This window comes from Lagopus muta, chromosome 14 (assembly GCF_023343835.1).
Source record: "Lagopus muta isolate bLagMut1 chromosome 14, bLagMut1 primary, whole genome shotgun sequence".
Taxonomy (NCBI): Eukaryota; Metazoa; Chordata; class Aves; order Galliformes; family Phasianidae; genus Lagopus; species Lagopus muta.
In genome coordinates this window covers 723,988-792,233 of record NC_064446.1, presented here as the reverse complement: position 1 = coordinate 792,233, position 68,246 = coordinate 723,988, and the positions used below count along the sequence as shown (strand labels likewise).

General features: G+C 61.4%; 1 protein-coding gene and 1 long non-coding RNA gene across 5 annotated transcripts; one reads left to right on the top strand and one right to left on the bottom strand.

Annotated features, from left to right (window-relative positions):
- Nucleotides 1–953: 953 nt before the first annotated feature.
- Nucleotides 954–1,322, bottom strand: LOC125700370 (uncharacterized). Of its 2 annotated transcripts, none has more exons than XR_007379886.1 (3): nt 1,249–1,322; nt 1,117–1,212; nt 954–1,044 (listed from the first exon to the last, which is right to left on the bottom strand). It is a non-coding gene; the product is annotated as an uncharacterized LOC125700370 (long non-coding RNA). The 2 variants fall into 2 exon arrangements; XR_007379887.1 differs by having other exon boundaries at nt 990–1,050; nt 1,111–1,212.
- Nucleotides 1,323–9,389: 8,067 nt separating this feature from the next.
- On the top strand, nt 9,390–37,755 carry CXXC5 (CXXC finger protein 5). 3 transcript variants are annotated; one of them, XM_048960700.1, is made up of 3 exons: nt 9,390–9,412; nt 32,174–33,184; nt 36,720–37,755. In XM_048960700.1, exons 2-3 carry the CDS (start codon nt 32,399–32,401, stop codon nt 36,762–36,764), a joined length of 831 nt encoding a protein of 276 aa, XP_048816657.1. In that variant the 5' UTR covers nt 9,390–9,412; nt 32,174–32,398; the 3' UTR covers nt 36,765–37,755. The 3 variants fall into 3 exon arrangements, 2 of the variants coding, with proteins under 2 accessions (XP_048816657.1, XP_048816656.1); XM_048960699.1 differs by lacking the exon at nt 9,390–9,412 and adding an exon at nt 9,651–9,766; XR_007379826.1 differs by lacking the exon at nt 9,390–9,412 and having other exon boundaries at nt 32,174–33,268.
- Nucleotides 37,756–68,246: the final 30,491 nt, after the last annotated feature.

Sequence of the window (68,246 nt, the reverse complement as noted above, 5' to 3'; positions counted from 1 at the left end):
AAAGCACTTTGATTAACTCTCGGGCTTTAAGGACCCGACCGAATTCCAACCCCCGAGGCCCCGGGGCAGCCGGCCCGGCCCGGCCCGGCGCACCGTGCGGAGGGGAGCGCTGGCTGCAGCGGTGCGGGGCGGTGCGGGGCGGTGCGGGCCGTGGGACGCGGAGAGGAGCCGTGCGTGCGGAGCGCCGGGCGCCGTCGGTTGCGGCCCGAACGCCGCAGCCGGGTGCGAAGTAGCCGTGCGGGTGATTGCGGCTCGGCTAACGCAGGAGCTGCCGAACGACGGCCTTCGGCTTTAAAATAAAAGGAGACATCGCTGCCTCCCGCGATGCGGAGTTCCGGGGCGGTGGAGAGCACGGGACGGAGCCGGGCAGCGCTCGCCCTGACGCCGTCGGGCACATTCTGTCGTTCCCTTTCGAGTCTCCGCAGCCGGCGATTCCCAACGATGCCCTCCTTCGGGCCGGCGCCGCTCCGATTCCCCCCGGTAAGAGGATCCCGCGGCGTTACGGCGAAGATCCCCGGCGAACGGAGCGGAACGCGGGGCCGCCTCGGTCCGGCCGCGACCCACCGCCTTCGGGGCGCCGCGGGGATGGGCTCCGCCGTCCCGGAGACCGCGAGGGGCCGCGCCGCAGCCCGCGCCGCGATCGATCCGCATCGACCGTCCCCGCCGCGCTGCTCCACTTTCCAGCCAATGTCAGGCGGCGGCGGCGGCGGCCCGGGGAGCCCCGGCGGTGGCACCGCGCGCCCGGCCTGGCGCACCGCCCGCGCCGCGCTGCCCAGAAGAGCCGGCCTGGAGCGGAGAACGGGGAGCGGGGCCGGGGGAGGGCGGAGGGCGGGCACGGCTCTGCGCGGGGCGTCGCACCGCCCGCGGCACCGCACCGGCACCGTGAGCTGCACCGACAGCCACAGCCGCACCTTACAGGTGTACTTGCACCTATACCTACACCTATACCTGCGCCTATACCTGCATCTATACCTGCTCCTATACCTACACCTATACCTACACCTATACCTGCTCCTATTCCTGCTCCTATACCTGCTCCTATACCTGCTCCTATTCCTGCTCCTATACCTACACCTATACCTGCTCCTATTCCTGCTCCTATACCTACACCTATACCTGCTCCTATACCTGCACCTATACCTGCACCTATTCCTGCTCCTATTCCTGCTCCTATTCCTGCTCCTATACCTGCTCCTATTCCTGCTCCTATACCTACACCTATACCTGCTCCTATTCCTGCTCCTATACCTGCTCCTATACCTGCACCTATACCTGCTCCTATACCTGCTCCTATTCCTGCTCCTATTCCTGCTCCTATACCTGCACCTATACCTGCTCCTATTCCTGCTCCTATTCCTGCTCCTATTCCTGCTCCTATACCTGCACCTGCAGTGCAGCTGCTCCTACAGCTACACCTACACTAACGCCTGCATCTCAACCTGAGCCCATACCTGTACCTTAACCTGCACTGACACGACACTGCAGTGAATCCTGCACCTACACCCCCATCTACCCCAACATTCACACCTACACCCAAACCCACCCCCACATCCCCCCCCCCAGTACAGCTCCTCCTGCTGCCAGGCCCACATCTGTACCCACACACCAAAACTCACACCCACCCCTGCCCCTACACCTGCACATCTGCATGCACACTTGCACCCAATCCAACCCCCTACCTGTATGTACACCCACACCTCCATCTACACGCACTCACACCTACATCCAGACCCACACATATACCCACATCGATTCCCATACCCGTGCCACCCCTCGGCTCGCCGTGCCACAGCCACCCCCCATTGATTCCTTTGGTGTTTGGGGTCGGGGACCGGCTCGGCAGCACGGCCCACGGTCACCCAGCCCCCCCCCAGCTTTGGGTCGCACACAACAGGCTCTGGGGTGGGCAAGGCAGGGAGCCGGCTGGGGGACGCTCCGTGCCTCAGTTTCCCCACGCTGGTGGTGGTGGTGGCCCTGGCTGGCAGCGTGCGGTCGCGGCGCTTCCTGTTTGTGCAGGATCTGCTGGCATTGTGCCGCACAGCGAGGGGGGCAGAGCCTCTTCTTGCACCTGCCCAGAGCATCTGCTAGGGAGAAAATCTCCATGGCAACTCGGCCGGCTCCTCCATCGCCGCTCCGCCGGGGGCCGGGGGCTCTCCCTCTGCGTCCCCTCGGCTGTGGGAGGTGTCCCCGGGGCACTGGGAGCTCAGCGCCAGCAGAGCAGAGGCGGTGCCAACCCGCCGCCATCCCCCCCGATGGGAACCCCGTGTCCCAGCACACGGTGCAGGGAATGGAGAGTGGGGCATCACTGAACATCAGGGGTGCACGTTTGGGTCTGTGGTCCCCATGTGCCCCGGGGGCTGAGGACACAGAGCGGGGTGGGTGGCACAACACTGCTCCTCACGGTCTGCCCGTGCCCCGGGGGCTGCCCCAGGGCTCTCAGTGGGCGGTGGGTGCTGGGGGGGCTGTGGGTCAGTGGGGGACATCGGAGTCGAGATCAGAGACTGATGGAGGGAAGTGGAAGTGGTTCCTGAGGGCTCCAGAAAGCATCATTGGACCACCCAGCTCTGGGGCCCATGGAGGCGTGGGGGAGCACAGCAAACCCCTGCCCTCGGTGGCAGAGGACCCCACATCCTGAAGGTCCCATAACCCCCAGCCCTGGGGCCTGTGCCCCACAGCACGGCCAGGGCCAGGAGTGCAGTGTAGTCCTGTCAACACCCCAGTGCAGGGCTGTGGGGACAGGGATGGGGCTGCTGGGGAGTGTGGGGCTGACCCACAGCACTCCAATGCTTCTGCTCTGGGCAGCCCCTGTCCCCTCCTCTGGGCACCTCTGTGACATCGGGATGCTGGGGACCAGGGCGGGGGATGGACAAAATGTGCTCATGGCCCCGATTTGGGCTGCGAGCTGCTATTTTGGTGGCTGTGACCTAATGCTCCGTAGGTGCCTCTGGAAACATGGCCGGGTTACAGCGGGTGTGGTGCAGAGCTGCCCCACAGCAGTGCTGGCTGCGTGCAGCCCCGTGGCTCCGGGGTGTCAGTGGGGCTGGCGGTGCACGACCTGTGTGTGCAGAGATGGCAGCGCGGGGAGCTGTGCGATGTGCTGTGTGAGCAGCGGCCCCAGGGCTGGCTTTTCCCATGAGGTATTCTGGCCAGAATGAAATCTCTTTTCCCGATACAGTGGCTCCTGCAGAGGTTAAATGCAGCACCGTCTGAGAGCAGTAAAAAGCGTTTCCGAAATGTTTCCGCTGCCCAACGCTGCTGGGGCCAGGAAGGGCAGGAAAGGCCAGGGTGGAGAACGAAGGCCTGGGAACAGGGCTGGGCACTGGGAGGCACCGGAGACCCCCGCATCCCTGCAGCACCGATGTCACCGTGCAGTGATGTCCCCTGGCACGGGAACAGCTTCAAGGATCAGCTCCAGGCTGTGGCTGTCCAGCGGGGCTGTGGCAAGGCTGGAGTGTGGGGTGCCCATGGGCAGCTGTGGGGCTGGGTGGGCACGTCCTGCCAGCATAAGGCTTCTGCTGCCCAGTGCTGGCGGTGAGACCCCAGATCTCACTCCAGAGATCCCCACCACTCCCCACTTCCTGACCCGGGTGCATTGCTCTGCTTGGCACCAGCCCTCCTCCCAGCATCCTCCCAGCCCCTAGAGGTTCCAAGGGCGTTGCACCGTGCTCCGGCGGTGGCACGGAGGCAGCAGCCAAGGCTGAGCTGGGCAGAGAGAGGATTGAATTCCCTGAGTGTGCCTGAAGCGGGAGGCAAAGTGGGACGGCGGCCCAGGAGCGATGCAGAGCAGTGGGGCCAGGCTGTGGCCGTGGGCTGTGGGTGCGTGGGGGCTCTGCACGGGGCCCCCGGTGTGTGCCTCCAGCCAGAACCACATAGGGCTGGGGTTTGGTGGCTGGGCTGGGGGGGCTTTTATGCTCGCTCTGTGCCTTCCCTCGCTCTCAGGAGTAATGAAACGCAGGAGCCAGCGCTAATGCACCATTAAGGCTGCAAATTTCAGCACGCAGCCATCGGGAAACGCAGGCGCTCGGGTCCGCCGCCAGCTCCACCTCTGCTGCGACAGCGGAGGAAGGGGCTGGCGCTGAGCTGACCTTTGGCTCTGCAACCCTGGCTGAGCCCTGGGCTGCCCGTGGGGCTGGGGGTGTCCAGGAGGGGCTGGGGCCGATGGGGGCAGGAAGGAGCCCCCAAGCAGCGCCGTCTGTTCCGCCTCGCGACCATGCTGTGCTTCACTGGCAGGGACTGCTCTCCATAAATTCGGGTGGAAGGGAGAGCTTGGCAGAGCCCCGGGCTGCAGGGGAGGATTTACTGCGGCTCCGCGCTCTGCTTGCACGGCTGCGGCTCCTGCACCAGCACAGGGAGGAGGAGGAGGAGGAAGGAGCCTGTGCTAGCGTCTGAGAGGGGACCTTCCCCCGTTCCTGAGGAGGGTCTGAACTCACTGGGGCCCACGGGGTGCAAGCAGTGGCTGGATCTTAGGGGCACCCCTTGGGAAGCGCTGCCCAGCAGGCGGCTGCCTCCTCACCCTGCATGCCAGGCGGTTCAGGGACGCAGCCTCATGGCCACCTCCCCTCCTCCCTCCCCGCTCTCCCGCTCACTCTCTTTAAGTTGCCAAAGGAGTCCACCGGGGAGGACGCAGAGCACAGTTGTCCATCCTGTGCCTCCTGTGCAAGGCGGGTGTTGGCTGCACCGCCGGGCCTGGGGATGGATGAAGGCTTTTCCAAGGCTTTGGAGCAAGGTGTGGACAGCGCTGAGAATAGCATCTCAAAATCTCAACTGCCAAGCCCTTAGCCTAACCAGAAGGTTATTCTTCTTCCCTTATGCTCATACATATCCATTAGGATGGGACCATATGTGTGAGATGTAGATGAATTTCTTTCCTCTTGACAAGTCCAGTTGGTCGCCTAGGTAAGGAGATGGTGGTCTGTTCCCGTCCAACTCGGCGCTGGCTCCTTGCCGCCATTCCTTGGGTTGGGCCCGTCCTGGAGGAAACGCAGGCACCGCTCCTGACGCCCTCCATCCATCGCAGGCTGCAGGCAGGCAGGGCAGGCTGATGGCACAGCCCCTGCAGCCATGCAGCACGCCTGCCAGCTCCTCGCAGCGGCACCCATCACGCCTTGCTGCTGGTGAGCGGAGCACAGAGGAGCTCCCCGGGGCTGGGTGCTTCAGCCAAGGGCACGCACCGCTCTGGGCCCAGCGCCCGCTGGAGGGGGCAGCGGCCGCAGCACTGCTGGAAAGAGGGGGTGGCTGCAGGGGGATCTCAGTGCACCGAGGACCGCTGTGCTGTTCCTACCAAGGCCTCTGTGGGTGCTCCTCTGGAGCAGCCCCTGGGTCAGTGTCCCCAGGCTGGGGACCACCCTGGTGCATCTCTGTCAGCTGCCTCAGCAGCCCGGCGTCCATCCTGTGCCCGCTGCTCGTGCCAGCTGCTGCCCCATGCACATAGAAGCATCCGGAAGGTCGCTGCTCACCCTGCACGCTCAATCTCCAGGTCAATGCTTCCCCATGGCCTTAGTAAAGCACAAACACTGATCCAAACCCAAAGCCTCCTTCATCACAGGTCCACTGGTGCTGCCCTCTCCCCAGGCAGCGGGGTGGCTGTTCTGTGGGGTGTCCTGGACACCATCCCACAAGGGGCAGGCAGGCACGGCTCCCACAGTCGTTGCCCCACAGCTCCTGACTCAGGCGTGCCCAAATTAGCTCTCGCCATGAGTTACTGCTGATATTTCCCGGGGATATCGTTTCTCTCCTGTGTCTTTCTGTCAAACTGCTGTTGCCCTGAGCTGCTGTGCCTGCGGTGCCCCTCCGCCTGCAGGGCCGGGCAGCAGCCGCACTGCAGGAGCCCCAGGGAGGGCTGCGTCCCAGCAGATGGCTTTTGCGGGGCGCTCCGGATGCTGGAGCGAGGCGGCTATTTTGGACCACGTGGGCGTCTGAATTCCAGGCGAATCCCTGCTCGGAAAAATGCCTGCCAGGGTCCCTGGGGGTGGGAATGCTGCGGTTTGCGCGTCCCCACGGCTCCTCCACGGCCCCACGCACTCCGGCTCTGTACCCGGCAAGCCCCCACCCTCTGCACTTTTCCATCTCCCTCCACGCTGCCGGCTCCATCCACCCTCCTGTGGGCAGACACCGAGCCACCAGCCCGCGCCCCACGCTCCCCATGGCAGCACCGTGCCTCACGCATTGGGGCGCACGCAGCCGCGGGTGGGAGCAGGCAGGACGAGGCGCTTCCTGCCCTTCTCCCGGCCGCCGCCACGCATGTTTGCTTTGAGGCCCGTGTCCTCCTGCCAGGACATTCCGGGCAGCAGGGCTGCAGCTTGCAGGGAGCCGTGGGACGGCCCCGACCGCAGCTGCCCCGCTCCCAGCCCTGTGTGGGGCGGAGCGCCCCCCCCCGCGGCCCCACACATCCCCAGGAGCCAGGGCGACTGCCCGCCACGTGGGAGACAGCTGGGGTTAAAAATTAACGCGGCACTGCCTCAATTAATGCACGGCGTGGCCGGCCCAGGGCTACGTGCCGCAGCAGGAAGGCAGCGCTGGCCGTGGGGCCCTGGCGCCTGGCATCTCCCATCGCGCCATCCTGATGGGCATCGATGGCCGCAGAGCCCGGGCCCCACCTCGGGGACATCGCTGTGGCTGGGCGCTGACCCTCCGTGTGCCTGGCACTCTGTAGCCCAGTGTCCATGCCAGGTCGCCGTGTGGAGGCCTCCAGCTCTGTCACTCACCTGGATTGTGGCAGCCCGGCTCAGGGTTTGCAGTTCGGATTTGTTTTGGAACGTGCTTGCATGCCGGGAACCACTGGGACGCGTGCTGTCACAGCCCCGCATCCCCACGCGCTGCCCGCGTGGCCCTGCATCCCGCTGCCATCCCTACCTGCAGGGCCACCTCCTGCCCCCTGGCGTGCCATCCGCTGCCGCTTCCCCGCCGCTCTGCCAGCGATGCCGCAGCGGCACGGCCCGGCCTCCGCACGGAGCCGAGTGCAGCTCCTGGCTTTGCTCGGCAGCCGGAGAGAGGAGACAGCGCAGGGCCCCGCCGCGGGAGCCACGTGCCCGGGTGGCGGGGTTGGGTTTGGCACCGCTTCTGGCACACGGGGGCTGGAGCAGCACTGCTGCCTGCGCGCCTGCTTTGTGCCCTCGTCCTCCGGCCCTGCCCTCCTCACGCCACATCCCCAACCCCTCACCTTCCTTCCCTGCCCCCTCTGCCTTCTGTCTGTCCCCAACAGCTTCCTGCACTCGAGTGCCCTCCGTCCCCACCCCTATCCCCATTCCCATCCCCTGAGCAAGCGGCTGCTTGTCTCTGTGCCTCAGTTTCCCCTCTCTTTGCTGTGGTCCCTGCAGGCTGCGAGCACTCTCCCTTGGCCCAGCTCACTGAAATGACCTCAGCACTCAGCACGGCTATGTCCCGGCAGATGCTCTTTGCAGCGTGCACAAAGCCCAGATGCAGTGTTGGATGTGGGGGATGTGTGGCCGTGGTGCTGCCTCCCCCTGCCCCACTGCTGTGGGCTTTGATGGCCTTCAGGTTACAGCTCACTGACAGGACCTATCCTGTCCCCCACGCCACCAGTGCCATCACAACCCAGTGTGAGAATTGGTGCACAGGAAGGCCTGGCTGTGGGATTCTGAGTGGGACAGTGCCTAGCGGGACCTACAGCCATGGGGCCAGCCCCACAGCCACACTCACCCCACCGCTGTGCTCATCCATAGCCATGTTCACCCCATGCCCATGCTCACCCCATTACCGTGCTCATAGCACATCCACCCTCACCCCACATCCATACCCTCCCCATGGCCACGCTCACCCCACATCTGCACTCACGCTACAACCACACTCGCCCCATGCTCACCCCATGGCTGTGCTCACCCCTACCCGTGCCCACCCCACAGCTCCCACTCTCCCACTGCGGCACCAAAGGGAGATTTTTGGGGAAGTGCCCATGCGGGGCTCAGGCTGTGCCGGGGAATTGCGAGCATCGTCACAGCAGCAGCAACCGCATTTGAAAACCCCAGTTGCTAAATATGTGAAACTTGCATAATTAACAAGACGTGGATCAAATACAAACAACGCATTCACAGCGCTTCCACGTTCCGGTTCCCACCCCCCGCACCCCCTCGCTGCACCGCTTACATTTTTGTTTCGCCGAAAGGACTCGAGCAGGGTGGGAAGTGATTCTGTATTCCTGTGAAAAAAAAAGCAGATATATAGATATATATATATGAGCGCAACAAACCCGTGTGCTGCTTTTGTCAGGGCGCGCTGCCGGGAGGGCTGGGATGTTGGTGAGGCTGCAGGACGGCGCTGTGCCCCCCGAGCCGCAGTGCTGAGCAGGGCGCTCCGCTGGGGTTTGGCTCTGGAGCTCCATTTCCCACAGCGTGGGGATGAAGGACCCACGGCCCAGCGCTGTGCTCACCCCACACAACTCTGGGAAAGCAGAGTGGGGACAACAAACGCTGCTGGCATCCCCCCCTCCGTGATGGTGTTTGGGGACATCATCCGAGCGCGTGGGCAGTGACTGCCCCATGGGAACTGCCGGCCCCAGTGCCCCCTGTGGGTGACCCGTGTGCCATTGGGGGCTGTCCCTGTCCCACAGGGCACTGCGGTGACATTCGTGTCGCCCACCATCATGCTGGAAATGAGGAAGGGGGGACAGACGCTGCATTGGGCTTAGATGTCATGGGGTGGTCGGGGAGCACCGCGGGGTGACAAGCATGGGACAGATGTTGGTGACACCCGTGGGGACGCAGCAGGCAGAGGGGTGGGCAGAGTGCATGGGGGGGACAGCCCTAGGGAGGGTGGGTGACATGTTACTGGTGTGGGTGGACATGAGGGGCACAATGAGGTGACACCACATGGGGGTGTAGAGGACACTGGGGTGACCTGGGGGGCAGCTGCAACACCGCACAGCTGTGGTGGGATGTGGTGGGACACGGGAGGTGGGGGGGGGGGGGAGGGGGGCGGTGAGGTGACACCACACAGGGGTGGGATGTGGGGGGCACATTATGGGGACAGGTGAGACCAGGGGGCCACATGGTGGTGGTGCCCCATGGGAGCAGACGGGGTAGAGGACACACAGTGCGGTGACACCCGTGGGGGGTGGCACTTAGTGGGGGACAGAGCACAGTTGTACCCCACAGGGGCTGAAAGGACACAGCGGGGTCACGTGGCAGGGACACCCGTGGGGTGGGTGGGACGTGGGGTGGGGGCACAGCGTGGTGACACGCTGCGGGGGGAAGAAGGACACGGGGGGGCACGCGGCAGGAACACCCGCGGGGGTCGGGGGACACAGGGTGACACGAGGAGGTAACAGTGGGGCAGACGGGGCACGTGGAGACACGGAGCGGTGACGCCCCGCGGAGGACGGCGGCACTCGGGGGGGCCACGATATCCTACGGCAGCGGCGAGGACGCGGGGGGACGCGCGGCGGAGTCACTCGTGGGTACGCGGCTCTGCGACACCGTTCGGCCGAAAGGGAGCGGGGCGGTCATGCGGAGGGACCCCCGTGGGGGTCGGGGGGGGCTCACACGGCACGGACATCCACCGGGGCACCCATCGCAGCGGCACCCGCGGGGACGCGGCTCGGTCACACGGCCGGACCCCGAGGCGCCGTGCGGTGCGGGCGGGCGGCGCGCGCGCGGGGCGGCGGGGGGGCGCGCGCGGCTCTCGGCGCGGCGCGGCGCGGGGCGGTCCGGTCCGGTCCGGGTTTTGCCGGCAGCCGCGGGCAGCGGCCGCGGCAGCGCCGTGCAGCGCGTTTCGGGGGCTGTGCACTCCCAGAGCGAGCAGCGATGTGGAGGTGGGTGTGCGGCGGCGGCGAGGCACCGCGCCCGCCTCGGCTCCCCTCTCGGCGGGCCCCCTCCGCGGCGGCGGGCAGGTGCCGAGCCCGGCCCCGTTCCGCCGCCCGCGGTCCCCGGGCGCGCTGCGCGGCGCGGAGAGGCTCCGCTTCCCTCCCCCCCCTCCCCCCGGCCCGGCCCGGCCCGGACCGCCGGTAGGTGCCGGCACCGCGGGGCCGCCCCAGCGGGCGGCGGCGGCGGAGTTCGGGGAAAAGTGTCGGGAAAAAGTTTGGCGGGGGGCGGCGGGCCGGGGGCGGCGCGGCTCTGCTCCGAGCCCCGTTCTCTCCGCGCCGCGTCGCGCTTCGCCCGGCGGTGCCGCTCCGCTCCGATCCGCGGCGAGCAAAGTTTGGCGGCGCGGCCGCGGGATGCGCCGTGCGGTGCGGGGCCGGGAGGGGGGCAGAGCCCGCACCGAGCTCCGCTCCCCGCACCCAGCCCCGCTCCCCGCGGCCGCCGCCGCACCGCCGCCTCTCGGTGCCCGCCGCCGTTTCCCGGGTGACAATGGTGGCGGCCGGGGCGCGGGGGCGGCGGGCAGCGGGGCGCCCGCTAGCGCCGAGCCGGGAGGGGGGGGGGGGGCTGCGCGGCGCCGGGTGGGGGGGGCAGCGCCGCCACCCGCGGGGACCCTTCGCGGGGGCGGGGGGGGGCAGCGCGGCCGGGGGGCGGGGGGAGCTCCGCGCTCGGTGCCGCGGTTCGGCCGGGGGCGGTGCGCGCTTTCCGGCGGCGACAGCTGCGGGGGGGACGTGGGAGCGGCGCGGCGCGGCGGAGCCGTGCGTAACAAGTCCCGAAGTTTGGGGGTTTGTTGTTTCATTGTTTTTTTGGTTTTTGGTTTTTGGTTTTTTTCTTTACCCCTCGCGAAGTAAATTCATTTATTTTATTTTTTTTCTCCCGCTTCTCCGCCGGCCCCGCAGCGGTGCCCTCCGCGCCTGGTGTGACGGGAGGGAGGGAGGGAGCGGAGCGGCGGGGAGGGCAGCGGTCGGCGCCGGGGATGACGGCGGAGATGGGCGCAGGCGGTGCCGCGGGGCGGTGGGTGATGTCTGAGCTCCGCGATCACCGCGCGGAACTCCGCCGATCCGCAGCCGGGCGGCCTCGCCGGGTTTCGTTGTTTTTTTTTTTTCCGCCCCCCTTTCCCCCCCCCTCCCGTTTCTATTTTCTTGCCGCTGTTTTCTCTCGCATCCAGCACCGGCGCTGCGCTCCTTCCCGCGGGGCCTCGCTCGCTGGGGGTCATTCCGCGCGGCGGTGATGGATGGGGACGTGAGGGCAGGGGGCAGCTCCGCGTCCCGCGCACGAACAAAGCTGCGCGCAGCATCGGCCGTGCGGTGCTCGGAGCCGTGCACCCCCCCCCCCCCCAGGCCCCCAACCCCCGGCTCCCACGTGCGTGGCCTCGCGCCCCGGGAGCCGCCCGCCCGGCTGGGAGCCGCGCTGCTGGGGACGCGGCCGTGCCGTGCCCCTCTTACCGGCTTTGTCCGCCGCTGCGACCCCACGGCCCTGGGCGAGCGGCCGCACGCCTCGGCAGCCCAATCCCCGGGGAGAGGCAGAAAGCGCCGAGGGCGACCCAGACCCGGGCAGCCGGGGCCGTCCCACGGCTGCCGTGCGGCACCGCGTCCCAGGGGGATGCGGCAGCGCTGCCGGGGCTCCCGCCGGCCCTCCGCCACCCGATCCCCGCCACCGCCACCGCCGTGCCCTGACCTCGGAGCGGCCGTGGGGGCCGCGCCAGCGGGTGACAACAAAAGCAAAGTAACAAAGGCCCCGCCGCCGCGCGCAGAGCTGCGTCCCGGCCCCCCACGGCGGCAGAGGGGCGGCGGGGCCGTCGTGCAACGGGAGGACGGCGGTACGGCGCTGTGCGTGGGGGGCTCCGCGCCGGGCATCGGGGCGGGCGGGGGGCGTTGTGCCCCACTGCTCGGTGAGGAGCATCGCACCGCCTCCGTGGGAAACATTGGAGGCGTGCTAGGCGCTGAGCCGGGCCGTCCTTGGTTCGTGGCGGGGATGCGGGCAGCGTGGTGCTGCTCGGGGGGGTTCGGAGCCTGCGGAGGGGGTCGGTGGGTGCGGTGCTCCCACGTCCAGTCCCGTGACGGAGGGTGGGGGGCAGAGGAGGTGTGTGAGGCTGCATGGGCTCGGCACCCGTGGGCAGCCCCGGGCTGCAGAGTGCCGCTCGCTGATGTCCCGGCCGTGGGGATGCTGGGTGCCTCCGGCACGGCCCTCTCCCGGGCCGTCTCTTCTCCCCTGCGTGCAGCTCAGCGCTGGGCTCCGTCCCGCACAGCCCCACGTGCTGCTCACATTGCCGTGGCCCTGTCCCTGCCAGCTGCTGTCCCACAGCAGGGCCGGACCGGACGCAGCCCCGTGTCCTGCTGGGAGCTTTGCAGTGGGGCCGTGTGGGGCTGCCCCGGCCCCATCTCCCACCGCCTCTCCTCTGCTGCTCCGGTGGTGCGTTTGTTTTCCCAAACCCCGGGTGTAGGAACAACCTCTTGATTAAGTGTATTAATAGTTAAACTTTCAGCTCATAGCTTAGACTCACCAGACCACGAAAAGCCTCCGTCCTTTACTCATGCTCTGTTGCTCAACTAAAATATTGCACTGAAAAGGTTTGTTTTTTTTTTTTTTCTCTTTCCTTTTCCCCTGACTCAACTTTGACTCCTGGGAGCTCAGGGGCCACTCAGGGGCTCCTCATGGCCCCGGCTGGGGGGGGGTCCCAGCTGCCAGCCCCGCAGCCTGTGGGCACAGGTCGGTGGGTGGGGAGGTGTGATGGGGCAGCTGTGAGGCCGGGGGGGAAGAGGTCAGGTGTGGGACCTTGGAGAGCACAGGGTGACCCATGTGGGTGGCCGAGGATGAGCTGAGATCCCACTGATGATGGGGGAGCGTCGGGTGTCTGCAGGTGGGGGTGAAGGGCACCTATGGGTCTGCCTGCATCGCTGCGCTCGTGGCAGTGATGCCCTCACCTTGCCCTGTGCCCCCTCCCTTAGGGATGCCGCAGGGCTGTGCTGTGCTGCAGCTCTGTGCTGGGGTGGTTCTGTCCCAGCTCGCCTTTCCCCGTGGCTTGGAAGCAGGTGGAGGGCACTGTGCAGCCTGGGATGGCAGTCGTCACCGTGCACGGGTGGCAGCCTGTTATTAGATGAATAAAAGGATTTTTAAGGTCACTGGTTTTTCGAGAGCCAGCACAAAGGCCGTCCTGCTGCCCTGGCTGCCTGCTGCTCTGCGGGGCTGTCGCTCCCCTGGGTGCCCTGCTGGCATCTCCAGTCATGGAGGTGCTGCTGGTAGGTGCAGGGCGATGTGCCACCCCCAGGAGTTGGTGGCCTGCTGGCAGCCCCCCATCCTGCTGCCCCAGCCAGGTGCTGCGGACCCCTCGGGGCTGGCTGCTGGGGGAGCCTTTATGGGAGCCTTTATGGGGCACCCATGCAAGCAAAGTTGTGAGGTGGGAAAGGGATCGAGATAACAGCCCTGCTGGATCTGTGTGCTGAGTCTTGGCACTTGGTCTGTGGTCCTGCTGTAGGATTTGGGAGCATGACTCTGTTTCCTCTTGCTCAGATGGTATCATGTGTACCAGAGGGTCTCTCTTGGTCTGAGCTTGGGCATCCTTAGTGCTGGCGGAATGCAGAACCATCGCCTCCATGTCCTGATGCTGTGGGGAGCTGGCCCAGCTGTGGGGTTTCATGTTGGCCTCGTCCCTGCAGCTGATGGCAAAGAGGTGTAGTGCGATGCTCGTGGTGCCCCAGCTTGGAGAGGTGAGAACCGTGACAGGGCTTGGGTCGCTGTCTCCATCCCTGTCTGACGGTGTGATACGGTTCTCCAGGGATCACAGCGTGGGTATTCCATGGGCACCATGCTGCACAACGTCGCTGTTCAGTGGTGGTGGAGGAGCTGAGCCCAGGAGGAGGCACTGTCCTGGGCAGTGTGCTGCTGCCGTGCCGCTCCACGCTCTGCTCTTGAGATGTCAGGGCACCTGCGGCCGTGGGCACGGTGGGAACCATCAGACAGGTTCAGCACTGTGTCAGCTTGGTGCTGGCTGTGTCCTGGGCATGGTGCAGGCCAGGGCACGGCGTGGGTGCCTCGGTGCATGGGTTGGGGTGCTCAGCCCCAGCGCCCAGTGCTGTCCCGCAGCACCGCTTGGTGTCCTGGCACTTGGCAGCTGTGTGAGGGCAGCCCTGGCTTTGCCTGGGAGCGTGGCGTGATGGATGGTTCGTTTTTGCCTTTGCAATCCTGCCTTGAGTTCTTGTCTCCACTCCAGCTCTTTGTAGAGATGTCTGGGCAATATCCATCTCCCACAGTTTTCCTTTCAAGAGTCTTAATCTGTGCCCGAGCAGCTCCATCCATTCTGACCCCAGGTGGTCTCTTGGTGTCCAGTGCGTCCCGGGGTCACCAGTTCTCATGTATTTCTGCTCGGCCTGCCCTCGGGCCTTTGTGACTCATTTTCCATCAGGCTCTATGAGAAGAGCTTTCTGTAGTCCAGCCCTGAGCCCAGAGCGTGCAACTTGGGCAGCTGAGTGTTGGCAGCCTGGCTGCTGTCGGTTCACCGCCCTGGCCCCGGGCTGGCTGTCCCACAGGCTGTCCCCTGTGTTCCTGCTCTCTGGTCTGAGGAGCTCAAGAACGTTTGGTGCTGGGACAGCACGTGGAGCAGAGCTGTGGGAGCTCCCACGGTGCTGTGCTCGGGTGAAGCTTTGGGTTCGCGGTGAGGGTGAGCGATGGAGCTGTGTGCAGTTTGGCGTGGTCCCACCCCCGAGCCCTGGGCCGTGGTCAGTGCCTGGCACTGTGCTGTCCCCCACACCGGCGCCGTCCCTGCTGTCCCCGTGCCGTGCCGGGCTCCACGTGTGCCGCTGCTGGGACTTTTCCCCCAGTTCCATACCCTGTGAGCGTGGCCGAGGATGGCTGGCCCCGGGAGCGCTCGCCTTGCCCTCTGCTTTACCTTCTTCATCTCGCTAATCTGATGGCCGGAGGTATGCGAAGCATTTCAAATATGGCCTCGTTCACTGGCTCCGGACAGAGCACGCAGGAGGCGTTCCTTCACACTCCTCCCCAGCCCGCCGCTCCCGTTCCCCCTCCCACGAGCATCCCGCCGCGCGGGCACGGCGCAGGGCACGGCGTGGCGTGGGGCAGCCATGGGGTGGGGGCCGATAGGTGCTATGGGAAGGGGCTCCCGTAGGCTCCGCGGTACCAGCGGCGGGGCCCAGCCCAGGGCACAGCGGTGTCCCTTGCTGGGGGAGGTGCGGGTGGGCACGGGGTGCAGCTGTGCTGCTCCCGCGGGGTCCGGCCCTGCGAGGCGCCCCGCTCAGCTCCGCACCTGCGCTGACACCGACCTGTGCGGAGCTGCTCATGACATCAAGGCTCACCCCGCGGCTGCCAGGAGGGGGGCAGGGGCAGGGGGCAGGGGGCACGGCTCCTGGCAGTGCGGTGGGGCCCGGCGCCGGGTGGGGGCTGCACGGGGAGGTGCTGCGCCGCGCCGCGGGAGGAGGCAGTGGGAGTCTGTCAGCGCTCCGGCTCGGCTGAAGTTGCTATTTAAAGCCGGGGCAGGAAAATCGACGCGGGAGATGAGGAGGGGGAGGTTTTGGGAACGGCCTCGCGTCCCTCTGCCCGTGGGATCCGCGGCCCCGGGGACAGCTGCGGAGCCGGCCGGGGGGGCTGGCGTGGCGGGGGGGTGGGAGCCAACGCGAGGCGTCCGCGCTGTAATGCGTCAGGACAGCTCGCAAATTCCAGCGAGGTGCCGGCCGCGGCCGAGCGTGTGCTGCTGCACCAGCGGGAGGGCCACGCTGCCACTGCGAGTTACAGTCGCGTCGTGGGGCGCGATGGCGATGGCGGGGGGGCCCCGCTGCTGCCTGCGTGGGGAAGGGCTCGGCCAGGAGGGCGGAGAGGCCGAGCCCGGGGCTGAGGATGGGGTGGTGCGTGTGGGGAAACTGAGGCGCAGGGACACGCGCTGCCGCTGCCGGCATCCAGGGGGTGTCAGGATGAAGCCCGACCGACCCCAGCCCCCCCGTCCCCGGCTCGGCTCCGTCCCCGCGGCTGGGCGGCACCTGGCTGCTGCCCGGCCCCAGAGCTCCCCTCCCGCTGCCTGCAGCACTGCGCCAGCGCGGCGCGCCGTGCCAGGCTGACGCCGTTTGGCTCGGGAGAAGCTGTGTGTTCGCACATGGACGCTTCCAAAGCGAGCAGCTGGGTATGCGTGCGGAGGAGGAAGGAAGGAAGGGGAAAGCCAGCCGTCAGGGCGTTTCTATTGATGAGTTTGTTTTATCACGTAGGTGTCGAAATACTTTGCAAAGAGAGCAACCGAGCAATGTTTGGGCCTGGCCTTTAGCAGAGGCGTGATGGAGGAAGGGGCTGAGAAGGGACTGGACTGAGCTGGGCTGAGCTGCCCCCGGGGCTGGGCGCTGTGGTGGAGGTGCAGGCAGGCTGCTCCCAGGGTCTCAGTTGGTCGTCGGCCTTCCCTCGGGTCCTCCCTTCCCATGAGGCAGATCGTCATCCTTTCCTCTCGCTGTCTGAGCTCCCAGGGGTTGGGATGAGAGCTGGAGGTTTGCCTCCATCCATCCATGCGTCCAGATCCACCCAACGCTTCGTGCTTCTCTCCTCTCCACCGTCAGGTTTTGTTTCCTTAAATAAAGAGCCTTTAAAAGTGCTCATTAGCCATTTTAATGGGAAAAGCAGAGTCACCTTGAATGCGGCACAGTGGTTCAGTGGGTGCAGGTCGGTGGGTGCAGATCACTGCTCCCCCTCTGTGCCTGCACCTCTCCAGGGCGCACAGCCTGGCCAGGATGGGCCCTTTTATTTGTGAAGGTGTGGGGGGATTAGTGGGAGGATTAGTAAATATGACCCCAGGTAAAGATTAAGACTGTAAAAAAAAAAAAAAAAAAGCTGTTTTTTCCCCATGCTGATGCACCGTGAAGATTAAGGATTCGCAGGCAGCAGTCAGCGCGCTGTCGGAGGGGAGGTCGTGGCAGGAGGGGTGGGGGTGGATGGGGAGGGCTGGGGGCACGTGGCCCGGGGTGCTGGGAGCCCCAGGTGTGGGAGTGCTGGGGGCTCCTGCGGGTGGAAGCATCTGGGCTGCTGTCCCTGTGCTGAACGCCCGGTAATTGCGAGCAGCCGAACGCTGGCAGTACCTGACACTCGCTGCGAGGCCGTGGCTGCGGCAGCTAATCTGAAAGGACGTGAACTCGACAGGGAAGGCTGGAAAATACTCGGAGCAGCTGAGGAGGTGGGAGCAAATCACCCCCCCCCCCCCGGCCGCAGCTCTCCCGTGTGTCAGACTCTCTGTGCCCCAAGCCTCATCCCGCAGATGGGCCTGGGGCTCCCTGCAGAGCTCTAGGGATTATCTGGGACCTGGGATCTCAGCTGCGTGCTGAGCGTCCGTCAGATGAAGCTGTGTCCCACCGTGCTGCAAGCATGCGTGCCTCAATGGGGGGCTGTGAGGTGCTGGGAGTCTTTGGGAGGACATCGGGTCATCTGTTCTTGGGGTGCTGGAGGGATCCTCAGGTGCAGGATGGGAAGCGGGGTTGGCTCCCAGCCATGCCCAGAGCAGCAAGAGGGCCAGACAGTGTCCCTGGTGCATCCTCACCCTGCTTCCTTCTCCACCCATTAGGTGTTTTCATTTCTGGCTCAGGGCTGAGTGGAATCCTCTCCTGGAGCTGGGACCCATCTCCCAGGTTTGTGGTGTCCTCTGGGAGGGAAGCAGAGCTCTGCACATCCTGGCAGCCTTCACGCCTCTGTATGGGCTGTGCATCATGGCCCTGATTTGCAGAAAGCAGGAGTGTGCTCTGCAGCTGCCATAACTCCTGTCCTCCAGGAGCTGGGGTCAGACCCACCGTCCCACTGCTGCTGAGCCCCTCCTGTACCAGAGGAGGTGGGATGTACGTGGCATGCACACAGTGGTGTGAGCCCCCTGCTATGTGCAGGCCAAGCTCTGCAGGATGGTACTGGTCACACTGCGCAGGGCTCAGAAACCCCATATCTGGGTGTGCCTTGGTGCTCCCTGAGGTGCAGAGATGCCCCTGGCAGGGGGAGTCCATGGGCTTCCAGAACTTCTGCCTCCTACCAGCACCAGCCAAGCATGCCAGCAGCACTCTTGTTGCATTTCTGGGTACCAGCCCATGGTGCTGGCGGTGCTGCTGCTGTCAGAGTGGGGAACACGGGGTCCCCCCCTTCCTCGGGGGCCAGGCCGTTCCCTGCCCAGAGCCGTTCTCCTGCCAGCTGGGAGAGGAACAGGCGTTGTAGCAAGTGGAAAGTTGGAGGGTGAAGCGCGGCCATTTCCCCTCTGAGCGCCACCTCCTGCACCGTGTCATCGGGCTGGCACAGGGACAGCTCGCTAACGTGAGTGGCATCAGGGATGAGCATTCCCGGCTGGGTGGCAGTGTGGGGCACGAGCTCTGTGCGAGTCACCTCTCATCCCACCGGGCACGGCTGTCCCAGGGACCCATCTGCCACCCTGCTTCTCACGGCAGCGCATGGGAGCAGAGCGGCTGAGCGCACCCTGCTGCCCCCAGGGAGTGGGAGGGCAGGGGCAGGACTTTGTGGTGCCAGCGCTGCGCTGTGCCGTCCCCGCCTGCTGGGAAGCTCCAGGGGTCTGTGCCCAGCCCTGGGTCTTCGCCGTGCTGTGTCCCTGCAGGATGTGGTCGGGGTGGCGTGGAGGGGCACTGGGGTGGGAGATGGTGGCACAGACCCCAGGGATGTTGTGCTCTGCCTGCGTGGAGACCTTGCTTGCGTCTGGTGTCCAGGTGGTGTCGATCCGTTGTATTTGTGACGGGATCAGGCATCCCGTGCCACAGTGCCAGCAGCCCCGCATCTCCCTTTGCTGGGGATGCAGCATGGCCATGGCATGGGCAGGACTTGGGAGCACTGGGGCTGCCTGCCCTGCTCCCGGCACAGTGATGATGGGCTGTTGGGGCTTGCACGGCTCTGGGGTTACTGTCCCTGCCCAGCTGCGCCCTGCTGTGCTTGGGCTGGAGAAAAAATGCCTCCAAGGGCAGTAGGAGGAAGAGGCTGCGATTTTATCAGCAAAAAATGTCACCCCTCTAAACACAGTTTGATGATTCAAGCAAATCCCTGTGACCCCCCTCACACCCGTGCTGTTTCAGGTGGGGTTGGTTCAGAGCGGCCACGGGGTGGGGAGCAGCAGCATCCCCCATCTTCGGCTCCCATGGGGAAGGCGTTTGCCCAGCTTGGCGCCCGGGCTCCCGGCTCACCCCACGTCCCCGTCACTGTGTCACTGTGGGGCGCGGCAGCCGTGGGGCTTCGCCTGCGCCGGAGCTGCGGGGCCGCGCGGCAGCCGGAGAGGTGGCGTTTGGAACGAGGGCTGCGGCTCGTAGGAAATCACGTGGCGCAGAGACCTGGGGCTTTACGGGAAGAGAGATTAGAGAGGCGAGGGGCAGCGCAGGGCTGCTGGTGCCTGGGGCCGCCGCTCGCTCGCACGCGGCCCGGCCGGGAGGCGCGGGGCACCGCGGGGAGGCGCGGGCAGGTGGGTGGCGGGCGCGCCCCCCCCAAAGCAGATGGGCTTCCGAGGCGGGCCGCCCCTTCCGCATCGATTCCCCGCGCTGGATGGTTAACGATTGCTTTCCAGGGTTAATTAAACTCTCCTCGTCGGGGCTGCTGCTGCTGCGCCGTGGGGGAGGAGCGTTCCCTACCTGCGCTGCCGCCTCCGACTGCGGCCCCGGGGAGGGACGAGTCCGGCTGCGGCCGGGATTTGCTTCCAGGCCGGCGCTCGCCCTCGATATAAATCCAGCAGCGTGGCAGTTGTGCGGGGAGGATCTCGGCGGCGGCCGGCTCTTCTCTCTGGGGCATCTGAAGTGCGGCGTTGTCAAGGTCAGCCCCAGCCGAGCGCTAAGCAGCTCGCTGCGGCCTTGGATGCTGGAGGAGAGGCTGGCGGGCGTCTTCCCGACGTCTGTCGTTGTTTTTGAGACCGGCCCGGTCCCTCCTCCCTCTCCCCTGTTCCTTTAGGTTTAGGCTGCAAACACGTCTCTATTTCCAATTATTTTTAAAGCCGTCAAATATTTGGCAGCCGGACAGTCATTGTAGAGCAGCGTGTTTTGCAGAGCGGGTCACCAGCCATGCAATTGTTCGGAGTTTCTGATTCTTGCATATATAAATATGCCCTTTCATCGGGAGCTCTCAGTCGAAACTGCCATCTTTCGCCTCATTGTCAACATCGGCGAGGTTACGCATCGTTTGCTGACTCACAGCCTCCTGCTCTAATTACTCGGCTAAACTCCCTCTGCGGTGCGGGAAGCAGTCCGAGCCCCCCGCCTTCGCTCCCTCCCCGCCCCAGCAGCCAGCCCCCACCTCCCTGCTGCCTGTCCCTGCCCCAGATCTCGCCACCCCCCGGCCCGTCCTTGCCTGCTGTGCTGGCACAGGGAGCTGGTGGCCGTCCCCGTGTGCCCCCGTGGCAGCGCCGCTCAGAGCGCAGCTGCCCACACCGCGCTCCCCGGCTGCTGAGGACAACCTGTGCTGAGGACCCGGGGCCGTGGGGGGCTGGCGGTGGCTCATAACCCCTGCTCAGGGTCGGGGTGGATGGCCCGGTGAGCCTTGCTGAGAGAGGAATGGCATCACCTGCCCCGTTGATGCTGTGCCCTCCCCCAGGTGCCGCCCCACTGAGGGATGCTGGCTGGGCGCTGCTGCGGCTTTGCCCGCAGTGCTTTGTGCCGGGCGATGCGCCGGGACCCCGGGTCAGCAGGAGCCTCCTCTCCTCCCTCCGCGGCAGCACCAACTCAGACAAGCTGTGCACTAAACCTGTTAGCTTATCCTCTTTTATCCCAGTCTGATATGATCATCCGCACTGTAAGCTTTCATCCGGGCCCAGCGTGATTTCCAGCGCTGGAGCGATTCGAACAGACGCCGCAATTACTGCAGGCTTGGTCTCACCCCGCTCCTCCGCGCGGCTCGGGCTCCTGTGCAGGGCCACGCAGGTGCCCATGAGCAGAGCCGCAGAAGGCGCCACAGGCTCCGGCGTTCCTTCCCAGCCTTATTTCTTGCACGGTCCCAGCCCGAGCTCAGCACTGTGCCGGTGTGCCCTGGCACAGCGTCGCTCTTGGGGCACTCGTGCCTTCTTCCTCCTGAGGGCCCCCAGCCCTGCGTGCCCCCATCCCATGAAGCCCAGCACTCTCGTTATCTTCCCGTGTGCTTGGTGCCAGTGTGGTGGTGGAAACAATGCCCTTGCAAATCCCGCTTGCTAGCAGAGGTGAAACCTAGCCTGGTAATCCAGTGGTAGCGACCGTGCGCCAAGCCAATAATGCAGCACTGCTGGCTTTGGAGGAGCAGATACCTTATTTATTTATATATATAAAAACATATAAGTGTTTGCCCAGGCTTCTGTCTGTCACAGGATGGTACGACCACGCATCTTATCTTGTAAAGCCATATTTTGGCCCTTTTTTCAAAAGAAAGTGAATTTTAAGCACAGGAGACAGTGATGGTTTCTTTGGAGCTGTTACGATCTGCCATGTACAATAAATCCGTCTTAGTTTGTGGATTATTGGCCCAATAGACCGTAACAGCTCTGTCAGCCCCTCCTGGCATGCTGTGTCCAGCTAGCTCAGTGTTGTGTTGGTTCTCCCTTTTTTTCTAACAGAAATTTCCAAAGGATTTTTCCATGCCCTGTGCATGTACAGCAGCTGATATGGAAATCGCAGGAGCTCTGCTGTGTGCCCAGGTTCTGTTGTTCATTTTTTTTTACGTATATATTTCCCCTCTGAAAATACCCACGGGCACAAATCTCCGTGAGGGAGTCCAAGTCCCTAAAATCTGTTAAAGCATAAAGGCAGAGCTGTCACTGCCGGAGAGCAGCAGGATGGTGCAGAGCTGCGCTGGAGGAGCGGGTCGCTGTTTTGGGGTTGCTCTGCAAGGCTTTCCATAGAGAACCCCGACCCTGTCTGGGGTCAGCAGGGCCAGGCGAGGGGATGGGGACAGCGGGGACAAGGCCAGCGCGGCTCAGGGCCGGAGCAGGAGCTGTGCCCCTGGGCTTAGCCGTGGGGGCAGCTGGTGGGGGAGATGTCTGCCTTTGTCCTTGGGGCTGCGTGGGGGCCAGGGCAGGGCTTGGGGTGGGCAGCACATGGCACCATTAGGGCCCAGCCCTGTGCTGGAGGAGCTGGGCAGCCGAGCAGCCCTGTGAGCCCAAGGAGAGCTCAGTGAGCCCTGCACCTTGGGGGCTGCGCTGGGGACTTGCACTGCTCCGCCAGAAACAGCCTGAGCCCACAGCCCCAAATCCCAGCACGGGGCTGCCTGCTGCACCAGGAACGTTATCTGCCCTTCACCTGGATGTCAGATGTGTCAGAAAGGAGTGAAGGAGGAAAGAAGGCAGGATGGGTCTTTGTGAAGGCCTGGAATGGAAAAGTGCCTTCCGCCATGCGTGCCCAGCATCCTTCACCAAGGTTCTCGCAGCGAGCCTGCGTTGGCTAAGCAGAAGACCAGGAAATTCCCTCCTGTAGGATGGAGGTGGCTGTGGGCAGCGGGAGAGGGCACGTGTGGGATCGTCCCCTTCTCATGGCTGAGGGCGGGTGTTCTGCAGGGACCCTGAGCCCACTGTGGGCACAGCAGTGCGCCATGGCAGGCTGTGGCTGTGGCAAACACGTCCAGCTGCAATCAACCAGCAGGGAAGGGCGAGCAGGCAGAAGCTCTCACGGCCACACCGAGCTGCTGCTGTGGCTGTGGACCCCTGGAGCTTGGGGCCAGGACTCCTTACCCTCTGGATATGGGTGGAAGCCCCACGGTACTGCCTGGGCAATTCTCCCAGCTGGGCCCCTTCAGTCTGAGCACAGCTCCAGAGCCCCTGGAAGTGCATTCTGGGCCGATTGTCCGTGCTGCTGGAGGCCCTGTGGAGCTTTTGGGTCTGTCTGCCTCTCCTGCCAGCCACTGGCTCTGCCACGCTGCTCTCCTTTGGGTGAAGAGCTGCTCAGGGCTCGGCACTTTCTCTCCAGAAGGGCACTCGCGCTCTGTAATCATCTCAAATCACAGCTCCTGTTCAATAAGCTAACTGTCTCGAGCTCCTTCCATCCCTCGCCATCTTTCCCTCGTGCTGACGGCGTGGGTCTGCAGCTCTCCTCCTTCTTGTCTATTCTGTACCTCCTGTGAGCAGCTCATCCCCTGCTCCCCACCCCGCTTCATGCCGTGCATCCCGCAGCTCGCCCAGCCCCACGCCTCGTGCACACAGGCACGCTGTGCTGTGCCTTTGCTCCTTCCACCCTGCACTCGGGTGGCCACGGCTCCATCTCTGAGGCCATCCCATCCCACTTTCCTGATGAGGCACAATGTGGGATCCCAGTGAAAATCTATCTAACCGTAGCCCTACCTGATCACAGACAGACGCTGGGTTCCTTGGAACAGCCTCTTGCTGTTGTTCCACTATATCCAGGAACATTCTGGGAGGTGTTTTCCCAATTACTTTTCCCATCCTCTTGCCTAGGACTGCTGTTTTTCCATCCTGTCTTGGCAAGCTAGAAAGAAAGGAGAAACCCTTTGTCTTGGGTTCAGTAAGCATCAGGCACCAGGGGAGCTGGTGGACACCCCTCCAGCGGAGAGCTTGACGTGAGGCTCATTCCATGCACTCGTCAGCGGTGCAAGCTGGTGGAGCTTGGTGTTCCCCCATCCCAGAGCACAGTGTGCTGATGGTGCAGGTGTACCTCCAGTCTGTGTGCAGTCATGGTCCTGGTGCTTGCAACGTGGGGATGGAGGGATGGATGGAAGAACGGGAGTCCTGAATGAGCCCCCCTCACCCCATTGGTGTCATGGCTGCGAGGTTTTCCCTTCTCCCACTGCTGTTCCCAGAGCCCAGCAGCAGGCAGCCGGGAGCTGGCTGCTCTCACTCACACTGGAGGTTCTCAGTGCCATTGATTGCTGTTTGCAGTTGTGGTGAGAAAGCTTTGTGGCTCTGCTCCGCGAGGAACAAGGAGCTGGGTGCTCTACACTCTGCAGCAGGTATACAGGGAGGAGGCCCTTGGGCAACCTTACCTAGCTGTCATCTCCTTGCTGCTTCTCCTGTGATGCTCCAACTTACCCATGGTGTCACGTGCTGTACTGCTGTGCTTTCCCTGACCCCAGGCTGACATTGTGACCGCTTTGGGGCTGGGCTGGTGGCAGTGGGGACACAGCGGTGGCTTGGCTCAGGCTGGCGTCCTGAGGTGCCTGCTTAGGCTCTCCAACCTGCTTCACCCCAGCACTGGGGCACCCTGTGAGCACACAGGTGGCGTGGAAGCTCCCGAGCTCAAGCGACCGCCTGCTGCCCGACCGGGGTTTGATCTGCATTATTGTAGATGTAAAAAAATGCGATTGCTCTTTCCCAGTTCCTATGTTTCCTGAGAGCGGTCTAGTTTCTAGCTTATCTTCAGACAGCCTCAGGGGTATTCCCTGGGAGTTTGGGAGTTTAATCAGGCATTGCTGGGGCATGTGAACTCTGCGTATAGTGGCTGTTCCCATGAAGGGGAGAGCCTCTTGCAGATATTTAGGTTGGCGTGCCTGTGCTGGGGGCTGGGCCTGGCTGGGAATGCACGGCTCCTTTCCCGGGGAGGGGACAGGGAGCGCAGGGTGACAGCTGCCGGCTGGAGGTGGCTCGTGAGCTGGGCGTGGGGGCTTTGGGGGCTGCCCCCTGCAGCGGGGCTCACTGTAGGAAGTCATTGGGTGCTTCTGTGCCTCAGCCAGGCAGCACTCGTCCCCTCCAGCGCTGGCTCTGCCACCTGTGTCCTCTCTTCCCAGCCACCAAGTTTGTGTCGAAGCGTCCTGGCTGGGGCCTGCCGTTCCCCCCGGCCCACTGCTCTCCTCCCGCAGCTCCGTGCCCCCCCAGCCCTCACCTTGCTGCTCCTTTTGGTTCGGGTGGTTTTTAATCCCGCTGCTGGGGGCGGGCAGTCGGGAGCTGCGTGGAAATGACCGATGTTGGGCTCAGCTTTGCTGGTGAAATCGAGGGCTTTTGTTGCTGGCTGTTTAGCAGGCAGTATTTCTTTTTAGGCTGGATATATTCCTGGCAAGAAAAATGATGGATGCTCTGTTTCGTTTCCAGTGGCAGTGTTTCAGATTCCTTGCTCCAGGGCAGAAGCTGAGCTAACTCCGATTCCGGAGCAGCTCTGGTACCTTGGCAGCTTAAAGGCCACGGGGTTGCTTGAATGACAAGTGGCACTGAGCACAGGCAGGGCTCGGGAGAGTCGGTTTTGTGCAGTGTGCCCTCGATCTCTTGCAGGAAGCGGGGCGGGAGGAGTGAGAGCCCACTGAGCGGGGAGGGAGCCTTTCATTGTCTTAGTGCTTTGCAGGCAGAACGTGTGGCGTTGGAAAGCGAGCCCGACGCACAAAGAAGAGGAGTGCTGTGCCTTCCCAGCGAGCGGGGCCGTGCTGCATGTTGCTGCCGAGGCAGCTGCGTAGGTGCCGAGAAGCACTGAGTCTTGGGGCGCAGCTCATTCCTATGTCCCGGCAGTTCCTGCGCTCCCCTGGCCCCCTAAGCCCTGCTGTGGGTCTGGGTGCAGAGCCCGGAGGCTCAGGGCAGCCCCTGTGCTGAGCTGGGGCTGTGGACCCAGAGCGGCGCTGTGCCCACCCCGCCCTGGCCATCAAGCCTTCCTCTTCTTTCTCCTTCTTCTTCCTATTTTCCTTATGCAAGCGTGGCCAAGTGAAACATGGTGCTGACCAAAAATAACAACCACAAGCAGATCCAGACAATGGATAAGCCCCCAGTGAGGGCAAGGGCGACCCGAATCCTCCCAGAGGAAGACGGGATTATTCTGCGTCCTATTAGACATCTGTCAATAGCTGCCATTTGTGGACCCCGGCTGCTTCCCGACAGCGCAGCCGCCTTCCTGGTGCTACAGCAATTCCTTCAGCAGCCCATGTGTGCTGCGCAGGGCTGCCTTTGGGGTGATGGCACGTGTCACTGCTGTCAGCGCGGCAGCCCGCCCCTTGGGGGTGGTTTTGGTGTGGGCAGCTGAGATGCTCCCAGGTCCCCTCTTGTGCCAACGTCCTCATCGGCCTGCAGAGGGTGACTGGCTGATTCACGCCCTTGCTGCTCCCATCCTTCTGTGCTGGGTCCCTGCGTTTGGGTGGTGCTGCAGCTCTGGGGAGCGGGATGCAGGGTCCTGAGCATCCCTTAGTGTGTGCTGTGCTCTCATGGGATTACAGGGTGATGCAGGGCCTGCTTGGTGCTGGGGCTGCTTGGGGAGGTGGTGCTGGTGGGTCTGGGGCTCTTCACCAACAAATACTCCTGGGCTGCTGTGCCTACAACTTTGTTTTTAATTAACTTCTAGAAGCTTTGCTGCTGCTGATCAGTCTCTCTGTGACCTGCTTATCAGTTATACCCCACGTAATTTATGCTTTAATCGGCCCATCTGTTAGCCATGGTGATTCACACAGCTCAGGGCTGCAGGGGTCTCCTTGGGCAGGGGTTCCTCTGCAGTGCTCAGTGCTCCTGCTGGGTGCCGGGGCCGCATGGGGCAGCTTGGTGGGGGTCCCAGCAGCATTGCTGGCACATGGGAGGGCTGTGTGTCTGCCAAACCTCCTTTGGTTCGCTTGTGTCCCCTCCCACGTGAAGGGGCCAAGTCCCTTCCTTTGAGACATGCTGCCAGTTCTGCTCAGACGCCCTGGCGGTGCACGGTGCTTGGGTAGCAGTGCCTGCTGTGGAGCTGTGCTCTTGTCCCAGGGTTCTGCAGCCATGGGCTCGGCGTCTTCTGTTTGCTGGGATGTGCCAATGCTCAGCGGGCAGCAAATGTCCCCAGTGCCCTTCCTGTGGCATCGGGCAGCCCAGCCCCTGAGTGCTGAAGCCCCAAAATGCCATCAGTCACCTCCCTTGGCAACCTGACGGGCTGGAGGTTTCCCTCCAGGAGAGTCTGGGGGCTTTGCAGTGGAAGGTGGTTCTGCTGGGCTGGGACCACGTCTCCAGGGTGCGCCGTGTCTGCTGTCCCTGCAGGGTGGATGCCGACTGGTGTTCGCAGCACCTCACGGCATTATGTGGGACTTGGTGGGTTTATGAGCTGCTCTCCAGCACCGGCTCAGAGCCGTGCCTCCTCCTGTGGCCGCGGGTGGGGGACGGCGCTGAGGAGTGGGCGAGCATGGAAGCGCTCCCCAGCAGAGCCGTGCCATGGCGCGTGAATGTCAGATGCTGCTTGGCTGCGAGATCGGCTCTTGCAAACACAGATCTGTTCAATCCCATTTGGAGGGAGGTGGGGGAGGCGGGGGGGGCCTTCCCGAGTCTCAATCTGGTAGGTTTTAGTTACAGTCGTTTTCGGATTTGGGCAGTGAACGGCGCAGCTTTGGCACAGGGGGATGGATGAGCCGTGCGGGAAGCGCGCTGGGGGAGGTGACGCTGCCAGCCCCCGCTGTCCCCAGGCTGCAGGGCCGGCCGTGGCCACGCTCGCCTTCACTGCGTCCCCAGGCAGCAGCTGCGCGAGCAGAGGAGGGGGAGGAGTCGCCCGGAGTTGTCCACAGGGCAAATGGAGCCCTGAAACACTCGGATGGACGTTTCAAATCGCGTTATCTCCATAACCGCCCTGCTCTGGCCCTTCCAAGTGGCAGCGGAGATAAGTGGATTTTGAGGGAGCGCCTGGTAGTCTGACATTTAAGGCTCCATAATCCATAACTACCGCACCTCAAAGGCAGGACGGAGCCACGCTCCCCAGCCAGGCAGCATCGGGCAGCCCCAGGGGTCCCTGTGGCAGTGGCCACGTGCCGGGGCAGGTTGGGTCCTGGATCACGGCAGGGAGGAGACAGAGCTGCTGCTGGCATCACACGGACGGGGCTCCTGTTAGCGGCATGGAGGTGCTGGTGGCATGGTTGTCTGCTTGGTGCAACAGTCAAAGGCTCCTTGGAAAGCCAGGGCGCTTCGCTCTTGGTCTGAGTGCATCTGTGCAAGGTAGGAGCCAGCAGGGAGGTGGCATTGCCTTCTGCACACAGAGCTGGACACGGGCACGGAGGCGGCGTGACCCAGCGCCCATCCCTGGCTGGGCAGAACGCGTGTGAACTGCGAGCTGCTCGTGGGAGGTACTGTGGACGGAGGGAAACTGTTTTCAAGGAGGAGGCTGGTGGAAGCCACTCCGTGCGCCATGATGCTGCGCCATCTGCTTTCAGGGCTAATTCCAGATGCTGGATTTAATCTTCCATAGCTTTTTTAATTCAGGAGTTGGCTTCTTAGCGTCCCCCTGTGCCACCTTGGTAGCGGAGTGGCTGCCGCAGCTGGCCCTGTAAGGATGTTCTGGAGATGAACCACCTCTGTGGATGTGCCCATCTGGTGACCTGCCCCGGCGCTGGCTGCATCACCTGCACCTACAGCACTGCCCAAAACCACGGCAAACTTCTGCGTCCTCTCCTGGTGCCTTGACAAACTAAAGGGGGGTGGCGGTGACTTGGTGCGCCCATGAGTGGAGCTTCTGGCTGGATCAGTTTTTGGGAAGATGAATGGGAAGAGCAGAACTTGTGGTCTGTTGGGTTGACAGAAATGACTAGCAAACAAAGAGGTGAAGAAGACCCTTGTGGTACCCTGGTGGTACCTGTGCCTGTTACTGGGTACCATTAGAAACCCCCTGGATGGATGTCCTGCGGGGACGTTCAGCCCTGTGCCTTGACTTCTCCCCTCATCCCTTGGCTCCCTTTGGTTTCCCCGCATGCCCGTAGGTGGCAGCGCCATGGTCTTCGTCCCTGTGCCCAGCTCTACCCTGCTGCTGGGGACTTGGTGGATCCTGTTCCTCCAGGCCAGATCAGTGACAAGGGCCCTGGTTAGGGCTGGCCACAGCGCATTGGGGTCCGCCTATCTGTCTGTCCAGCTGTCTGTCTGCGTGTCCCGGCGCGTCGCTGGGAGGCGGGGGCTGTGCCGGGCGGCTGGCCGTGCCTCCATGGCGTGGGGAGGGGCGAGGGGGAGGAAGCGGGGACAAAAACCCTGCGGTGGACACAATTACAGCCACGTAGTGCCTCCTTTTTAGAGGCTGAAAAGACGCTGGTTTCCCTTCCGTCGTCCGTCTGCTCCACCTCTGCCGGCCAGACAATGGCGGGCCCCGGTGCCCACCAAGCAGCACACAATGGGGAGGGAGCCGCGCTCCCGGAATTTAAAGAGCTGAACTTTTAATTTTTGTCCCTTTGTCTCTCGAGCCTGGGAGCACCTCGGCTTCGGCTTTTCTTCTATTTTTCTCTCTTTACGTTCGTGTCTGTGCATGGCTGAACGAACAGTGGCTCTTACGGGAGCAGATTGATTTATTTGAAATTAAAGGAAAGCAGAAGTTATTTTTAAAGACAAGAGTTTTTACATCTGAAGGAGCTGATTGCTTTCCAGTAATGCTAGGCAGCAGACAGTGAAATAGCGCAGGGGGCTGGAAATCGCCGTCCATCATTTCCACTAAGCTCCGCGCCTCTCTCAGATGAATGCTTCCTGCAACCTGGGGCCACAGTGCCCACGGTTTTGCTTCTGAGTTTTGGAGCTGGAGCGCTCCCGGCACGAGGCTGGGGTGGAGGCAGCGGGTGCCTGGTCTGCAGAGTTTGGGTTCTTTGGGGCGAAGCCCGCGGAAGGCAGAGGCGGTGGCAGGGGTTGCCACTCCCAGGAGGGCAGCGCTGGTGTCGGGGCAGCTCCTGTCGTGTTCGAGGCTGCCCCGCGCGCTGTGCTGGGGGCTGGGGGCCCTCCCGCCCTTGGTGGGTCCCCTTGAGCCCTGGCAGGCCTCCAGCCTAAGCTGTGCGGCGCAGGCCTGGGTGCGCGGGCGCATCACATGCTGCTTAATGCCACGCCGCAGCTAAGCACCTTCTGACAGGGACCCAGCTGACGCCGCCCGGCGCCTTCCCCAAGGGATGGGGGCCAGGAAGGGGGCCGGGGCAGGGGGGAGCCCGCTGTGCCTTTCCTGGGGTCAGCCGTAAAGACGGGATTAAGATAATTAATTCCTTCCCCCCCCCTCCTCTGGCAATTAGAGATGTGGGGCCGGGGCAGCGCGGCCGTGCTGCGGGCGATGCCGGGGGGGCTCTGCCCGTTGGCACCCCGGGGCGAGGCAGCGCCAGGCGGGCACAGATGGCGGGAGCTGGCGGTGCAGCCGCGGCACAATGGCGGGATTGTGCGGTGCAGGGCCCGGCGCGGGCAGCTGGGTGCTGCGTGGGTCGGCGGTGCTGCAGTGTGGAGGGGACCCGCTTTGCATCGTCGGGTGGGACCGGGGAGCGGGTTCCTGCTGCGGGCAGATGCAGGGGGCCGGCCGTTGCAGCCGACTGCAGGGGAAGATGTGCCCTTGGAAATAAGTGGTGGAGGTGGAGACTGCAGCACGTGTTGCACAAGGACGGCGCGAAGGCGCAGGGCTGCCAGGAGCGCGGCGGGGGGAGGCAGGCCCAGGGGCATCGCGGCAGTGACCGCTCCAGCTGGGAGACAGCCTGCACCCAGCGCTCTGCCTGCTGCGCCGCCCGCCTGCCGTCCTTGGTGTGGGGCTGAGGCCTGTGCTGTGTGGGGCGGGGGATGCTCCCACTGTCCTGCGGCACAGCTCGGCAGCGAGGCTGGTGGCACGTGGTGGAGGTTTAAGGGCGGGAGCTAAGCAAAGAGCCCCAGAAGGTGTCTGAGCGATATCAGCCGCGGCTCAGGCTCCACCAGATTACACAGGGCGGGAGCGTGAGCTTGGCAGGCCGGTAAATCCGGGGCTGATCGGCGCGGGGCTCGCAGCTGCAGATCCCTGCCGGGCAGCCATGCCTGGCCATGTGCACGCAGAGCTGGGGGCGGGACCGTGTCGCACAGCAGTGAGCACATTGCCGCCAGCCCAGGGATGTTCGGGGGGCATTGGGCAGCAGTGCTGGGGGCGAGCCCTGCGTGTGCGCTCCATGCAGCGCCGGCACTCTGCACTGCTGCGAGTGGGGCTGGGGACCCCCGGCCTATCGTCCCAGCCTGGGCGCGTGGTGCCACAATCCGAGGCCCGGCAGGCTCTGCTCTGCAGGCCAACAGTCCCGTCTCCTTTGCTCTGTGCCAGGGCCGGGCTGCGGGGCAAGCGGGGCCACCGCTGCGAGGGGCGGAAGAGGAGAAGGGCCGCAGGAAAGGCGGTCGCAGGCGGGCGTGAGATAATGCCGCCGGGCTGCTTTATCTCACATCCTCCCGTTAGATGCTTTTCCTGCCGCGCTCCCCTCCTGGCCCCGGCACCCGCAGCTTTTGTCATTGAGGTGTGACCCATCCCAGCGCCGCAGGAGCTGCCCAGGCCTGCTGCTGCCTGGCACCCTGCGGCCTCGCCGCCCTCCTCTTGCTGCCCGGCCTGGCTGTGCTGCGGCGCTGCCCACGTGGCCGCCGGCCGGGAAGGGCAGGCTGTCCTGCGCCGCAGCCCTCCCTCCCTCCCACGTGAATCGGAGAGCTGCGGGCTGGAACCCGAGTCCTGCATCGATCCGCGCTGCATCTTAAATCCCACAGCAGCTGAAGCAAGCGGTTTTAGTGCGAGGGTGGGGGTGTTTTTCTCCGCAGGCGAGCTGTCTCCTGCGTCGGGGTGAGATGGGCTGTCTTCCTGTTCCAGTAATGTGATGTTTGGCACAGGCACCTCGCCCCCGTCTGCATCCAACGGCTCTGCTGCTGGGCTCGTCTGTAGGCAGCGCCCTGGGCTGTGGCACAGTGCGGGCACCGCCAGGCTGTGCCGAGGGTCGTGGGGTCCCACCGAGCTCTGTGTGCCTGGGGCTGCTGCAGGGGGCTGCAGGAACGCTGCCTACCCGTGCCCGGCCCTCCCCAGGTTGGTGGGACCGGCGAGGGGCCCCTCCAGCGCTGCCCTCCCCCAGCCACTGTTGGGGTGGGGACGCGGGTTCCTGCTCCGCTAAGCCCTGGAGCTTTTCTCTAAAGCCTGATTACTCTGGCAGTGCCTGTGTGTGCGTGCATGCGTGCGTGCTCGGGAGGGGAGGAGGAGGAATTTCACAACAAGTGTTGGCGGCCACGCCGGGGCCCAGCTGCCCCTCACCCCCCAGGGCTGCGGCACTGCGGGGATCTGTGCCGAGGGAGCTCTCTCGTCACCTCCCTGCAGTGATGTGTGGGCAGGGGATGTGGGGCACGGCACCGCTGGGTGGGCAGGAGGTGCACGCTGCAGCTCGCCTCCCTTCCCCTTCCTGGTGCCGGTGTGAGCGCTGCCCTGGGGACGAGGGCCCCGGGGGATGGTGAGCAGAGCCACGGGCAGCGTGCCACGCACCAGCTCCGTCCTGCATCAGTCACCGGCCCTGCAGGGCTGCGTGTTGCTGGAGCAGAGCAGGACGGGAGCCCCGTGACTGCTGTGGGGCTCTGGGCCCCGGGGGAGGAGAGGCAGCGCTGGGAGCCCTTCAGCAGAGCGGTGACATTGCTGCCGGCCCTTTGTGCCCCCCGATCTCTGTCTGGATGGCGACCCTTTTAGAGAGCAGCGGAACGGATCTCCACCGAAGTCCGTTCCCTGGAGTTTCTTTGTTCGTGGCACTGAGAGTTTCATTGCAGGGGGAGGAAGAGCTGCTTTGAAAAGCTCGTTTGCTCTTGCCAGGACTAACTCTCTTTTATTTTCTACTTCCAGAGCCGTATGTTTTGTATCAGAGCCGCGGAGTATGTCTCTGCACTGAAGCTGTGCTGAAGACCTTTGCGGCCGAGCCTGGAGGACCCGCCCCGTTCATGAGCGCTCCCGTGTGAGCTTTGTCCGGTGGCCGCTGTGTCGGTGCTGCCAGAAGGGCTTCGGGGGGCTTCCGCTCGGGCTTTGGGGTGCTTTCCTTTGGTTTGGTTTTGTTGTTCCGCTCCGTGCACCATGTCGAATTCGGGCTCCCATCAAGACACTGGGAACAAGCCAGAGACGGAAAAAAATAACCAAGATGACTCTCATCCCCCCGTCAGCTCCGAAAGGAGGAACAAAAGTGGAATAATAAGTGAACCTTTGAACAAAAGTCTTAAGAAGTCCCGTCCGCTCTCCCACTATTCCACCTTTGGTAGCAGCAGCTCGGTAAGCGAACATTCAGAGAAAGGCAACCCCTTAACTAATGGCAACGAAGCAACTGTGGATAAAAGTAATTCTACCTCAAAGCACAAAAACATCTCTAGTATGCTGAGCAAATTAGACAGGGTGGCAGAAATCTCCTCAGAAGGACAGAATGCCCTACAACAGTTTGCTCAGTCGACAGAAATGCTCAAAAGAGTGGTACAAGAGCATATTCCTCTAGCAAGCGACCATGGGACTGGTATCTCTGATATGGAGGCAGTCTCAGCTGCAGAGACAATGAACAGCCCCTCTGATTTTCCTTACCTGGGGGCTTTTCCCATCAACCCAGGCCTTTTCATTATGACCCCTGCTGGCGTGTTTCTGGCAGAGAGCGCGCTCCATATGGCTGGCTTGGCAGAGTATCCAATGCAGAATGAATTGGCATCTGCCATCAATTCGGGGAAAAAGAAACGGAAAAGATGTGGCATGTGCCCGCCCTGCCGAAGACGGATAAACTGCGAGCAGTGCAGCAGTTGTAGGAATCGCAAAACTGGCCACCAGATTTGCAAATTCCGAAAATGTGAAGAACTCAAAAAGAAGCCTTCTGCAGCACTGGAGGTAACCGGCCCCTGTCAGGCACCCTAACCCTTCCTCGGGCAGCTCTCCTGGGTTCGGATCTTGCCCTAGATAATAAAACACCTGGTACTTCCTACTTTTTTTCTTTTCCATTATCAGTTCTCACCACGAATTGCGTACACTGCCCAGCGCCCCTGTCCCTGTCCCCTCGATGTGCTGGTTGAGGGCTGGGGATGCCCAGTGACGGGGGCCTTTTGTCAGCGTTGGAGCAGCATTGTGGTGCAGTGGCGCGGCTCCCACGCCAGGCAGCAGCTCCTGACCTGGTGACGGGCCAGAGGGTGGCAGGGGCGGCTGTAGGACAGACCTGCAGGCGGTAGGGGTGTGAAGCCGTGTTTGTGGGCCGGGGGCCCGGTCCTTTAGTTCACAGCTTCGTTGCACGTGGTAGCAGGGAGCCCTGTGTTTGGCTGCAGAGCAGATTTGGCACGCGGCGCTGTGGCTGCGCTGGGGCAGCGCTGTTTTGAGCATCCCAGGGGGTTCACTGAGGTGCCTCCTGGAGTGCGTGTGTTCTGGATGGCTGTTGTGGTGGGGGATGCAGCCCTGCTCTGGGCGTTGTGCTGAGTGTGATTCCCTGCACGTGCCGCACCCACACTCTGCAGGGCGATGCTTTGCGGCCGCAGGGACTGTGCCATCACAGCACTGCTGGCCCTGGAGCTGCTGATGACCCAGCGGGCTGGGGGCTGCCTTGCTGTGAGCCAGGGCAGGCACATTGCTGGCGTGGGGACTGCAGGAACAGCAGGTGGGCTGGGTCATGGGATGGGCTGGAATTTGCCCTGAGCCATGCATGGCCGGCAGGCACATGGTCCTCTAGTGAGGGCGATGTGGGTGAGGGCTTGGAGCGCTGGGCTGTGCTGTGTCGAGGCCCCTCTGCAGATCCTCCATCGTACTGTGTGATCTTTGTGGTGGCCCATCCAGCCATCTGCTGTGCTTCCCTGTCCTCCTGCTGCTGCTGGCGGAGGGCAGAAGTCACCCTGACATCGGCTGGATCGTGTGTCCTGGCACGAGGGCACGGCCTGTGCTCTGCTCTTCCCAAAGAGATAACCCACTGTTTCCTTAACCACGTCCCACGTTTTCAATTAGCATCAGCTCTGAATGAATCGTGAAGGGGAAAAAAAAAATCTATTTGGGCGGTGGGGATGAGGAGAGGGGGACTGTGTCTTTCAAAAACCGCTGTATTGCTAAATTATATTCTTGTTCTAATTTGCTGAGTCAGTGATCTGGAAAAAGGGAGAAAGGAAAAAAAAGTTCATCTCTTCAGAAGAGTCCTAAAGCGGGTCAATAGAATCAGAGCTCACATCAGCCAGAGGAGCTGCTCCCTTCTGCCGGCGTGGTGCTGGTTTGGGGACAATAAATAGTACAGGGAGCCCACGAAACATTCACTCCCCTGGTTTGTTTTCCCATTCTACATCTGGCTGAGATTGGAGCTGCTCAGATGCAGCTTTTAGTCTGCTAGCACTGGGGCCCAGAGAGGATGGTCCTATCCTTCCTGAGCGCAGGGCCGCTGAGGCTGAGGAGGGTGGGTGATGCTGAGCTGTCTGATTTTTGGAGCAGGTGCTCCTGCAGCAGCCATGGTCAAGATGTCAGCCTGTGCCAGGCCTTTTCCTTGGGAGGGATGAATGAGATTGCAGCCCTGTGCAGCTGGGATGGCAGCACTGGGACCCAGCACCACCTGTGTCGTTAAGTCTCAGCCCACATCACCCGTCTTGGTGGTGATGGAGCCACCGTCCCCTGCCTGCCCCACAGCCCTGTGGAGCTGGCAGTGGGCAGCGCCATGGGCCGTGGTTCCCAGCAGGCTGCTGGCACACAGCGGTGCTGGTGTCGGGCTGGGAAATTCATAGGGCTTTAGTGAGGTGTCATCCCGCTGCAGGGGCTGTGCCAGAGCTGAGTGGCAGAGGAGCAGCCTGCAGTGACCCTGCCGGGCCGTTCCGTCTGCCAGCCACTCTTGTGGGCAGCAGTGTCCTCAGAGAGCCCGGACGGGGGCTGCAGCTGTGATTAAACATTGATCTAAAATCAAGCAGTAAAAAAAATAGAATTAAACCTTTATGGCAGCATAAAAATCAGGCTAAGTCCCTATCCCGCCGTTAAGCTTTATCTGCACATCTAAAGAGCCTGCAGAACCAGTCGCTGCTGGTGTCCTGGTGGAGAGGCTGCTGGACGAGGCGGTAGGGCCGGCCAGGCGGGTCGAGGTCTTGCAGCACAACCCTGCACCCACCGGGCTCCTCTGGGCCCAGCCAGCCCCTGGCAGCGCTATGGCCCCGGACGAGTAGCCATGGGCTCTTCTGATGAGCTGTAGGCACATGGAGGCCACAGACAGTGGGGATCTTACTCAGCAGAGCTGTCCTCCATCTGGCAGAGCCTTGGTGAGGTGACTGTGGTGCTCCTGCTAACGCTGGTGTGATGGTTGTTGTCACATCGCAGGGATGAGGGAAGATCTGCCCTTGGGTATCTGCACTAGAGCTGTTTGTCCGTCTCCCCTTGGTAGTGGAGAGCTGTCTCAGACACCTCCCAGGGCAGTTAGAACTAGGGGTATCCAAAGAGCTGGACCTTGCCTGTCTGCGTGCCCTGTGGCTCAGAGGCACTTGTGTTCCTCACACGCTTGGTTACAGCTTGCAGGGACAGCAGCTCGTCCCAGGGAGCGGGGCTGGGCTCAGCGCTGCAGCAGTGCAGGGTGCCATGGCCCTGTGATGGTGCCGTGCTCCCCATCGTGACAACCGCTGCGATGCGAGGGACCTGAGGGGCTCTCAGCACCCGTCTGCCTCTGGTGCAGCAGTGTGTGGGCTCAGGGAGCTCCCGGGTGGTGTTGGAGAACCTGCTGGTTCCTCACTGCTCGCTCCTCGTGGCCAGGCAGGGTTTGGCTGGGCTGGGACAGGGGACGTCTCCGCCAAGCCTTGGGACAGTGCCGGCCACTGCTATCCCGTGCTCGTTTGGGTGAGGGAAACGAAAGGAGGGGGCTTTGGTGGGCTCTCCTCAGCGGCCTTTGCCCCACAGAGCTGCCCCCCTTCCCTGGAGGTGGCTGCAGTGGCACTGCTTGGGACTGCCCACATCGGCGGCTCTCATCCCTGCCCACGTCTGGCGCGATGGAGGCAGGCGGTGCTGGGGCTGCTCTGTGGGATGGTGGGCAATCCCCTGGGACGGGTCGGCGTCCCCAGCAGCTCCTGAGCCCGGTCGCTGGGGCCAGGACTGTCCGTGCCCGCCCGGCCGCGGCGCTCAGCACGGCTGAGGGGAGGCGGGGGGTGGTGCGGCTGTGCCTGCGTGGCACGGGGAGCCATTCGGGAGGGCTTTCTACAGCGGGAGCCCCGGGCAGTGGGCAGCGGGGCCCTGCGGGCGATGGCTGCGTGGAGGCCCCACTGCGGCCGCTTGGCCGGGAGCCCCACTCTGAGCCTTGGGGGGCTGAGCTGTGGGGCTGGGCAGGGCTGGGTGCCCGTCCCCCGCTCCGGCGGCCCCACGTGCCGGGGGTGGCAGCCGCCCGCCTAACGCCTTGTCCCTCTGTCCTGCCCCTCCCTTCTCTCTTCCTTTCCAGAAGGTGATGCTTCCTACAGGAGCTGCGTTCAGATGGTTTCAGTAGGAACGGGAATCCCAAAGCTCTGTCATCCAAGTGCAATGTCACTGCTTGCTTGTGTTGTCTCAGGCAAGGGATTTTGGCTGAAATGAATGGATGCACCTGTGTCTCTTTAGAACCAAAAATATTTTCTCGCAAATTTCATTCCTGTTTTTATAATTTTTTTTTTTTTTTTGCGTTTGTTTAACATCTTCGAGTCCTAGTCAGACATTTAACTGCTTTTCAAATAAAATAATTAAAAGAAAAAAACAATGGATCTGTAAAGTACCAAGACTTAATAGACAGAGTATGGACAATCAGTTTCTTTCTGTGTTTTGGTGTTGATGTTGTTTATGTGTGAAAGATGCAGTACTTGTGTAGGGAATGTAAATTTACAGTAACCTTTTAAAATCTAGTTACTAATAAGCACTACTGTAATTTAGCACAGTTGTTTAATTGCACCCTCATTTATACTTTTATTTGATTCTTTCCCGTCATACAATAGAGTGGATAGTTTCTAGAATGCCTCGACTTCATGTTTATAAATGAGACTATGTTTAAAGCGATGTAGTACCCCTCTCCTCGCCATTCACCTGCGCACGTTTAACCAGCAAGAGGTTTGGAATGAAGGATGGAAGGCAACAATTGCTGCAAAAATGGCGGCCGTCGAAAACAAAAAAAAAGGAGAATTTTAAAAAGGAAAAAAAAAGAAAAAAAAAAGGAAAAAAATCGTCATTGTTAGTTTATTAATATAGGACAAGAGATACCGCGTACGGAAAAACTCCTCATCGCAATGGTTTACTCCTAGAAGCAATTTTTGTAAACTCACCGAAGTTAAAATCAAAATAAAAACAATATTGCAGGAGCTGTGCTGAAGCAGTTACGAAAAGTGATATTTCTCTTCTGTTCAAATCCCCGTCTCCAGCTCTCTACATCATTAAATTGAAATGCTGTTTGTAATGTTTTAGCGATCCAGGCTGTTTTTGTGAATAAAATGAATGCATGTTTTGTGTCATTATTCACAGCTCTGTTATTTCTCCCCGTCCCTGTGTGCCACCTGCCCGGGCTGCGGGCAGCAGCGTTGCAGCAGGGTGCTGTGCTGCTGGCCGTGCTGGGCGAGGGTGGGCATGGGGCTGCCGGCACCAGTGGGGCTGGTTCCCTGCTCCTTTCAGTGCGGGGTGGCCGGGGGGGGGGAACTGCAGTGCGTGCAGCCGGACCGTGTGGAGCTGTGCCATGGTGTGCGTGCAGTTTGTTTGTGTGGAACAATACGACTCGTGTGCCACAGGTAACTGCCCTGCCACCCTTCTGTCGGGACAAGTACCGACAGCGTGCAGCAACGGGAGCTCCTGCAGGTGAGTGAGGTGGGTGGCTGGGCAGCAGATGCCCGGTGTCCGGGATGGCTCTGCAGCGCCTGGTCAGCGGGATGGGGCACACTGTGCTGTGCTGTGCTGTGCTGCGCCATGCTGGGCTGGGGGCTGCGCTGCGCTGCCCATCGCACTGGAGCCAGAGGATGGGGGTGCCGGGTGGGCTGGAGCATGCAGAGTCACCCTGGCTGGAAGGGTGTGCAGCCAAGCTTTGTCCTGGCTCCAGCATCTGCTGGCCAGATGTGTGCCCCGGGCAGCGGAGCAGTGGGGCAGCGTGCGTACGTGGGCTCTGTCGTGTGGGCAGTGAGCCCACAAGCGGGGCAGAGGGCAGCGCCTGGGGGCGCGGGGGGACCTCCCCAGGCTCCATCAGCTCTCGCCCTGGCTGCCCCCATGCCTGACAGCTCTCAACACACGGGGCAGAGCCTTCTGCAGCTAGGAAAAGAGATTTGGGAGAAACAAAGGACCAGAGAGCGTGGAGGCCATGCCACTGTGGAGCGCCCAGGGAGGGCCGAGCGGTGCTGGTGTTGGGGCAGCGGGGGCTGCAGCCTGGCCCCGGGCTGACCCGCACCCCCCCCCCGCCTGGTTCGGGGCTCAGGGCAGGATGCAGGAAGCACAGAACAAAATGTGCCTCAGCTGAGCCGGATGGCGGGCCGGCCGCGAGCAGCACCGGCCAGGCGTGACCTCCCACCGGCTGTGCCTGCCCAGCAGTGCTGGGGCCCAGGGTGGCAGCTCCCGGCTCTGCCCTGGCCCCGTTTGACTGCTGGTGAGGTTGTGGGAAGGGGTCCGGTTCCCATCTCTGCCCCAAGTTTCCCCAAATAGCTGCACATTTTTCACACCTGGGCTAAGAACGCTCGTCTCTTTGCGGGCCGTTCCCCACGTGGGTTCCTCCCTGCCCCAGTCCCAAGTGCTGTGCACACCTCCCCCTGCTCCATCCTGCACCTCGTGGCACAGAGCAGGGGGCACCAAGCAGTTCTGGCCCCGGTTCTCACCAGGAGCACGCTCTGATTAATCCCGACGAGCCCCTGGGCCCCCAGCCCACGGCCCCTCCAGCCGCTGTCTGCCGGCTGCAAAGTTCACACCAATCCCGCTAATCGCAGCCTCGCTGTTGCGCCAAGGCCGACTCCAGCCCTGCGTCAGGATGCTTTAAGGGCAGAGCAGTCAGGATTTGTGAGAAATAGGTCGGCCTGTGACAGCAGAAGGAGGCTACTAAATGCGAAATGCCGCGGCATCGGGGAGAAAACTGCTGTGGCCTCTGCACGGCAGGGAGGGTGGAAGGGAGGGATGGCGTGGTAGCACAGCATGGCACTGCTGTGGGGTGAGCGGAGGAGCAGCAGTGGGGGACTGGGACCTGAGGTGCCCGTGGGGTTTGCAGTGGGGCTGCCAACAGCCTGGGGCCGGGGGGTCCTGCAACCCCCCCAAACGCTACAGGTGAGTGCAGCACTCGTGCCCCAGGCTGCCCCATCACACAGCCAGCTCTGCAGCTGAGTTAGCACTCAGCACATTGAGTTTTCCATTCATTACTTAGAGGGTGCTGAGGCCGTGGCACTGCCCTTCGGAGAGGTGTGAGCGCCCATCCCTGCATGCCACAGATGGGCCCTGGGCAGCCTGAGCGATGGGGGCAGCCAGCCCATGGCAGGTGTGGGGCTGGGGGGCTGTAGGGCCCTTCCAACACAGCCATTCTGTGGCTCCATGATGGCAAGGCCAGGGCTGGACCGGCTGCAGACAGCCTCACCTGTCTGCATATGGCGCTGGCACGGCCTGCGAGGCACAGCCATGATGGATCATTATTTGACTGGTGGCTGTGGGTAACGTGGTGCAAGCAGGGGTGGCCCACGCTCACCAGCAACACTGGAGAGGGGCTGGTGGGTGGTGGTGGGGTGTGGGTTCCTCCCACAGCCCCCGCTCCACGTCGGTCCGTGCAGCCCCGTCTCCCAGCAGCTCCCAGCAGCTCCTGTGCATGCTGGGCTCCCAGCGGCAGCACGACTCGCTGCTCGCGGCCAGCCCTGACATTTCGACACGGAGACAGCCGCAGGGGGAGGTTTAAATTGGCTCTGCTGGCAGTACGTGCCTGTGTGACGGGGCGGCACGGCTGCTCTGCGGGAGCCTGGTGTGGCCACAATGCTCTGCAGAGTGGGGGATGTGGGGTGGACCCCGGTCCAGGGCAGGCGATGGGGCCGTGTGGGGCAGGGACAGCAGCCATCCCGCGGGCAGCGAAAGGGAGCAACGGCGGGGAAGGGGCAGGAGCTGGGTGACACTGCTGGGTGCAGGGCACGGCTGTGGGCTCTGCCCTCCACCTCCATTTTCTCCCTTCGCCACCGAAGTGACCATTTTCCGCGTTGGTTCCAAGCCGTGAGCGCGGCGCTGCGCTCACCCCCAGCTGGACACAGGGAAGAGGAGGAATGCAACCAGGCAGGTTTGTGCAAACACAGGCACTGCGTGGTCCCTCTCGGTCTTTAGTCTGGTAAGCAAAATCAGCATCTAATCCAGATCAAACAGGACTTTAGCTCCTGTCAGAGGACTGATCCCCTGTTCTGCCCAGGCCGTGGTATTTAAAGGGACCCGGCCAGGTTAAATACGGCTGGAAAACAAAGGGTTCGTGAAAATAATTGTCATAAAAATAACAACGGCAAAAGCTGGGAAGGATTGGCTGGAGGAGAATCGGTAATGAAATATAACTGCCAGAGAGAACTGTGGTTAATGGAGACATCTCCCCGGAGTGTCTGAAACCTCAGGTAGTGGAGGAGGAAAGAGATAAGTGAAACCACTCAGAGAGCAGCAGCAAAACAGCCCCGGCTGCACCCGGATCAGAGCAAAATTTTCCTCTCCTCTCCTCTCCTCTCCTCTCCTCTCCTCTCCTCTCCTCTCCTCTCCTCTCCTCTCCTCTCCTCTCCTCTCCTCTCCTCTCCTCTCCTCTCCTCTCCTCTCCTCTCCTCTCCTCTCCTCTCCTCTCCTCTCCTCTCCTCTCCTCTCCTCTCCTCTCCTTCTTCTCCTCTCCTCTCCTCTCCTTTCCTCTCCTCTCTTGGGTCACTCAGTGCCTCCCGGCTGGGACAGCCCCATTAGGATTTAGCCACCCGACTTCTCCTGACCTTAATAACCAGTGCTGATACTGGGAGCCTGGTGGCTAAATCCCACGCGAGGCCAGGAGTGTAGGAGTTGGTGTCACAAGTAATTTATCCCACACGTCTCAGCCTCCTAAACTTGGGGAAGGAAGTTCTTAGTGGAGATCCCAGTGCTGCTGGGACAAAGCTGTTCCTCCATGGGCTGGGACCCACAACCCGGCTGCTCTCTGCAGCATCAGCCGGGCCTGTTGCTGATGGCAGGGTCTGCACAGGAGTTCTCAGGCAGGGGCTGATGTGGGGTTTGGGGCCGGGACAGGTGGGGCGGCCAGGCTGCAGCTCTGCGGCTGCAGGGTTCAGGCTGGGTGACCACCACTGCTGCAGTGTGAGCATCATATTCATATTCCAGTCGCATTTTTTTTGGCATCTTTCCCCTCTTTGGATGTGGCTGAGCTCCAGGAGGGGAGGGTGAGGACACAAATGTGCTCCGCTTGCCTTCTCTCAGCTGCTCTGACTGTGCTGGATGAGTTTGCCATCTTCCTGAGCGATACCAGAGCACAGCCCACAGCCCAGGCATCTCCTGGTTCTCCCTGCTGAGAGCACTCGGGGGGTCAGGTCACTGCCCATCCCCCCTTGGCTATTCAGTCACCACCACGGAAAGCCCTTGCTGGGTTTTTTCCAGCTCTGCTGGGAAGTTAAAACCTCCTGAAGGCTGGAGGTCCTGGAGGAGCTGAGTGCAGCACCAGGTGCTGAGCGGATCGCACTGGGTTGCACTGGGCTGCGGGCTGTCATTCCCATGCAGCTCAGGGCGCTGGGGCAAGGGCAGCAAAGGGAGGAGCGAGCCCACTCAGAGATCAATCCTAGAACCCCCATCTCCAGCCTAGGATGGGAGCCTTGAGCTGCCTGTCCATCCCCAGGCTGGTGGGCTCCGTGCTGCCCCTTGGCCCAGGGTCAGGCACATGTTTGGTGGCATTGGTGGTGTGCAGACACATCTGTGAGTGGGTGCTTCTAGGGGCTGATGGCCACCTGGTTACAGCTGGGAGTGTGCTGGACTGCTAGGAAGCAGACAAGACGTGGCAACATCATACCTGGGAGGTGAGAAGAAGAGGGGTTTTGTTGTTTGGGATGTTAGACCAGAAGCCAGGGAGGAATAAACCACGTCAGCTTCATCCAAAAGGAACTGTTCTGAATACTTTTTCTGAAACTAAGAACGGTTTGCACAGAAGCTGGCGTTGGTTTCTTCCACTACCAACATGATCGACGTCTCTAGCGGAAATGTGCAAAGTTCCTCTAATCCCACAGAAGTGAAAAAGGAACAGTTTGCTTATCGCACAGCGAGCCCCGCTCAGCAGAGCCGCATCTGTGGGTTGGCTGCCGGGGGCTCTGGCGGTGGGGAGGGCAGGTGGGGCGCGTTGGGGTGAGCGGCGCCGCGTGTCCCGCACCACGGCCGTGCCCCCCGGGCAGCGGCGGCAGCTCTGCCTTTTGATTCCCCGGCGCCGGTTACGCAAGCGGCTCGGGGAGCCGCGCAAATTGCAGCAGGAAGAAAATCATCGCGCGGCTCCGGTGGGAAAAGCCGTTATCGGCGCTGTTGGCGAGCCCGGCCGCGGCAGGTAGGGCCGGAGCAGAGCCGCGCCGCAGGATGCGCGCTGATAAGATGCCGGGTCCTGCTCCCACGGCCTCGGGAGACGGAAGCGCTGCGCCGCGAAGCTATGGAAACGGCGCGGCTCCGTGCGAGCGGTAATTGGGCCACTTGTGCTCGCGGCACAGAGCGCGGGCAGGTACGCCTCGCTCTTTTGTGTGCGCGGGGGCACGGCGGCGTCGCGCTGCTCTGTTGGAAGCGCGGCGGCCCCGCAGCCCCCGCGGCCCCCGCACCCCCGCCCGCCGCCCTCCCGGTGGGGCGCCGCGGCACGGCGGCTGCGCCAGCCCCGTGCGAAGGTCACGCTGCGAGTCGGCCGGGAGCGGTGCTGCCAAATCCGCCCCTTTGTCGGGGAGAGGGCTGCGGTGAGACCCCAAAGTCACCTTCCAGGGAGGGGCTCGCTGCGCCCTTTGTTGTTTGCCGAGAAACGCCCGCCCAGAGGGCCGTGAAATTGTCAGGATGTGTGAAATCAGGCAGTGCCGGGCAGCTCTCCCGCATGACCACGTTAAATATTTAATGTGTCGGTTAGAGGGGATTTGCACCCACGGCGCAGACCTGCAGCCCAGCGCAGCCCCACTGGAGCGGGGCCGGGGGCGGCATGGGGCACCCAGCAGCCGGCAGCTCTTGCGAGTGACAAACGCGCTCGGGAGCAGGAATTCATTCCTGTAAATATGTTTGCATTATTTATTTTAAGCATTTTTATAAATCATAATAGGAGAGACATCTGCTGTTAAAACTGCAAACTGCATTCATGCCTAGGGCAAGATGGGAAGAGGCTGCTCCCCGGGAAAGCTCGGCAAACTTTGGGGAGCGCGGCGGTGGGGGGCCGCGGGGGGGCAATGCCTGGGAGTGCAGCAGGGCACACTGGCAGCAGCTGCCCACTCCTCCCCGGGCTCTATTTAATCGCTGCAGCTCCCCTGCAGCCCTCTCGCTTTCGACACCTCTTTATATGCAGCTTTATCATGGGGATGGCATCTTGGGCTCGCTTTCTAGGCGGCCAGAGAAGAAACCAGGACGAGAGCTCCCTGCTGACATCCATCGCAGTGCACGCACCGGTGTGCCTTCTCCCCTTGCTGGCTGTGGAGGTGCCAGGGGGGGGAACGGCCCCTCTCTGCAGGGAGGGCTCTCCCCCAGCCCGCGCCGTTTCCAAGCCCGGAGCTGGAGGCGGTGGCGGCTCTGGGTGCGGGGAGGAAGCTCCGGGTGACTGTGACTCACTGCGGCGCGAGATTAATTGCCAGGCGTTGCAGGAGGTTTATCACTGCCACCCTCGGCTCTCTGGATCGCACCTCTCGCTGCGGCTCCGTGTGCCCGGGGAGCAGCGGGGCGGCGGGCAGGGAGCGCTGTCTCCATCGGTCACCTTGGGGCCGGGGCACCGCCGGTCCCCCGGGTCACGCCGTCCTTCAGAGCGGGGCCATGTGGGTCCTCGCTCCTTTCTCGAGCTGTGCTGCAGCCCCTCGCAGCAGGGCCCGGTGTGGGAAGTACTCCCCAGGGCTCCTCCCTCTGCGTGTGGGGACTGTGCATCCCCACATCCAGAGCTGAGAGGTCCCTCAGCACCACCGAGTTCCGCAGCTGTGATGAACCGAATCTTTTGCATAATCAATAATTAATGCCTGGGGTTTCCAAGCAGCTAATTAATCTCTTGGTGAAGGGAAAACAATTTTTAGAATAAGTGTGGGCGTTTCTCAGCCAGGTGAGATGGATGCCACCCTCCACCCAGGCTCTTCTTCCATCCCCTGTCCTTCCCGACCATCCCTGGAGAGCTCCTTGCTACAAGTGATGCTATTCATTGCCAGGGAGTGGACCGTATTGATCATAAATATTTGCCTAATGAGATCATATCTGCTTTCCAGCGTGCGCAGCGAGTGACCTCGCGAGGCCTGAGTCCTCTGCAGAGCCTGCAGAGCGCTGCATTGCCTGGCAGCGGCTCGGTGCCAGCGGTGAGCCCTGCAGTGCTGCCCCCGCCTCAGTCCGGGTTCCCTTCCCTCCACTGGAGAGGAGCAGATGCTCTCAGAGCGGGGTCCCTTTGTGCCACACGAGCGTCAGGGGGCCGAGCTGTCCTTGGAGCACCTGTTCTCCCCGTGACTTCTGGTGGCCGTGTGGCTGCCCCCAGCTGCAGCCCCGTGAGTTCTGGCAGACGAATCACAGTAAACGTTCCGCTGTGCCTCCTTGGCGGTGAAGGACGGGGCTCCGTGGGCCTCCGCTCTGCACAGCAATGTTCTGCTCTGCCTCCATGCTGGGCGTTGCTGAATCCAGGCTTGCTGCAGTCCATTTCTGTGCTAGCAGGCGATGAATTTGCTCTCCCCAGCACTGGCTCCTCGGCTTGTCCCAGAATAGCCAACTCACTGACTCGTGGCTCATGTTGAACAATTGCCAAGCAGCTGCAGCTGTCCTTGACTCTATCTCTGCTCCAGTGTGGCTTTGCCCAGCTCCACAAGTTCACACTAGGAGACTCCACTCCCCCTTCCCAGAATAGAAGACATCCACGGCCCAGCGTCAGCAAGTTCAGCAGCTGTGGCAAGCGTCCTCTGAGCCATCAATAATTAGGCTGGCGGAAAGGCCGCTCCGTTGGCTAATGAGTAGCTCAGGATGAGACCTGAGGTCTTCACTCCCTCTTGAAATCTTGCTGGTGACTTCCAAAGATTACTTGGCTCGCTCCCATCCTCGCCCCAGCTCACAACCATCCTCTCATGGGAGCTGACCGGCTCCAGTAACACAAAACTGATGGTCCTTGCCTGTCAGCTCTGGTTTTCTCCTGCTGCTCCCCACGCTGCTCTCAGCCACCCATTTCCATCACACCACAGAAGCACAGCATAGCTGGATGTGGAAGGGGGCACAGGGCAGATGACTCAGCTGGGGGAACAGATTGAGTGGACAGCACTGGCATTTCTGTGGCTGAACACCGCGTTCATCCCCTCATTCCTGCAGGAGCAGCATGGAAAATGTAGGCACGGTGTGATTAACACCTTTACCTGACACCCATCCAGTCTCACTGTCCTTTGTTTTAACTATTATGTGCCCCCGCTTCCCTGAGGGAGTTGATTTCCTGCAGAAAGCGGCTTTCTTTTCCTTCAGAGCTGTTAGAGGCCAGGAGCATGAATTGCCCCGTGGCATTGTGTTGGCTGCAGGTGGGCACATCTCAGACTGAGGTAGTTCCATTGCTTTGCCACTGCCAAGTCTTAGAGCAGGCCCAAGCACGGTGAGCTGTCACATACTCATCTGCCTTTGTGGGGTTGGAGTGAGGATAAGCTCAGGATGAAGGCAGTCGGACACCAGCAGACAGCCTGCAGAGGCTGTGCAGTCTCTGTCCTCTGGGGCTTTTCAGCCCCCTTGGACAACAGTATCTTATCTCATAGCTGACCTTGCTTTGAGCAGGGGTTGGGCTGGAGAGTCCCGAGGTGCCATCCAGCCCAAGGTATTCTGCAACACTGTGATGAGGCTGAGATGTAGAGCTGAGAGGAAGGGTAGCGCTCCATGCAGGACCGCTGCCAGCCAGCAGCTCTCCTGCTCCTGAGGGCTGGAGCTGGGAGGCTGAGCCTTGCCTAAGGCCATGGATCACAAGGCACAGGGCTCTTTTGTTCTTGTTCGTTTTTGGACACAAGCTCAGATGGGGGTCTGACAGCTTGTAGCCCACCTCCGTGCCCCCTGCTCACATCTCCCCATGAAGCAGGAGGTGCCCACAGGGCCCAGCAGTGGCCTGAGGAACAGCAATGGCTCAGCATCCCTGCTGCCCTGCAGCACTGGCTCAGTGTCTCCATGAGCTCCTGACGCCGTGGTGACCTGCTGGGTGGGGATGGATGAGCCAGGCAGCAGTGATTCCTCCCTTTCTGTTTCCTGTGACCTCTCTGCCAGGCAGGTTTTGAGGTCCATATCCTCTCTGGAGGCCACATCCCAGCAGGATTTTCTCCTGGTCTCCAGGCCCAAGGTTCCTGCCACAAGGCCCCTTCCTGCTCCATGCAGGGCTGCCGGGTCCTCGCAGCATGCAACCCCCTATGGCCCAGCAGAGCAGTCCAGGAGCAGTGCTGCAGCTGTCTGCTGGCTGGGAACAGAGAGCTGGCTTTGGCTTTTTAGGGGCAGTGGCATGCAGGGTGGGGGCTGGGGGTGGCAGTGGAGGGATGCAGCAGGGAGGCCATCCTTGTGTGGTCCTGACTGACTGATCCAGCAGCAGCGGTGCTGTGTATGGGAAATGGTGCTGGAAGGGGTTTGGCACTGCAGGGACCTGCACCAAGACTTCCTGCTCTGTGCAACTTGGAGAAGCCCCTCTACAGAAACCTGTGGCACATCACAACATGTGGCTGGGGCTTTCCCCCAGCTGTGCAGCAGGGGTGAAGGCCATCAGCACCGTGACTCCAAGGAAGGTCACATAAATGGCTCCAATCACACCCGTGGCCCATTGGGCTCTTGCAGTAAAGGTGCTTACCACAAGGGAACCACTACCCTGGTTCCAGCAGGGCTGGACCAGCAGGACCCCAGAGCCCCAGGAGACCCCCCGGAGAAGGGCATAGAGGGGAACAGGGAGGCCTCAATACCTCTCTGTCTGGCTGAGCACAAGTAGCACCCAGCAGATCCCCAGGTCCCCCCTCACACAGCTGCATGGGACTGTTCACACTGAAACCCATCGATTGGGGTCAGAATCAGCTTCTGGGCTACTCCACTGCCAGGGCCAGCAATTCTACTGCCCACCCATCCTGAAGGAGTTGGGGAGGGCAGCAGCAGACCTGGCGTGCCAGCACACGAAGAACCATGGCAGGCAAACATCAGCCAGGGCAGCAGGGCTGGCAGTGAGACTTACAGCTCCTGTGGGGCAGGGGGCAGCTCCAGCCCCCCTGGGACACACTGCGACAGACCTGCAGCGAGCTCCAGGCTGCAGGGACGGACCCCATCCCAGCTGCATCCCCACGTGTCCCCAACTCCTTGCCAATGGAGGCAGCGTGGGGCTCAGGCTGACTTCTTCAGGCCCACACTGGGACGCACAGCAGCCTCCCACTCACCAGAACACCGGTCTGTAGCTTCTACGGAAGCAAAGAACGCCCCATCACCAGGGCTCCGAAATGGGCAGCACCGCTGTACAGAAATCTATGCCCAAATGCTCCGTAGCATAGCCTACTGCACACATCTAGAGGCAGGCCAACAAATTCAGACCTGAAGATGCGTATAATTGCCAGGCAGAACTTCGAGGCTGGAGGAACTTCAAAGAAAACTGAACTGGTATGCCCTGACAGCAGTGTGCTGGTGCTCCACACTTAGTGGGACAAATCCTACCTCTGCATGTTGCTGAGCCCAAGCAGCGCCCCGAGGTCCAATCTGGCCTGCTGCAGAGCCTGCTTCAGCTGAGAAACTTGCAGCACTTAAGTATTTGTTGGCTCGCCTCAGAAATAAGGCTAGCTGGGTTTAGCATGATACTCAGTATTCCCATACAGCTCTTTTTCTCTCCTCATACTATTTCTGCAGCTCTGCATTGCCTGCAGACTGCCCTGCCAAAGTGGGAAATGCCATCACGAGCGGTGGATCCCACTGGTGATGCTTCCCCTCCCCACGGGGCACCGGTGGGCCCCCGCTCCCCGCCCGCTCACGGAGCCCAGGTGAAAACCAGCGGTCTGAGGCTCTGTGCTGGCAGAGAGGAGCGAGCAGATGGTGCCCTAAAATCGCTGTGCCCCGACGAGTGAGAGAGCGACCACTTCCGAAGCTCTCGAGATATTTCTTCCAGCTCCTGCTGAGCCTGGCGAGCGCCGTAATTGCAGCTTGGACTGGCTGGAGAGGGCAATACCCGGATGGGCTCCCTGCCTTCCCTGCTGTAATTGGGCCCCGGTGATACAAAGCACAAAGCTCTTTCCTTCCTGTTTGCTGCGCTCCCTCTGTGAAACCTTCCCCTGCCTGTGCTGTGCATGCTGGAAAATATGTAAATACCAGGGCACAGGAGAATGACTCCCTCGTGCCTGCGCCGCGTCTGAAATCCCCATTAAAAATATATGTTCCAAAAAGAGCACCTCTGCACCAAAGCAGAAGCTCTCCTGGCAATGAGGGGCTGTTTGAAGGGAGCGGGAGCTGCGGATCAAAGGGTTCAGCTGCACGCCTTGCCGGGAGAAGAAGGGACAAGGCGGCAGTCCCGGCTAAATTAGCCGCAGGAAGGGGCTTTGGAAGCTGCACAGAATCAATAGATACCTGGAAATGCCTGCCACTCACACAGGAGGCTGCAACGCGGCACAGGGGACGACGGCCAGGAGAGAGCAGCCCTAGGGAAGGGTTGCAGCCAATGGGGCCACAGGGTCCTCATCCCATACCCATGGGGCGCCGTCCTAGCTGGGGGTATGGGCTGGGGATGCTGGGTTGTTCTAAAGCCCCCAAAGCAATGTAGGAGTGCAATTTGGGTTTTAAGGGGCCTGGGGGTGTGTGGGAGGAGGAGGCTGGTGATGCCCAGCCCCATCGCCTCCAAAGCACCTTCGGGGATGTGGCAGCTCCCGGCTGAGGGCTGGGCTGGCATCCCTGGCGGCTCCAGCCGGTGAGAAAGGGCGACCCACAGAGAGGTGTTCTGCTCTTCAAAGGGATTCGGTGTTCGGCAGGAGCTTTCAAAGGAGATTTAAAAAGAGAAGATAAAAAAGAAAGTTAAAAGCTGCCCAGCAAGGGGTGGAAAGGGGAATGTGGGGGGAGACGAGGGGCAGAGCAGCAGCGGGGAGCGGCAGCCGTCCTCATCTGACTGCGTGGCCGGCATCCCTCCTGTGCCAGCATCCCGCGTGGGGACACGGAGGGGACACCGGGAGGGAACATGTTAACCGATGGCGGTGCCTCCCTGAGACGAGCGAAATGTAAATGAGATAATTAAGCTATTATTTAAAGCCGGGAGACGGTGGGGACAGGCCGGGGTGGCCGGACTGCATGTTAATCAGCTGCCTGGCGGGGCTGCTGCCCGTGTGCCCCCGTTGTCCCCTCACTGCGATGCGCCTGGCGTGGGTTTGGCTCCAGCACTGCCACTGCCGCAGCAAGAGTCAGCTCAGCACTGCTGGTGTGGCACCCAGCAACCAGGATGGGTGGGGTGGTGTGATGAGGACAAATCCACCCAAGGAGTAACAGAATGTAAATGCTCCAGCAGCGTTGGCTGGAATGGGTCCTCTGGGAGCTCCTTGTTGCCCTGTGGCATGGAGTCGGGAGGGGAGCAAGGGAACGGGACAGCTCTGTGGCTCAGCTCCCCACCCCGAGAAGCAGTGCTGGTGCTGCAGAGCTGCCCTGGGCACAGCGGGAGCTCCAAGGTCACCATGAGCCAGGAGAAGCAGCAGGGTGGGATGTTCTTCCCGCCTGTCTCTGTTTTGGTCAGGAATGGAAAAGTAAACCCTGTTCAAAACCATCTCCAGCACGAGGTGTGAAGTGACGGCGCGCCCTGTCCTTCCCCGCTGGGACCCAGTGGCTGGAGGCAGGGATAGGGTGGGTGGCCTCAGCCAAGGCACAGGGCAGAGGGGATGTTTGGGGGCCAGGTTCGAGGGATACCCAAGGAGATGCCCATTCTGAAGAGCATCCCTACGGGCTGCAGTGCCTCGCTGCTTTCCAGGTTAGGAGACGGGTTTGAACTGCTGTCCTCTCCCTTTCCTTTCCACCCAGCACTCGGCACCCTGGAATGAAGACAGCAGATCCCCTGAATTCACGGAGCTGAACCCACGGGAGCCAAATGCTGATGCTGAGGATGCACACACGGGACGCAGAGGCCCAAAGGAAACTGTTTTCCTCAAGGGTTTGTTCTGCAGCCAAGGCTCCCATTCTCCCAGCAGGGAAAGGAGAGAAAAAACCCAGGCACAAAGGCTACAGGCACAGCGCTGGATGGAAGGGGCGAATGCTGGGCCCCATGTGGTGGCAGTAATTTTCCACCATGGTGGTTGAGGTGAAGCACTTGGTCAGGAGCAAATTTTGCTTTTTTTTCCCCTTCCTCTCTACGTTGGGAGAGCGGTGTTGGATGGGAGCCCGGGAGAGGCGAGATAAAGGTCTTCTCTTTTGGACAGCCGTGCAGAGATCTCAAATAAAGAGGCAGGCATCACTCGGAAACCATTTGGGGAGGCAAATGCAAAAGAATAGGTTGTGTTCGTCACCGTGAGTGGCTCCTGGAGCCGCCTTCTTTCCCAGCCAGGTAACCCCCATCCCCTCCAAAGCAGAAGCCCTGTCCTCAGCTCTGCAGCACCACCTCCACGGCAGGGTTGGAGGTGGCAGGAAGGCAGTCCTCAGCCACATGCTACGGGTCTGCCGTGCCGGTGGCTGTGCCAGGTGAGCACCCACAGGCAGCGATGGAGGGGAGGAGGGGTTTCCCCAGGCAGCCCACTGCCCCCGCCGTGCCGGAGCCCCCGGCAGCGCTGGACACACACGCAGGGCCGGCCGTCACGTCCTCGCCACGCTGCGGTGTGTCACAAACCTAATCAGATCTCACGCTCCGGGGAGCAATTCGCTTCCCCATGGGAAAGCGTGAGATGCTTGTGCCTAGCTGTGCACGTGGCCTCCCGCCTGCGGCACGGGGCCCTGCGGGGCGTGGGGCAGAGCAATGGGGCAGCGGGGATTGCTGGGCAAGGGCGTGCGGCACGCTTTGCCCTGAGCTGCCTGGGCCACCCCTGTGTGCCATGGGAGCAGGCTCTGTGGGGGTTTCCTGCCCCTCTCATCCCTGCCCCATTCGCTCCTGTCCACCTGATCTCACTTCATCTCTCCCCTCTGTTTTATCCTTTCCTCTTCCCACCCTTTTTTTGGTCCCATCCCATCTCCTTTGTTTTATCCCACCTCATTTCACTCCTGTCTCATCCTCTCTGCTTTATCCCATCCCTTCTCATACCACCTCATCCCACCCCCTCTGATTTATCCCATCTCGTCCTATCTATCTTACCCCATCCTGCCCATCCCACCATTCCTGCCTCATCCCGTCCTGTCCTGGTGCTCCTCTCCCATAGCACCTTCTGCTGTTGCACTCCATCCTCTCCTGGCCACCTTATCACACCCTTCCATCTCTTCCATCCCGTCCCATCCTATTCTGTCCTCACTCCAACAACATCCACATCTCTGTCTGCAGCTCCTGCACACCATGGAAATGTCTGCTCCTTGTGGATCCCACACTTACTCCTCAGATTTCAGCCCTTTCCCACCCAAAGGCAGATCCTCCTTGGGAATTCCATCCGCATCCAGCCAGGAGCCAAGGGCAAGCATCAGGCAGGGGCTGATTTACTCCAAATGAAGGGATGCAGGTCTGACTCTGCAGCAGGCAGTCTGGCGTGGCTGCACCTGGCCTTGGGGAAGGCAGGAAAGGGGGTTCAGCTCTGTTCTCACCGTATTGGGGTGCAGCTGCTGTTGTGATTGTGCCGTTACTGAGGCAAGTGATACAGACACGTCCTTGACTCAGCCATTTTATAGCAGCTCTTGAGCTCAGTGGAGCTGGTGTTAAACCTTGGCCGCTTTGATCATGACAAATAGGAGCCAGGAAACCAAATTCACTGCAAAGCCACCGGCTGCCTGTGAAGCTGCTGCTTTTCCAGGGCTCAGGTGCTTTGTGGAACGGTGCTGCATGCAGCATGGGGGCAGCGGGGCAGGCAGTGTGCTGCAGCCAGGGCTGCATCCTGCCCACCTCTGCTCTCCCTCCTGCACAAGAGGCTGTGCTGATGGCACAGCTGTGCTTTGGCTCATCCATCGTGCCTCCCTGGGTTGCCACTGAGGGGTGGAGGTTGTCCAGAAGGAGAAACTGGGGGTTGTAGGGCTGCTGTGCTGGTTTGCTTTACGGAGGTGATCACCCCACGAGGATGTTGGTGGTTCCCCAGCTCTGGCTTTGTGACACAGGGGCACAGCACAGGGCCGTTGGGATCCCGGAGCAGGGCACGAGTGGGGCACGCTCACGGCGCCAGGGCAGCGCTGGCACAGGTACCAGGCACACCTCCTCGGTGGAGCTGCAGCTCAATGAGCTGGGCGCACTGCGGGCCTCCCCCTGTCCGTGTGTGGAACAGGCGGTGGGATGCGAGGGAGGGAGGGGAGAGGCAGCCGCCCCTGCTCCCGCTGTGCCTCGCTCTACTTGCCGCGGTCCCCAGGCTCCCTTCCCATCCCTTCCCCTCCGCTGCCTTTTATGCCGCTCGCCCAAGGCTCCGGGGCCTGGGGATCTTTCCAGGCTTCCCCAGCTGGGGTTTGGCAGCTCTAATTTTAGGCACTTCGCAGTTTTGCTTTCTTGCCGTTCAGCTGAGGAGCGGCGCCTGTACGGGAGGCGAGCCTGGCCCTTCCCCACCACTGCGGCTTTGTCTTTGTCTCGCTTTGGTGCCTCGGTGCTGCCGCGCGCTGTGGCCGAGCTCTTCCGGAGCTGGGGCTGACACACGGCTGCAGCGCGGGGCTGTGCATGGCGCCGGGGCTGCCCACCGCTTCTGCTGCCCCTCGGAGGGCTCTAAGTCCCGTCCCAGGACCTCACGCTGGTCTCCGGGCAAAGCCGTGTGCGCTGACCCAGCTGCGCGCTGCCTGCGGGCACTTGTGCACGCACGCCGGCTGTTGTCCTCCGTAAGAGATGGGTTTTCATCTTCCAGCAGGCAAAGGCCGGGGCTGGGGCTGTCTAACCGCATCGCGAGCCGCCTGCTCCTGGAAGGGCTCCGCATCCCATTATCCAGAAACCTGTTCATGGCACTCGGCTAATTCAGGCAATTTGCCACACGTTTACGCCGTCGATATAATAACCGATCTGCCGGCCCCGGCCGGGCTGGAGCACCGTGTCACGAGCGGCAATCTGCAAATCGTGCTCATAGTGTGGGTGCTGCCCTCCCCACGGCCAGGGGCAGCCGGGGTGGGAAGCAGTGGGGATGGAGTGGGGACACGGGTGCGTGCGTGGGGCCACCGGCAGCTCCTACCGAGCTGTAGGGACGTGGGCTGCAGGGCCCGGCGTGATGGGAGGCTGCACCGCTGCCGGTGCCTGGCACCGCTCTTGTCACAGCCTCCCAGGGCCCAAATCCCCGTTATCAGAGGGCCCAGCTGCTGCGCGCACCCTCCTCTTCCCATCGCTCAGGCGGAGCAGTGGGTGGACGCGGCTCTGGCTCTGCTCCGCTGCCAGATTATTTCTGGGCATCGCCGCAGACGGACGCGGCGGGGAGCGGGGCGGGCTGGGGGCCCGGCAGTGCCGGCAATGGGGCACGGCAGCCGGGTGCCCGCAGCCCCCGCCACCCCCAACCACGCGGTGCGTCATCCGCGCCCGGCTGCTCGGGGGCACCTCCTGCCGCCCCCCGCCGCCTCCGTAACCAAGGAGAGAAATGAGCGGCGTGCTCTGACGCAGGGCTCGCGCCGCTGCCCGCACGGTGCCCGACCCCGCGCACTGGGGGGGTGAGGGCTGAGGCTGTGCTGGGCTGAGCCCTCGGTTCCCCGTGCGGTGCTGCGGCCGCCGCTCTCTGGGACGGGCGAGGAGCTGCTGCGGGGCGCTGCGTGGGTGCCCGGGCTGCAGGGGGCACGCACCCTTCTGGGAAAGGAAGGAGTGGGAGTTTGCCTTGGGGAATGCTGCTCACACAGAGCTTGTCTTCCCTGCGTCCTCCACACCCCGCTACCAACACGTCTCATGAGCTGGAGTAAGGTGAGGGGAGCGTCCTCTATGGGGGAGCATCCCCCAGGCAGGAGCAGCCTGGGTGGGAGCATCTTCCAGATGAGAGCACCCCCGCATATGGGAGCAGCCCCTCAGACAGGAGCATCTCCCTAATAGGAGCTGCCTAGGTGGGAGCTGCACCCCAACTGGGATCATCCCCCCATATGAGAGCTTCATCCCCCAAATGGGATCATCCCCCAAACTGGAGCATCCTCACAGATAGCAGCATCCCCCACATGGGATCACCCCCCATATGGGAGCATCCCGATGCTCAAAGCCCCCCAGGAGAGCTCCGAGGGCTCAGCCACCAGCTGGGCTGTCCCTGGGCTCTGCATGCAACGCTGTGTTGAGCTCTGACACACACACAGAGCTGCATTAAATCCCATCAGGACTCCATGGAGCTGGGGCTGATTTCCATGAAGCTGTAGGATCTGATGTCACCCAGAAAGGATTGGCACAGGAGCACACACTGGCTTGCTGCTTTGTGGGGCCATGTTCCCATCCAACCGAGGGCAGCACTGCAGGGCAGGGTTGGGAGAGGATGGCTCAGAGGCACTCATAGCCCCCACAGGACCTCTGGGCTAAACCAAGCAAAGTCCCTGAGGACACTCATGGGGGTTGTGTGGCCCCCGTGAGGATGTGGCACGTTCCCCCCCACGTACATGCAGCAGGATGTTGAGGGCAGGGCAGTTTCGAGCAGTCAATTTCCATCGCTGAAAGCTGACAAGTTTAAAACAGCTAATGTGCCCCACAAGATGAGGCCTTCCGAGATTTACAGCTCTCCTCGGCTGACTGCTCCCATACGGTGTGCGTGTCAGCCAGGGAGCCTTTTAGAGAACCAAGATAAAGCTGCAGCGTGGCCACATCACCCACCAAATGGATGGCAGGAGGAGGCAGGAAGCAGAGTGGCTGCCGCAGGGTTTTTCCCACCAGACTGGCTGCTGAGCTCATGTCCCACTGCAGCCACCGCCCGGAGCTGCTCCGGGTCAAGGTCGGCTGGAGGAGGGTTCTGAGGGCGGCAGCCAGAATGCCCCACTCTGGGGTGGGTGGGATGGCAGAATGGAGGCTCCCGGGTGGGCTGTAGTGGGACCCAGGGGTCTCACCCAGCACCCAGCTCCAGCATCTGGGCTGCCACATGCAGCTGTGCCTGCTGTGTGCTGCTGTGTCCCAGAGCGCCCCATGAGCGGTGCAGGACTGGTGGCCCTGGGGCGCATGGGGTGTTGTGGGGCCTGCCACCCCCATCTTGTGATGTCTGTGGCATGGAAGCGTGTCGACATCACCCCCAGCTCCTGCACTGCCCAGTGGAGATGCGGTCAAGAGGCATTTCCCTTTCCCTGAAGCCTCCAGAAGAAATGGGTGAAATTCACTCTATGAATTAACCACTGTCCAGAAAGACATTTTGTGCCCCCACATCCCCTCCATCATTCAGGAGCTCAGCCAAGACAGCACCTGGGGCCTGGAGGAGCTTTGTCCTTGTGCAAAGCTCAGGAGGGGCTGAGCTCCCTGCGGGCACCCCTTGGCCAATGGCACCCAGGAGGGGGCTGGGGGAAAGAGGCATTAGGATGGCTTTTCTGCATTCCTACCCACCCCCTCAGAGGCAGAGCTTGACTCCCTGCCTCCCTGGGTTGCAGACAAAGGCCATGTCTGATCCGTTCCTGGGGTTGTTGGGAAGAGCTCTGCATGCTGGTGCTGGGGCCCTGAGGACTGTGGGCTGCAGGAGGCTTCTCTCCATTCCGGCCACCCCGTCCCACAGCTGGGATGCAGCACCGTGTCTGGAGACGCTCTCCATCATTTCTGTCACCCCAAAGGCCAGGAGACCCCAATTCCTCCACCCAGCCAGGGTCAGGGGAGGTGTCACAGCCCTGCAGCTGATGCTCTGAGTGCTGCATTGTACCCTGGGCCCTGGGCACAAGGAGCTGGAGATGAGCCTGGCATGTCTCCGGCTCCTGCAGTTCTTGGTGCAGATGAATGAAATAAGGGACAGCGAGCATCCCGGCATTGCTGCGCACCCAGGGCAGCTGCCAGCCCTGCCACTGCTGCCCCAGGTGCTCTGCTGGAGCCTCACTCAGGGGGAGAACCACTGGCCAGGTGCTGCGCTGGGTGCTGTGTGTCTCAGGCCCGGACTCCCCACTCCCTTATCTCTCCTCCCTTTGTGCACACAGCCGAGCCCTCCTAGAGCCACTGGCTGATGCTGCCAGCCAGAAAGCCGCAGAGGTAGAGAGGTTGCCCAGCTTCTGTCTCCTTCCCAGCAGGTGTGGCTGGCCCTGCCAGGCAGATGGCTCAGCGCCTGGTGGAGACAAGCGCCGCGCCAGGAGCAGCTGCCTCCATCCCCACCCGGGCCAAGAGCAGAGATGCTGAGCAGTGCAGGGAGCTCGTGGTGGGCAAGTGGGGCGCTGACCCCCCTGCCAGGCTCCACCTGTGTCCTGCACACCTTTTTGCCCTTGCAAAGCTTACGGTGTGCAGGCCACAACGACAGCAGCGGAGGACCAAGAGGGCGGCTATGCTCCGCCGGCTGTGCTCACAAGCACGACATGCGGCAGCCTCGCACCGCTCGCTGCACGGCCTCATTTTCTGCAGTTATTAATACATGCATTCGCCTGGCTCCAAGTGGAGGCAGAGAGCGAAAGCAAATGAAGAGCACCCGGCTGGCAGCCCTCTGAGCTCCATGTTAGCGGCTTGAAGGAACTGCTCCGAGGGGCAGAGGGGGACCAGGGGGATAGAGGGGGCTGCTCCATCCTCGCCTTGCAGCCGGTTCTGGAAGTGGAAGTTTTGAAGTCATGCATGGAGCTGTTTGCTTGGTATTTCCTGCCCCCGAGAACAGGAAGCAGCAGTGGAGCTCAGGAGGGAGCTGCTCTTGGGAGGTTTCCAGCCCGACACATTTCGGTCTCTGCCTGCAGGAAAGGGGGAAAGCTCCGCTCTCGTTGCCCAGCACTGCCGGTCATGGTGGGACGTGGTGGGGAAGGGCAGCGCCCGGTGCTGGCCTGGAGCTCAGTGTGGCTGGAGCTGCTCTCTGGCAGCACACAGCAGGCTGCGAGGGACGTGAGCAGCGCGCTGTTAGCTGGCTTTGAAAGCACTGCCAGCCTGCCCCTGGCCCCTGCTCGTTTCTGCGTGCGGATGGTCCGAATGCCGCATTCATAAGTGATGCTATCTCTGCTCGAGGTGGTCTATTGCTCACCCCCATCAGCTCCTGCAATAGGCAATTACTCCTCTGGGCAAGGACACAGCCCTACAGAAGGAGGAGTTTATTCTCCTTTTACATCATTCCTGCCCTTCTTTTCCTTCTTCCCAGGGCTGTGCTCGTGCAAAGCCGACGTTGGTCCAATTCTGCCTGGGCTGGGGCATGTTGCTCTCTCCTCTTGAAGTGCTGGGTGTGAGGGTGCTTGGACTGTTTCTGTGCAATCCCCAGGGTGGAGAGACACAAGGGGGTGGTGGCATGGCCTGAGGAGCAGCGATGTGCCTGTGGGGCTGACAGGTGAGGAATGGGTGGCAGGGGATGTCAGTGCCACAGCCCAGCTTCTGGCTCACACTGTGGTATCAACCCATCCACAAGGCACTCCGAATTGGCCTGGACAGGGATGATCCATGAAGAAAGTGCCTCTGTATTGGGCAGTCACTGAGGACCCTGGTTGAGAGCACAGTTTTCCTTCCATGCAGTAATGTCAGCACCAGTTGGGTACGGATTGGTGCTGGGCCCCATAGCCAGAGCAGGGGCATGTTCTAGCCAGATTCCCTCCATGGGAAGGTGGGGAGCTGGTGGGCTTGGGACCTGTGCTTCACTGCCCACCGGAGCCATGCCTGGGGGTCAGCTGACTGCAGTGAAGGATTTCAGGTTGGGTGTTGGCGCGGATTGCCAAGTGCAAATGGATGGAGAGTGAAGGGCAGGCTGTGGGCAGTGGGGCCATCCCCACACCTCATCTTTTGCCTGCATGAACAGAGTGACATTTCCCCCCATTACTAACTGCAGTGAGCATACACACACACGTGCGTGCCTGGAGCAGCGTTGCAGCTGCAGAGGGAAGGGGTTCCTATCTGGCTGCAGAGCTGCCTTCCTGCCTTGCTCCGGGTGCTGCTCCCCACATGGGGCTCTCCATGTTCTCGTCCTCAGCTCAGCCTCACGGCTGAAGCCCCTGCCAAGAGGGATGGTGCAGCCAGGCCTGGAAAAAGCAGCAGGATGAGCTGCCATTAACCCCTCGTTACCTACACCGCTGCCCTCGACTCCTTCCCACGTGCGAGGGTGAAGGGCAGGGATCTGGGGAAAGAAAAGAAAATCATTTTAGAAAGAAAGAGACGCAGAGAGGGACCAAAATCCCTGAGCAGTTCAGGCAGGAGCTCCTCTCATCCTCTGTAAAACCCAGCGCACGTCCCTGCGAGCCCAGGGCACGGAGCGCGTTGGATGTGCGGCGCTTTGCCCAGCGCTGGTGCAAATTCCGGAGAGCCTTTGTGGTGTGATGGGAAAAGGCTCACGGGGCCGGGGAGCTGAGAGGGACGGCCGCACTATGTGCAGACCGCAGGGGCTGTCGGTGTGCCGACATTTCCAAGGCTATTTGTGAAGGTGAAATGGTCTGTAAAGATTCCAGGACACCATGTGGCAGGACAGTTAGCGAGGCCGCTCCTCCGGTGTTTGCACAGAGCTGCCGGGCTGCAGAGAGGCTGTGTGTGCAGAATGCCTCGCGGTGATTAGAGCATCTGCAAATTTCAGCTTAATACACGGCATAATGAGACATGGAATATTATTAGCCCGCAGCCATCCCCCCGCCCCAGCGGCGATCTCTGCAGCCTGAGCTGCTTTCGCCTTCTCAGTGCTTTGCTGCAAGAGCCCCACTGGGAGATGCCTGCCTGCTGCCCACGCAAGGCCCAGCCCTGTGGCACGACTCAGCCCCATGGCGGGACTGGCAGGACCCAGCCCCACGGCAGGCTTTGTGCCTCAGCCACTAGTGCAGCTGCATAGGAGCAGGGGCAGCACTGGGGACTGAGCCAGGCTCTTTTTGCACGGTGTGACCCCAGCCTGGTGTGGGGAAGCAGCACTGGTTCTTCCAAGCAGAAATCAGCCAGGATGCTGAGCCGGCTGGCAGGATCCGGCCACGCGCTCGCAGACTTGCTCAGTGCTGAGCTCTTCCCTCCTGCAGCCTGTGCTCCTCCTGCAGGGCCCACTGCACTGCCTGGTTCCTCCCAGTTGCAGACAGGCAATCCCAGCTGCAATGCCAGGAGGCAGCTTTGCAGCACGGCTGGCAGACTGGGCGGTGAGTCCTGCTTAGTGGAAGGTTCTGCAAACCCCTGGTTTGGGTGTGGGCCGAGCCAGGAGCTGCTATGCAGCATGGAGATTTGTGGGGTCCTGGGGGGACAGGGCATGGCTGCAGCCTCGAGCCTGCAGGCACAGCTCCTGTGGACAACTGCAGGCACACACATACATGTGGGTGTTCATTGTGTAAAGCGGGTTTGGATGTGTGAGCAGGAGTGTGTGCGCACGTATCTGCAGCAATGCACGTGCTTGTAAGTGAGGCATGGCATTATGGATACCAGGTCCCCAGACCTGCTGCCAGCTGCCCCAGCACTGCGGGGCTCAGCCCACGCTGGGCAGCAGCCCCCACACAGCTGCTCCCCACCTCCCCCATCTCCTGCTGACCCACGCGTCCGTGTGACCTTGGAGCTGCCGCAGAGCGGAACCTTCCCTTGTTTTGCCCGCGGTATTTTCCAGCGAGATCAGCTCCCCTGCCTGCTTCAAAGCTGGCATTTGCTGCCAAAGGTTATGACAGTGACATCTGCAGCCAGGGGCACCCCCCGGAGGTGCTCGGAGCTGAGCGCAGCCCGTCCCTGCTCACCGCTATCCGCACCATCGATACGCTGAGAAAAGCAGGAGCAGAGACAGGAAGGCATCACCAGAGCAGAAGCCGTTAGGAGTGCTGTTAAACTAATGCTAACTGCTGCTGCTGTTAATCTGTACCGAGGTCAGATTCGCAAATCGGCAGGTTAGCCTGAAATTAGATCATCAATTAGTTAAATCATCACTTTGATGCAGAAAGAGAACTGGAGCGGACCCAGTCCTCATAAATCCTGCAGAAGGGTTTGGGAAGGTGGCTCTGCAGCTTATTGAGAAGAATTTGACCGAAGCGATGCAGCTCCATATCCAGGAGCCAGCTAAATGCTACGAGAGTGAAAGCAACCGGTTGCCCACCGCCACGGCCATGGCCTCCAAACCTGCATGGATGTGTCCACCCGGGGAGCGTTCCCTGTCCCCAGCACGTGCTATAGCACAGCAACAGGGATGCTCCGTGCACACCGCAATGCACTGAGCATGGCTCCAAGTTTCTCAGGACTCAGAAACCTAAAACTCACCCCGATTTTATGAGTGTCTTTATGGGACGATCTTAAGGGTTGCGAAAACCAGAAGCTTCTCCTTTGGGTTCCTCAACCCACCTGCCCTTGGGGGAGCCCCGTGCACTATCATCCAATCACCCTCAAGTTTAGAGCTATAAAAAGGGTGGGATATCTCCCGGTTAAAAAAGATAGGGGGAAAAAAAAAAAGAGAGAAGCACAGCTAAAGATAAAGGTGCTGCAAGCCCTCCCTCCTGCAGAGCGTCACCGAGCGGGGGCTGGCGGCTGAATCAGCAGCCAGATGGTGAGGTCCTGCAGGCACGGCGTGCTGCGGCTGGCCGCCCGCGGAGCGCTCGGGGCCGGCAGCGGGGCGCTCATGGGGTGCTGGGATGTGGGACGGGCAGGCTGGGTCACTGCGAAGCTCTGCAGGCGGTGGGAGGACCTCGCTGCCTCCAAACGACGCTGCGTGGGGCCCTGGGCTCCTGCCCTGCTGCTTGGGGCACAGCTGTGTGCTGGGATGTGCTGAGGACATGTGGGAATGGCACAGGCTTTGTGCCTCGGACGTCTCAGAGCACACAGCAGTGTCGGGGTGGGGGGACCGTGTCAGGCAGACCCGTGCTATGATCACAAACGTGAGTTAATCGCACCGCGAGTGGCGTCCTACAATGAAAGCCCTTCTGTTCTGCCTTCAGTGCCACATCAGCAGCAGAACCGGGTCGTGGCACGGACACCCCCTGGTCCCACCGCTCCCATTCACACCCTGAGCTGTTCCTGCAGCCCCAGCCCTACATGCGGGCACGCTCCTCTCTCAGATCTGCAGCCCTCGCTACCTCTGAGTCCTTGCTCATCCTCTTCAGCTGACTCCACCATTACATCCTACTGACAAATACCATCTACCGACAACTTCTCCTCCACCTCTTCAAGAGGGAACTCAGACCCACAAACACTTCCTTCCCCCAAACCCTCTCTCGACGGAGGGCCCTGACAACAAACAACGACGTGTCATTTGTTTTTATTACTCCAGGAGGGCAAGCTGCTGTGCGTGACCAAGGAAACCGAGCGCTGGCTGCCCTTGTGAACTTGCTGAGCGCCTGATGGAGAGCGTGAGGAGTGGAGAGCTGGGGGAGTATGGAAAACATTGCTTCCCTCCTGCTCATTGGAGGAGGAGAGATTGATTGACTGTACTTGCTATAGCAGAGAGCGCATCGTGGTAGGCACAAAAGTGTGGTTAGTGCTGAAAAACTGCTGGCCATGGGGTGAGCGCACTGCGAGGTGAGCAGCTCGGGGTGCTGTGCCAGGATGGTGCTTTTAGTGGTGTACCAAAAGAGGTGGTTGATAAGGGCAGTTGGATTTGCCACACCTGTGATCAGTCATTTCTAAGTGTGTGAATAGTTTTGCATTCACCCCATTTGGATGCTCTCAGCCTCCAGTTTTCCATAAAGGTGGGAACAGTCTGCGTGCCAGCAAAAGGGACAGCAGTGCAGAGGGAGAAGGGAAGGAGTGAAGGTCACAGGCTCTGCGTCGCACAGCACTGTGGGACTGCTGCAGGGGAGGCATGGGTTGAGGACGGCGCTGGGGGACGATGCAGGCCTCACAGCACAGGCACTGCATGCCCACTGCTGCACTGCCTGCCATGCAACTGCAGCACAAAAAGCGCCGATCTGCTACAGCAGGCTGCAGTGTGTGGCCGCCCCTGTCTGCAAGCTCCTGCACGGGGACCTCGGTGGCTCCCGAAGGCAAGAAGCCCCTCACCAAGGGGTTGGATCCGGCCCCACGGCAGCCCTGTCTGCAGCACCCCTCCTGCTCCTCCATTGCCACGGGAGCCCAGAGGGGATGCGTGGGGACGCAGTGGGATGCAGAGGGGACGCGAAGAGGACGCAGCACCGGGACCACGGGCTGAGCTGCCATCGCCACGGAGCGCAGGATGCCGGCTGCCCTGCGGGAAGGCGCGGGCAGGGCCGGGGGGGCTGTTGGAGGGGAATTGTGAATCTACTTTCTTACACGGCTGTGTACCACTGTGCAACGGTAATCCCCTGAGCAGGGTGAAGCGGAGGCCTAGCTACCATGACCTCCTCTGTAGGTTTCCATGGATACCATGTACTATAAATAAAAAAAGGAATTTCAAACCAGTTTTCAATCCTGCTTAGTGGGAATAGGAAACCTCTTTTGAATTTAGTTTCCTATCTCACCTTACAGGGGTTATTTTGCAGCCCGTTTGAAACAAATAATTACCCCTTCAGCCAGGAAATTACCACCAATCATACCTATTTACTTCCAAACACTCGGCTAATTAGCGCGTTGGGGAGAGCCGCCTATTTGCGAGCGGGAGATGGGAGCCGAGCCGCTGCGTTCTGGCGGTGCCGGCAGAAAGGACGGGGCCAGGGGTCAGCGCGGGGCGGCCGAGCGCTCCGAGCAAATAATGCCGAGCGGAGGAGAGCCGTAAAACTGGAACCGCCGCGACGCCGCGCGAATTAGCGTGCGAGGAGCCCGGCGAAAAAGGGAATATTACATCTGCATCCTTTTGCAATGAATCAGAGTCATGCTGCAGATTTTGTCTGGCATACTGGGTCTCTGGAGGATAGAAAATAATTTGGTCGCAGCAGTGGGAGGTGTGTGTGCGTGGAGAAGGGAGTTGCTTTCCAACAGCCTGCTGTGGTGAGAACATGCCTGACACTTCATTCCTTTCCAGTTAATGCAGCGAGGCCGGGAGGAAACTTAACCCTCTAATTGCTAAAGTGTACGGGGGACGGGGAAGGTCCCCGCTCCGCACAGGGCGCCCGCGGGTCGCACCTCGGCACGGCCCCGCCTGGTGGGGGCAGGGAGGCTTAATGCGAACCAGGCGCGGGGCAGCGGGACGGGAGGACAGAGGGGTTGTGTTTGTCAGACCTCGGGGCTGGCAAGCGGCCCGCGAGCGCGGCTCGTCACAATGCTGGGCCGCGGCCAGCTGGACATGTGGCGCTTGGCTGCGGGGTCCCGTGCTCTGGGCTTCCCACGCGGCTCCGTGGCCCCTCTGTGCTCTGCACCCCACTGTGGGTGCTGGCGGCCCCCGGCGCCACGTCCCCTGCCGCCCCACGGCACCTGCGAGGTCCTTCTGTAGTTCCGTGGGGTGAAGGGCACCTCCTGTGCCTGCAGGGGCTGCCTGGTGGTCCTCAGCCGCTCGCAGCGCATCGCTCTGTGCACCGAGCAGATCGGTCTCTTTGCTTTGCTCACCCTGGACGGTGCGGGCTGGGGCCGGACGGTGTGAGCAATCCACAGCCAGGATGAGGAGGGGAGGCAGCCCTGCCAGCAGTGAGGATGCACAAAGCACCCAGGGCTCCGCTGCAGCCGCACGCACGTCTGCTGCCAGCTAATGGCACAGGGTGATGGGGCATCTGACGCCCAGCTCGTTCTCGGCTGCCCTCCTGAAGCTGCTCATTAGCATTTCCAGAACGTCGATGTGTGCTTGGATATACGGGAAGGCACTCATAGCTGCACAGCAGCAATATATCAACGTTAGAGAAGGGCCCATTTAAGCTTAATATCAGAGGCCGGGTTTTTCTGGAGTCAGGTGTCTCATCCCCATTGAAATTCAACGGGAGTTGGAGTCTCTGCTCCCAGGGCTTCTTTGAAAGTCCCAGACTTAATTAGTATTTATCTTAATTAGGGGGACGTTACCTGCTCTGGGAACCTCGTGCTATTGGCAGTGCTCATCCCCGCGGCGCCCTGGGAAGGCCTCCATCTGAGGGAGGGGCTGACTGCAGTGGGGCTCAGGCTGTGTGTGGGGCTGGGGGGCACAGCCATGTCCTCCTGTGGGGCCGGGTGATGCAGAGCCCTCTGGTGACACCAGAACCCTGTGGTGACACTGGAGCCCCATGGATGGATGCAGGGCCAGCGTTGAACACAGGGCTTTGGGGCAGGAGAAGGGAAGGGGAGGCAGGAGGTGACGGAGCACATTCAGGGCTGGTCCCTGAGGGACAGCGTGGGCAGAGCTGGTGCTCGTGTCTGGCCTGAGTGGGAGAGGTGGGACAGCAAGCGGGCCGGGAAGAGCAGGGCTGGGGTGGATGGTCTGCAAACCTGCCTCACAGAGGGATGCAGTGTGGGCTTATGGTTCTAGTGGAGATGAGATGCTGGGGGCTACCTGCAGCTGGGTCACAGTAGACGGAAGGTGGGAGGCACACAGCCAGCCTTGGTTATCTTTTTTGGTCCCAGTGACAGGAGACTCCACCCGTGGGGCTTCCCAAAGGTAAGAGATGCTTCCAAACTAAGCCACTCTGCCGAGGTGCTGAGCCCCTCAAGGAACCCCAGCAGCGCTTGTGTGGCTTGTTGCAAAGGTCAGGACTGAGATCGAGGTGAAGGCTCATCTGGGGGAGCTGAGTGATGTCCTTGGAACCTTACAGGCAACTCATGGGGACACGGCAGGGACACCATTCATGAGCAGGCTGAGAGCTGGTGTCACACAGTGGCTGGGCAGGAGCCTTTGGGAGGAGAGGCCTGGGGCCAGGACTTTGTGCAGGTGTGCTTCCTGAAGGTGATGATCCAGACCTGCTTCCAGATCGCATGCCTGGGGAATGAGATCTGGGGAAAGCAGTGGGGTGGAGAGCCTTCTCAGAGGGAACAAACGTGGCTTCGTAAAGAAGAGAAGGAGTCACTGGGAGCAAGGGAGTAGTCCCAACTTGAAACATGTTGCAGAAATTGATTCACGAAGATGCTGATCACTCTTACCTCCCCTCTTCCAGCTGAGTTTCCATTACCAGCAAGAGGAGAATAGCAACAGTTTCCTAAGAGAAGGGAAACTCCCAGAAACAAATCCAGGGTTCCTGTTGAATATTCAGGTGGAAATTCTTAGAAATATTAACAGCTGCAATCAGGAGCCACATCCCCACAAACGACACTGGAAGCTGTGAGGAAAGCATTCTCTCCAGGCCCTGGTGACACAGAAATAAAAGAGGTGGCACTGCATTTAATGCTACCCTTAAGCTTCTGTGTTCAGCCAGGAAACAAGTGGCAGCTGGAAAGGTGGACAGACTCCATCATTTCATTCTGCATCATGTAAAACTACCACTTATCTTAGCAGATATTTCATAGAAGCCCTGCTGGTCTCAGCCTGTAGGTTTGAGGTTGTAGACAATGTGCTCATGTGAAGTTGTTTGAACTTATGGAAGATCTCAAAGGCTTGGTTCCCATGTGTTGTGATTGGCATCGTAGCAGAAGAGTACATGGAGCAGGGAGCTGCAAGGTGGGAGTCAGGCTGGGATCAGCCTCAGGTGGGAGCAGCCATCAGGCTGGGTGATGTGGAGGTCGGGTGGGATGCGCTGCAGTGGTGAGGAGCAGTGTGGGGCAGGGTGCTGGCTGCCTCTGCAAGCCTCGGGCCTCAGAAATGCTTCCAGGGCCACAGGGCAAGGACAGCATATGGAGAAAGGCTGCTTTTAACTCGTGGGGCACTTCTAGTCAGCAGTCAGTGGAGGAGGTCATCTCCTCTCCGAGGCGGCTGGGAGAAAGGAGCGGTTCAACTGCTTGGAGGAACCTCTGGAGGAGCTGAATTCCACAGACAGGGATCAGGACAGGCTGATCTGTGGCCCCTGGGAGCAGCCCCTGGAACTGACTGGGGACTGTTTCCACATCAGCTCTGAAATGGCTCTGAGGCAGCAGGGACACCCAGGCCTGCAGTGAGGGCTGAAAGCTGGAAGAGAGCATTGGCCACCCAGGGCCAGCTCAAGTGCAGCATGGCTGGGAGGTGTGGCTGGGGCTTCCAAAACAGCTTATGTACTCAGCAAGAACAACAGTGACTACAGATAGACCCCATCAGAGGAACTCACCCACACAGAGCACAGAGAACTGCCCTCCAGCTACCTGACTGCATCATTTCTTGGCAATCATATATTGCAGGGGAAGCCACTGCCTCCTCTGCTGCAGGAGGTGCAAACAAAGGGTGTGCAGAGGACTGAGCAGTGACACAGGCTGTCCATAAAGGCTGTGGAGTCTTCCTGCTTGGAGGTCTTCAAAAGCTGCCTGGACACGCTCCTGGGCACCCTGCTTGAGCAGAGTTTGGACCTCAAAGAACCCCACCAAACGCAGCCTGTGATTCTGTGAAAAAGCAAGGGCAGAGCCTAAAATAGCTGGCTGGAGCTCAGCACGTGTTCTGGAAGAGCTGCAGAAATCCAGGCTTACCTCACCTGCAAGCCTGGCTCACCAGAGCAGGTGGGGAGCTTCACTGCATGCTAGGGGGGGGGGTGGGGGGGGGGGGGGGATGGGAGAAACTCACTGACTGCATCAGTCAGCACAGAAGGAGGGACAGGGCAGCCTCCCGGTGCCACCTCCGGATCCCAGCATGGAATGGAGGTGGCTGGAGGGGCAGCAGCTCCTGGGAAGGAGGAGCAGTTCAGCAGGCAGCTGGAAAAGCTTTTGTGACAACCTGCTCTGAGCTCTCACACTGCTGGCCCCACCTGAATTGCTTTTCCTGGGAAATGACAAACTGCAGTGTGGCAGCGTGGCACCACAGCCAGCAGGATGCTACTTTTGGGGACGAGCTGGTGCTTTGTCTTTCTGGGTTTAGTGAGCAGGATGAAGGCTCTAGGTACACCCACCAGCATCCTTTCTTCTGGAGCAGGTCACAAAACCAGGTTGCTCCTCTCCATGAGTAGATTGTGGAATAAATCTGTGCATCATCCATCTGTAGTTGGGCTGAATGATCTATCACACTGATCCTCAGTCTTTGGAGAGGCTCTTGGACTGCGGCTGGGCCTTTGTAAGGAACCACCAAGATGCATGAGTGGAAGTAAACAGGATTCCTGTGGAGTAGTCCTCCTACATGAGATTCTGGCATCTCTGGAAAGTCTTGTGTGGACAAGATGATGCTCTGCCTTGCTGGGTGTGGAGAGGAGTCTGGAATAAGACCACATTTGTTCAATTGCTCTGTTTGCTCAAAACCTGTGTGGGTCTGTCTGAGTAATTCGGTAACGTCCTGAATGTTGTCAGAGCTGTGCAAACTCCTTAATGGCAACACCAGTGCGGAAGGCCTGAGCTGCTCCTGGGAGGACTCAGAATGTTTTAGTGGAAAAAGTCTGCACACCCCACCTCACCAACAGCAGTCACAGCGGGAACCGGAGGGCTGGGACATCTGGCAGAGCCTGGGGCTTTTCTACACACAATCTTGGAGCAGTTCAGCTGGCAAAACTCACATCCTTGCTAGCTCTGAGACTCCTAACTTGGTGGATTTTTGGAGCCAAAGGCTTGCTCCAGTTCTGGTGAAGGCAAATGGACTTTCCTGTCTGAATCCTCTGACCTGCAGTAACACAGCCTGGGTAAAGCCTGACAAGGGATGCTCTGAAATCGAGAGCTCCTGTCTAGATCATACCTGAAAGGCATTTCCAGTTCCGTCTGTGGGTCAGCATCGTGCTGTCTGTATGTCCTTAAGGCATCTGCTAACAAGCCACTGCTAAATGGCTGTAATCCTCTGCTGCAATCCTGGGTCTGAGGGTGGCTTGCTGAGACAGGATAATGAACATTCCTAGCTAGAGCTGGAGCCCACATCACGGCCCACTGAAATACACGGAGTCTTGAGGAGTCCCGGCAAGGGAGCAATCTCCATCAAATTAGGAAGACAAGGGGATGTTC

Coding starts and splice junctions, on each gene's coding strand:
- CXXC5 (XM_048960700.1), top strand. CDS start 32,399: ATGTCGAATTCGGGCTCCCATCAAGACACTGGGAACAAGCCAGAGACG. Junction 33,185..36,719: donor AGCCTTCTGCAGCACTGGAG/GTAACCGGCCCC, acceptor CTTCCTTTCCAG/AAGGTGATGCTTCCTACAGG.